This window comes from Salvia miltiorrhiza, chromosome 1, assembly GCF_028751815.1.
Source record: "Salvia miltiorrhiza cultivar Shanhuang (shh) chromosome 1, IMPLAD_Smil_shh, whole genome shotgun sequence".
Taxonomy (NCBI): domain Eukaryota; kingdom Viridiplantae; phylum Streptophyta; class Magnoliopsida; order Lamiales; family Lamiaceae; genus Salvia; species Salvia miltiorrhiza.
The window spans coordinates 27,943,042-28,015,130 of NC_080387.1; the positions used below are offsets into that span (position 1 = coordinate 27,943,042).

Sequence of the window (72,089 nt, forward strand, 5' to 3'; positions counted from 1 at the left end):
ATTTTAATTAAAGAAAGACATATGGACTTATAATAATAATTGGGCTTTAAAGATGATAAATGGGCTTTCAAATAATAAAATTTTAACCCAATTATCATAGAAAAAGAATAAAACCTATGGCCCAACATATTTATTAAAAATATTTGATAATATAAATTTGTATCTGTAAAAATCTTTCAGGATAAAATTGTCGAAACTGTAATAATTCTTCAGGATTTGCTAATTAAAAACTCGTGAAAATACTTGAATGTTAAATTAAATAAATATGCAATGCATATAAATTTAATAACTAAATTTACCAAAGCTATTTGTAAATTATTTTTGTTGGAATTAAAATAAATTCTTTTTCTCAATCCGGCGTGAATCTTCTTAAATCTAAGTTCAAAAATACTCTAAATATAGCTACGAGGAAACGGGGTGTTACAAACTATATCACACATTCTTAAATCGGCTGAATAATTGTCACGTTCAAGTCTCAAACTGAACAGCTAGACATGCAAATTATTGATCAAGTAATTCACAAGAAATCAGGCACCAGGAATCATGAATAACAAGATGGAGGGCAAATTGATATCAATAAATTAAAGACACAAATTCAATCAACTATATACAAACCATATATCATAAAAGAATTTAGCCAGACATAATTACATAAATAGAAGACATAATAGAAAAGAAAGCAATTGAAAGGCTGAATTAAATTATAAACTCGAAAATAATTTGAAAAGAACAACTGGAATCTTCAATCTTGTAGATAAATAAATCTAAGACTAAAAACTATAAAAGAAAAAAAATTCTAAAACTAAAAACTGAAAATATGAAAAAATCGCGAAGAGAGTTGTTTAATAGGTCAACAAAAGGACTTATATATAGGCACAAGGGATAAATACAATACAGAACTCGAAAATACTGAAAAGCCTAAAAATCCGCAAAAAAGCGGAGAAAACAGAGAAATGGCGATCGTCCTTCAGGAATCGGCGATAGCCGTTTTTTTTAATCTCTATTTTTCACTACTGCACGCGATGTTCTTGTTTCGGCCATATCTTCGTCGTCCGAACTCCGATTTGCGATCCATTTTATGACGAACTCATATCGCGATGATCTACAATTTTTATTCAGACAATTCTTCCTAGTTCAACTTTGAAATTTTTGTAGATTTCACCAAAGTACGAGCAAGTATCACATTTCACAAGATAAAATAATTTAAGTACAAAACAACTATCAAACACTCTATTCCCTACAAAATTGACATCATAGAAATATTAAAATCATAGAAAAAAGTGAGTATTATCAACTCCCCCAAACTTAATTCATTGTTCGTCCCCGAATAATGAGAAGAACACAATCAATAAACACGGATAGGAGAATTTCAAGATCATAGATGCCTCGGAAAAATAGAATAAAAGAATTCTTCAAATCTTCAACAATCAAGCACAACCTATAATAAAGTCAACTTTGATTTTTCAAACAATTGAATCTCACAAGTATGTGTTTCACTCAACTCTCAATTGATGGAATGTGACGTGTATACTCTCATTAAGATTTAATACAATGTGGATCACTTACCATAGGTTTGCTAATCGTTTACAATCTACATCGCTAATAGTGTGCCAAGACTAGGATAAAAAAACAGTCTTTCTATTTGATTGTGATGTAGAGATATTGGTTAAGGTAGGGAAATTTAGGCTAGGTGACTCAAAAATACATCAAGACACAATACCTTATATCTTCACAAATCAAATATGAACTAAACTTCATCTTCCTCCCAACTATGTCATCATAAGCAATTCAAACAATGGATTTAACATCAACAAACACAAAGCTAGATATATGCTCTCATTGATTCCTAAACAAAGTCGATTTCTAACCAATTTGTCAATGCAAATTCAACTTTCACAAATTTTTTCTTTTTCTTTCTTTCAACAATATCTTTTTTCTTTTTCTTTTTCTTTTTCCACAATGTTTTCTAGAGTTAATAAGAGTGAATAGCAACACAATATAATTCATTTTTACTCTACAACCTGTAACAAACTCCATCAAGGTTCCCACAAACTTCATCACCCCCTCTCATCCAGCAAAAGAATATAAACTAACACTACTAGAAAAACGCTCATAGATAACGAATTTTATCCGTTATCTATGAGCAAAAAAACCGTTGTGTATAGTGGTGTTATCTATGATACGTATCATAGACAACGGTTTAAAAACCGTTATGTATGTGAGAATAGATAACGGTACGAGACGCTCATACATAACGGTATGAAACCGTTATCTATAATGATTATACATAACGGTTTATACCGTTATGTATGAGGATTTTTCCGTTATGTTTTGTATTTTTTTTGTTTTTTTTCCTATCATAGTTAACAGTTTTTTTTTCTATACATAACGGTATGAAACCGTTATCTATAATGATTATACATAACGGTTTATACCGTTATGTAAGAGGATTTTTCCGTTATGTTTTGTATTTTTTTGTTTTTTATCCTATCATAGTTAACAGTTTTTTTTCTATACATAACGGTATGAAACCGTTATCTATAATGATTATACATAACGGTTTATACCGTTATGTATGAGGATTTTTCCGTTATGTTTTGTATTTTTTTGTTTTTTTTCCTATCATAGTTAACAGTTTTTTTTCTTTACATAACGGTATGAAACCGTTATCTATAATGCTTATACATAACGATTTATTACCGTTATGTATGAGGATTTTTCCGTTATATTTTGTATTTTTTTGTTTTTTTTACATTTTATAACGGTTTTTACCGTTATCTTTGATAGAAATACATAACGATTTTTTTGTACTTTTTATACTGTTATGTATTTCAACTACAACAAAATGATAAAATCACCAATAACAATATTATATATCATCCAAAATATTCATACATTACCATCCAAATGAACCAAGTATCAAGTACATATGATCATTGCATATTTCGATTCAAAATTGAAAGTACCAACTATCTTATAGCTAAAACAAAAATCTATCATATTATGTGTTCTAGCACCAAGTCCTCACGAACTAGTTGAACTGCTATGATGAATTTGCAGCAACTAACTTAGGAGAGAACCCGACACACAAGCTCAACCTGCCAATAGAAAAATAATCCAAATAAAATATGTGAAATAAAAGAAAACTGGACAAGAAAAAGATAACAAACAATATGTTGACTTTTGTTTCACACTACATCATGAATCACATTAGACGACAAAGGCAAGAAAACATTTCTTTCAAAGTGTCATTCATGACTCCCCGTTCCCTGCAACTTCAAGCAGCAGCAGCAATTAGATTTCCTTTACAAGATCCAAAATTGCAACAGCAAAACCAAGGCAAAATCAGTTTCTTGCCCTGAATTTTAAAGTTTATGTTGCTAAAACAAAATGTAAAAGTTCAGGGGCTTCATAAAACTGAAAAAAACTAAGGGTCTAGTAAATTAGCAATCAAAACCTCAAGAGCCAAAATGAAATGCATATGACAAAATTACCATCTTCAGGTTTCTTCAATGTGCTTAGCTGTGTCTTTACTGCCATCCGTTTGACAGACTCAGCTGTAATTGATTCAACATTTCAGAGGAAGATCTGAAACAGAACAAGACTAATCAGTTTATGCATTAAAAATTGGAAACCAGAGAAGCCTATTTCTAGTTGAAACATAAAAATTTAAAATTTAATACCATCCATCCTGGAAGGACATCGCTTTTTAATGGACACCAAAAGCTCCATTCAAGTTGATATAAGAAGAGCAAAGTATTCCAATTTATGCAGAAGAAAATTGCAAACGAAAGCAACATAACAGGACCAACTAAAGTGAATTAAGAAGAGAAAGATACCCTCCAAACTGCATTTTTTTTCCCTGTGCCAATGATGCATGGGTGATGTAAGCAAAGCAATAACTGCACACAAGCATATGGACCTCTAGCTGAAACCACAGGTGCTATTACAACTAATGCCTTCACTAAAACTTCAACTGATGGAAGGAAAGGAACTTGAGAGTCTGTCACATTTTCTGCATCACTGAATAAAGAAAACGACTTACTCTAAGGGGGGAAAGCATCTCAGACACCAAGGAGATGAACAGGATTAGAGCAATATGTAAACCAAGAAAGGAGCAACTTCAAAGGGTAAGTCCAAGCAAATAGATTCACAATTGTCATATTGGAAGCCACCATAAGATATCAAAAATGCACCAAGATGCGTACTGTTTTAATGATAGAACTAGCAAAATGATAGCAGATATTGAGGACAGAATCAAAAACCACCGAAGACAGCAACAAAAAAATATATCTCTCAGTGTCTCAACCTTCCTTAACTAGTGGGATAGCACCTATCATCCTAAGGCTTTTTGTACTTGCATCCGGGAAATGAAAATTTTGAGCAGGTCATTGTTTTTGTTAAGACACCACCAACACATTCGAGAAGGAAAGCTTGTATCTGTTTAGACTTTCACGGTTTCACCTATCTAAATTTCTGAAAGGTTCATCTAGTAATTCAAATAAAAGCCACACAAGGAACTAAAATGAAGCAAAAGAAGGAGTGTATGACTATTGAACTACCTCATCTTAAGAATAATAGTCTTTTCTCCAACAACAGAGAGATAATTCAAAAATTCGAGCAAAATAGCTTCAGCTAATAGATGAGATGCACCAAGAATCTTCCTGGAAGTGCCATATGCTGCTTTCCTTATCTCCCAATTCGGGTGGCACAGCAAAAACAAGATAAGCTGATGCATAAGATTAAACAATTAATAACAGAAAATTATAGCAACATAAGAAAAGGAGTATCTTAATATTAATCACCTGTAGGAATGCCTTGGTAGAAAAAGTTTCCAATAGCCTGCAGCATAAGAGACAGGTCAATTTAAACAATTGGACATCAAATTTCGTAAGATCATACATCAAATATTTTTCATAGCTTCTAATTTAAAATGCCAAGAACTTTAACTAGGCAAGTGTATCTTAGTCACAACATTGAGAACTTAATGCTAAATAACAAAAAGCACAAGTCAAATGAAGCATACCTTTGAGAGTAATCACATGTCAAATGAAGCATACCTTTGAGAGTAATCAACAAGTAGAACCTCAACAAGGTCAATGCACGCCATTAAGTCCTCAACTGACAATTTTGATGCCTGCAAAACTAAAATAATATTAGCTGAGTGGATATAGGAAAAGGTCTAAAAAGGAATGTTAAGGCTTTCCTTCTTTATAGCTGCAAAAAAGATTTTAGCTTTGACATTTTTCAACTCCCCTACAAAATGCAGAAAACGATATTTTGATACTTCCACAAGTTGAAAGAATACTCTTCATTGCAGCTGTAAGCTGCATTGCAAGATTAGTTGTAAGCTGCATTGCAACAGGAGAATAACATATAAGCATTAACAAAAAAAAAATTAGAATCTCACAAATTCTGAAATTATGAAATGCTTTCTAATTAATATCTAAGTAAGAAGGGAAGGATGGCCCCGGATGACCCAGCAATCAGGCCTTCTCTTTGAAGCTGTTACAATCTAAAAGAATGGGCATTTAGTCTTCTGATAACTTCTAAATGTGCCAGTACATTATTGAAATTATATGTGAAGAGGTGCACATGCTGACATCAGGGTAATGGATCAATGATTCCTACTAACACTGTCAAAAAGTTTTAAGTGTCCAGAACAATTAAATGCGTAACCTACTTGTAGGATCTCCAATGGAAACAACAAGGGTTTAGGCAAGAGTGCCATTTCATCATGCCAAGCAGAAGCTGCAATCCTCAAAGCATCAGAATCAGCCCGGTGTAGAGCTCCCACTGTAAGGACCTAAGAGTAACTTTTCAGCTATATGAAGCTTACAATCAATGTCAAATCAAATGGCTGACAACTGAAACTATTTTCGGATGAAGAGTTTATGTGGTGAATGAAATCCTTTGACCAATTAAGGAGTAGCATACCACATGTTACCCACCTTCTTAAAAATAAAGGGATCTGTTCTTGTGCCTCAGGTGTTAAAGGGTAATAATCATGCTGAGGTGTTTTAGACCGTCGGATCCCTCGGCATTATGCAGTGCTCCTGAAGACAAGGCAGGTAAACTAAAGTAATCAAGCCATATACTCTATATCTTTATGTACATCATCTATGCTAATGAAGCTAACTACTTTGATAAAGTCTCAAATATTCACCAGTCACGATTTGATGTCACTGGAGTTGAGTCGGCATCATCTGGTGTAGGTTGGTAAACTGCCTCTGGTCTATAATCATCGGATTGGTAGGGAAAGGTAGGTGCTTCTGGGGTGACACCATCTGGATGCTGGAAGACTTGTTTGACTAACTCTGTGGTCACAAAACACTCACTAGCTTTCACCTCTCTCTGTTGATAGACATATAATATAATAATGTATGAAATTCATCACCAAAAGACATGCAACAGAAACTACAGCAGGTACACGCAGAAAATAAAGGGGAAAGAAACAAGCATAATTGTCTTTTGATTATCAAACAGTTAGCTGTGCAGAGAGTTTCGAATAAGTAACTAGAAGTAACAACAAACACCCAATTCATTGAGTCTTTGATAAAAGCTAAATATAGAACAAACAACAATCTAAGAACTGATCAAAAGATTCAAAACAAAGACGCGGAGGAACTATAGTAATCAACTATAAACCTGGAAAGGATATGCCATTAAGTTTTGATGAAGTGATTCACAGGAAATTAAAATTTATCACTCCAATGCTAGTAGAACAAACTCATCACACAGCTATACACACTATACAATAACAGAGTAAAATTTGAAACAAATTCAAGCAAATTTGAAATTCTAATTCCAAAAACTTAAGAAAAAGCCTACTGTAATTCAAATTCTGAAAGAGAGGGCTTACCGTGTGCGGTGTGCGTGAGTTGCCGTTGGATAGACGGACGGCGGTCTGAAAAGGAAGCGGCGCGGCAGATCGTGGAGGCGCGGCGAAGACTGGAGTCTGGAAAACCCTAGCCCATCTTTCTGACCCGTTTCTTCTCTTCATCACAGCTAGGGTTTTAAAACCCTAGCCCGCCACCGCCGCACAGTCGGCCAATAAAACACGCCGGAGCAAGAACGAGGGCGCGACGGAGGCAGACCGAGGGCGCGATGGACTGGGGGAGCTGGATGAAGGCGCGGTAGATCGGGGGGCGCGGCGGACTCGGGGAAGGCGCGACAAATTGAGATTTGGGGGGAGGCGAACTAGAGAGAAGTGTTAGGGCTGATAATATTTTCAAATTTTAGGAATGGAAATCTTTTTCTTTTTTCTTTTATTTAATTTTTATTATTCAATTTTGGGTATTTAGGTTTCTAATAATATTTTCAGATTTTATTTAAGTGTTATTTAATAAAAAAAATATTATGAGTTTTTTATTTCTCAAAGTCTATATCTAGGAATAAATTCAGATTTTAGGATAAACAATTTATTTGTTATTTTTAATATAATATAATATAATATAATATTATTTTAAAAAAATTAACAAAAAAAATTATACATAACAGTTTTTAGAGACGCTCATACATAACGGTTCAAAAACCGTTGTAAATGACTCTTATACATAACGGTTCTTTAACGTTATAAAATAACTGTTATAAAAGATGGTCATAGATAACGGTGGCTTAACGGTTTTGTAATACCGTTATGTATGCAACTAATAGATAACGCAAAAACATAACGCATTTGCTCAAACCGTTATCTATGCATTTAGACAACACTACATAGATAACGGATTTTCGCAAAACCGTTATCTATTCCTAAAAGTGCGCTCATACATAACGGTTTTTGAAAAAAAACCGTTATCTATTTACTGTTATGTATGTAAACTTTTGTAGTAGTGTAATTAGGCTCCAAGTGGTTAACAAAAGACAATTTTTTTCAATTAAGGGCAATGTTTGGGTAAAAATATTGCTAACAAATGATAGCCTAAAATCATTTCCTAATTATGGGCACAACAACAACCTCAACACAGAAACCATGACAAGTTCTAGAAGATCGCCACATGCATGACAATACTCACAACAAAGAATAAACTGTATAATATGGACAGTTATTGCTCAAAAATCTCGTAGGTTTTTTCAACGAATAAAAGTCAAGTCTAAAATCACCAGTGTTATACAAATCATCTCAATTCATGCTCAAATCATCAAGAAAAATTATAACTCTCAAATCAAACGGAGCAAACAACTAAAAAACTCACATACCAACTAATCAAACAAAATAAGACAAAACAAAACAATAACAAAAAAATAAAATAAAAGTTAAACACATATCTAGTCTCACCCCCTCCCCCAAACTTATTACAAACCAACAAGGTCAAAAATATGTATGGAGGGAAGAATAAAAGATATGTGTATCACTACTCACAGAATACCATGCTCAAGGTGATGATGTGAACGAGGCTCAAAATTCGCATCTTCCAACTTCAACTGCGATCTGCCGATCTCCCTCTCCCCCTCCCTCCCCAAGAAACAAAACAAAGAAAACGATACAAAAACAAAAAGAAGCAAAGAAAAAGGAAATAGAAAAAACAAAAATAAGAAAATAGTTGGGTTGCCTCCCAACAAGTGCTTAATTTAACGTCTAGAGTTTGGCGATATCTCCTGATTCAAACCAATTAATTATGGCCAACCAATTACACAAGCAATGGTAAAGCTACCATGATCATTATGCTTCAAAGATATTTCCATGAACTTGGCCATCTTTTCATCAGTTTTTGGTTGGCCAAGCAACGGGGGAGTGGAGCAACAGGCTTGTACTTGGGCCTGGGATGAGCTGGAATAGAAATATGCTCCTTAGTAGTAGAAATAAGAGGAATGCTAGAATCCTACTTTGGAGTAGGTGGCTCATCAGCTGCTATCTTCTCAATCCCCTCATCTTTCTCCACGGCATCCTGTAGCTCTGCAGTGCTACTCCTTAAATGAATAACATTATAATGATTTTTCGGATTAATTTCAGTGTTGCAGGAAACTGTCTTGGCTCATGCTCTGTAGCTGCCTGATTCGCCATCTAGTCAATCTGAGTCTCAAGCATCTTCATCTGAAGTCGATCGGAAAGCATTTGAACTAATAATTGACTGCAATAATGCAAAGTCAAATTTAATTTATGTCATAAATAAATTCACTACCAAGAGAAATTACATATGACTCAATAAAGTATCATGTGGCTTGGGCTTCATTTTTCTAAGTTATTGACTCAAATGTTCTTGATATAATTAGGTCGAATGGAATTTCTAACGTAGTCACGTAGAGATACTCCGAAATCAAATTTCATAAAAGAAGTAGTAAAGTATACCAATCATCAAAAAATAAAAAAGTACTCCTTCCGTTCAATTATTAATGACTCGTATTCCATTTTTTAGGTTGTCCCAACTTAAATGGCCCGTTTCCATTTGAAAAAAAAATTAGGGCTTAATTAAGAAATTAATCAACACCCATTTACATCAACTAATCCAACTTCCACCTAACCTTAAAATCATTTCAGGGTTCTCTCCCACAAGTGTACATGTATCAGATCTCTCTTTCCTCTCCCTCCCCTCCTACCTCCAACAATTGTCGCCGCCTTTTCTGCCCTGCACCACCTCGACCTTCTCTCTTGCTCTCTCCCATAAAGTCTGCTCGTCGTCTTCACCATCTCAACCCCTCTCTTTACCACCCCACCACCGCCCTAATCTGCTTGTCGTCGATCTGTCGCCACCTGTCACACCCCAATTCTTGAAACAATAACTTTAACCGGGGTACGACTCATCATTCAATATGAACAAGGGAAAAACCTTGTGAAATCCAAATAAAAGGGATATCAATCAGGCTTAGCCCATTTGGATGAAGAAAGACAGGTATTCAAGTGATACAAATCTATCAACAAACATAATAACTTCAGGATCACAAGTTTAGTGTCATGTTTCAGATAACCAACATTTATAGGATGAAATACTTGCGAATTAATAGTCTTGGCTTAACAAAAGATATTGTTTAGATTCACAACATAATAGGGCTTAAGTAAGGAAAACAAAAGACAGATACTGGCTAATTCTACAGCGGAAGTCAAAACACGGAGTTGAACCTTAGCCTCAGCTCGCCCCGTTAGCACCAGCCGCTAACCTGAAAAATATTTGAAAGTATTTTTGGGCTAAGTACTAATGTACTTAGTGGGCTGCAACTTTTGAAACATTTCAATCTGAAGAACAGTTTATCCAATCATACTTGACATGACTTAGAAGGATTTAAAGTGAAAGAACTTCTAAGCATGTTAAAATATTTCATTCTATATTATATATATATACACTTAATTTTGCGCGCAGTTGTCACACTCATTTCTGTTACTCGCTATGATCCCGGACCTTTTAGCCACCGACGGATCCGTTTCTCCCATTTACTTGAACTGAGGGCGTAACCCAGACAAGTTTACTTTTGACCTCGGGACGCTACCCAGACAGGCCCTTACATTCTATGCTTCGGAACACATCCAGCAAGCATCCTTATAACGCCTCTTAGTTAGTGCCCGAATGGAGATCAACCCACCGAGTCAGCTAACGGTGTACACAATTCCCAAATAACGTGTTAGGCTATAAGAGAACCTCAATTGATTCGTTGTGGCGAGCATTAAACAGAGCAGAGTGCACATAAACATTTTATTGGATAAACAACTTATATTTTACGAACATTTAAGCTCATTAGCTCAATCATACATTTGGAAAATAAGCCCACCTGTTTAGGCAAAGCCTGTCGTTTAACCTTATCTCTGAATCGGAATAGCAGTGCTAATCCTCCTGACGTTCAAAGCCTACAAGAAATCTATTCTTAATAGGTCTCTTAAATCTAAACTCAAGTCACGGTAAAGTGCTTATCATTCTATGATTCACTTAGCCGGCTTTTCAAAAATTAATGAATAAATAAATGAAAATATTTCTCTCGAGTTAAGAACACCAACAATATTCTTACTCATCTTTCTTTTGTAATTGGAATTATAAATAAAACCAATTAAAACATGATGCATGCATGACTCATTTCATACTTAAGCATAAAAAGTGTTTACTAAAATATGCACAAGTGTTCTACTCCGTTCTGTTCTGTTACGTTAACCAGCTCTGGTCTCTACCAGCTCTGGCTATCCCAGCTCTGCTCTACAGCTCGGGTTCCAGCTCTGGCATTTCAGCTCTGACTTTCAGCTCTGGCATTCCAGCTCTGGTGTTTAGCTCTGGTGGTCAGCTCTGGTTTTTAGCTCTGGCTTTCCAGCTCTGGCTTTTAGCTCTGGCTTTCCAGCTCTGGCTTTTCAGCTCTGGCTTTTCCTCTCGTCTGCTCTGCTCTGCACTCATCTCCTTGCTTCTACTCTGCACCCATTCAATACAGCTCCCACGACTCTTTCTTTCTCAGCCCACCAAGTCAGTTCTCACCGATCACCTCCTTGGCAACGGCGAAGCGCCGTCACCTCCCTCTATTTCCGGCGACTACAGCAAGCCACGGCCGCTACCCTCACTCTCCTTTCCTCCCGATCTCGACTGATCCACAGCCAAACCCAACTCAAGAATTCTACCTTTCTTCCTATTCTTTTAACACAGACAAGTTCTAAAGCAAGCATATAAACAAGACTCTACATTTCCCCTATTCATTTAACAGTTATGATGCTAAAATATATAAACACACAAAGATACATGAACATATGAACAAAGGGCGATGGAGTTCATAGATGAAACCTTGGCTTGAATTTGCTGGATGCTGGGTGAATCGAGAGCTATGGTTGCTGCTGTTCTTGGAGTTCTCTTCGGTGTTGGAAAGAGAGAGATGAAGTGAGTGAAATGAGAGAAATATCTTGGCTATGGTTTGAGTGTTTGCGGAGGAGTTAAGGGAGGAGAGAGGGAATAGTTAGGCGGCCGAGAGGTGAGTGAAATATCTTGAGGCAAAGATGGGTTGGGCTTGATTGGAATGGATTGGGCCGGTTCTCATTCTTTCTTGAAAGCAATTAAAAGCTTGAGGCCCAAACAAAATTAAATCCCAACTCATGAAATGCTTGAATGCTTAATTAAATAAATATGCAATGCATATAAATTTAATACTAAATTTACAAATGCTTTTGTAAATCATTTTTGTTGGAATTAAAATAAATTCTTTTTCTCAATCCGGCGTAAATCATCTTAAATCTAAGTTCAAAAGTATTCTAAACTTAGCTCGAGGAAACGGGGTATTACACCACCACCACCCTCGTGCCCTCCACCACCCCAGATTCTCGGTCACCACCGAGCTCGCGCCCTCGTACCCTCCATCACCCCAGCTCCACTCGATCTACCGTCTTCGCCACTGCCCCCACCACACCCCTGCTCCACTTGTCGCCGCCTTCGCCACTACCTTCATCAACCCCTTCATCAAATATGTCCCATAACTGCATCAGATTCGAACATGTTTTGCTAGATCTATAATATATCGTTTTTCATTTATTCGATTTAAGTTTACAAATCATTTTTGCAATAAAATTATGTTGTTGTGACCTTGTTGCAAAAGAAAGAAAAGTAAAAAAAATGAGTAATTTGAAGTTTTCAAATTAGGTTGATGTGATCTTGTTGTAGAAGACAGAAAAGTCGAATATGTTACCAAATCTTGTTTCAGATTATTTGAATTTTTTTGCTGTGTCCTTAATTTTGTTGTGATCTTCTTAATTTCGTTCTACGAATCTCTAATTTCTCAGTTTATTTGATTTTTTTTTTCCTCAGTCATTAGAGCATCCACAATGTGCTTACTTGATAGCCTACCTGATAGCCTACTTGATAGTGGGTTGTGTTATTGAGTAGGTAGTGCTGCATTGGGGTTACTTGATAGCCTACTTGATAACATTAGTTTTGATTTTTATGTTTTTCATTTAAATTTAATTGCGCAAATTTAAATAACATAATTTATTTCAAATTTAAATTGCATTAATTATAAAATCCTAAATATTACATAAATATTACATAAAACTTAAATAAAATAAAAACAATTCCTAAAAATTAACTACTCTGGCCCTAGAGGTCCGAAACGTGCCCAAAGGTGCTCCACCAAATCATTTCGGAGCTAAGCATGTAGATGTCTATCTCGGAGAATTGTATCCCTTCGCACATATTCCTCGAAGGACACCGGTGTTTGTCCAGCACTCTCCGTCGAAGCACTGCTAGACGCCCCGTCATCATCTCTCCAGTTGACAGCCGCTTCACCTTCGTGCTCCACAATCATGTTGTGGAGAATGATGCAACACAACATGATGTCCTTCAGGTGCTACAGGATGCGACTTCGAATGATTCCCCATCGAGCTTGAAGGACTCCGAATGCGCGTTCGACATCCTTCCGTGCCGATTCTTGCATCTTCTTGAGCCTTGCCTCCTTCGGATTGGTTGCCATTGATGGACTCTTGATGAAGCAACGCCACTCCGGATATATGCCGTCACACAAATAGTAGCCCATCCGGTATTCGCGCTGGTTGGCATGAAAGACAACCAGCGCCGCAGTTCCTCCTAACACGTCGAAGAAGAGAGGTGACTAATTCAGCACATTGATGTCGTTGTTTGAACCAGCGACGCCGAAGAAGGCGTGCCAAATCCACAAATCGAAAGATGCAACGGCCTCCAATATCAAGGTGGGCTCTCTCTGATCCCCACGTGTGTAGGCGCCGAGCCACGCCTTTGGGCAGTTCCTCCACGCCCAATGCATGCAGTCTAAGCTCCCGAGCATCCCGGGAAAACCATGCCGCGCCTCGTGCATATGAAGTAGGCGTTGCACGTCAGTTGGCATTGGACGGCGCAGGTAATAGGCTCCAAAAGCCCGTATGACCGCCTTGCAGAACTTCTTGAGGCATACACGCCCGGTTGAGTCCGCCACTTTGAGATACTCATCGAAAACATCTGCACTAACCCCAGTGGCTAATTGGCGGATAGCCGACGTGCATTTCTGTAAAGGAGAAAGAGAATCTCGACCGAGTGCATCAGTGCTCATATGGAAGAAAATATCTTCACCTTGAACAGCCTCGACGATGCGCAAGAACAGCTCCTTCTGCATGCGAAAACGATGCCGGAAAAAAGTAGGGTCGTACGTTGGATTATCGATGAAGTAGTCTTGCATAAGACGTACATGGGCCTCTTCATGATCACGGTGGACGTATGATCGGGGACGTTTGACACGCGCCGGCTCTGGCGCCGGTTGGGGGCAGTATGATTGAAGCACTTGTTTCTGCAACTCAACCAACTCCATGAACCTTTCAGCTACTTCGTCGGAATCGGGCGAAGAATCATGTTCGGGTGACGACATTTTTGGAAGAACGAAGATGATATTTTGCAAGAAAAATTGTAGGAGGAAGAAGGAGTGAGTTGTGATGAATGAAGAGTGAGTTGTGATGAATGAGGGAGGGAGAAGTATTATTTATAGAGAGAAAAGAAGAGAAAAAAAAATTGGGCTCAAACGGCTAAAAGTGCCTTTGCAAAAAAAAAAAAAGAAAAATTCAAAAATATTCAAAAAAATCGTTGGAATTTTTTTTTTATATTTGAGGCGCGTGCACAGCACGCGCCGCTCGAGTGCTACACGAGCACTCGAGCAATACTCGAGTCCCCCCCTCCCCCGCAACGCACATACACGATGGCAACGCTCTACTCGAGTAAGCCATCGAGTAGAGCGTTGCCAATACTCTTAGATGCGAATCTGAAGCTATTCAGATTATTGGATGGGAATTCCCACCAAGTATAATAAAGAATTCCTTAAACACACTACGAAATATATGGGACCCACACATTTTCATATTAATTATATTTTCCTTAAGCTTCGTGCCGAAAAGGCACGTGCCATGAATAACGGGACGGAGAGAGTATATCACGTTTTTATAATATTTTAAAATTATATCGTGGATCGAATCAGACTTGTACACATACAAAAATAAAGAGAACTATATGGTACTCTCGGAATATGCTTTTGTTTCAAGGAAAGGATGTTTCGGATGTCGATTGTCTCCAGCTTGCTAAACGCGTTGAATGGACAAAGAGTGTCGTTGATCCTCCTCCTCAACGACCGCCGACCAGCCTTGCTTGCAGCCATCCTAACCAGGTGAAGGTATGGTGTGATGCTGCTGTTGATCCGAAGTCTGGCATGGGGTTTGGGGTGATGCTTAAAGACTGTGTTGGTACGATCATTGGAAGCAGTTATGGCTTCATACAAGGGATTTTTCGTCCTGTTGAGGCGGAAGCTGTTGCAATCTCGGAGGGTTTGATCTTGTGCCAAGAACGGAATTGTGAAGATGTGATCTGTGAGACAGACTGCCAGTCCCTCTTCTGGTCGCTGCGGAAACATGAGACTGATCTTTCACACCTAGGTAAAACGCTCGAAGTCATACATACAGCTGCTCAATCTTTTCGAACCTGTTCTTTCAGTTGGACGCCGCGAGAAGGAAATGCTACTGCTGATAAGTTAGCAAAATTTGCTTTATGTAATGGAGTTGCTAAGGTCTCGTTTGAGAGCCTTCCCCCCTGTTTCAACTTTGCTGGTTTTTAAATATAATTTCCGGTTTCCCCTCAAAAAAAAAAAAAGAGACGGTAAAGTATCACATATAAAATAGCATTTGATGTGCAATAAAATATCACAATTATGATACGATCAATAACACTACTGATTTAGATGCGGCTGAAAATTCCACAAATGGAACATCTTTTTTTTTTTTTCGTGATTGCTAGTAATAATAAAGGGTTATGGCTAAAAAATACATGAATTTTGAAAAAAATTGTAATTTTCACCAGAAATTTTAAGTCAAAAAGATACAAGAATTTATATTTTTGTTGCAATTTTCACCTAAGTTTGACTTTTAACAAAATTATAGTTTAGTTGACAGTATAATTTAAGTCAAATATATTAAATTTTTGTCTTCTTAGACCTCTGAGCTTATAAATACTACTCATCATCAGAAGTTAGACCAACATTAGATGAACTTCCGACTAACAACTAAGCTCTAATTTTGTCGAAAGTCAACTTAGGTGAAAATTGCAACAAAAATATAAATTCATGTATTTTTTTCGCTTAATTTAAAGTTCAGGTGAAAATTACAATTTTTTTCAAAATTTGTGTATTTTGTTTTTATCATAAACCCAAATAATAATATCTAAAAACATCCTTAACCAACAACATAAGTTGTTGCGCTAAAAAAAACAACATAAGTCACAAACTACATGAAAGGAATAAATGAGGGGATCTAAAACGAAATTGAATGGATGATTAAAGCTGTAGCTAACGTTGGCAAGGAAGCAGGGTTGTTGGAGTCTCTCATCGGCGCGCTCCCGACCGAGTCCGAAGATTGAGTTGAGCTTAAACAATAGGAGGCTTTTTGAAGATTCAGATCAAATGTGGTGTATTTAAGCATTAGATTGTGCGAGTAATGGAAGGAAAGATGGGGATTATCTCAAGACGTGGGCGTCGGAAGAGGCTTTGGTAGAATCAACTTTGTTCCATATTTCACCTCAGCTTATATATACATGTCTCAATTTTTATTCAACATGTACCTGTAATTGTAGATACAAACTTATGTGAAAAGCCCAAATCCATATTTCTAATTCCAAATAGGAGAATATATTGATAACCCAATTAGTTAAGATACACCATGCTTTATGTAAACTTTGTTCTGTCTCAAATTGAGAGAGAGAGAGAGAGGGGCCTGGCATTATGGAATACACGACTGCCATTAGGTTCTGAAAGCTACATATAATACAACTTCACAAAATGTGCCTTTTTCAGCCGCAAATATGTAAATATCAGAAGCACATGTCGAAAACAGAGTGAAAAAGAATAAGAGAAACATCTATACATGAACACCATCAATTCACAGAGCAAATGGAGTAGGTGGCTGGTACACTACAGGAACCTTCGACATACTCGTGTTGCCTGTCACCACGTTCTCCGCCACAGTATCCTCTCCCATCACAGGATTGATCTGCACCACCCTCTCCGGCACAACCTTGTTCCCCTCCACCTTACCCAGCACCTCAAAATGCATCCTCACAGACTGCGGTTTCGTCCTCCACTCCGGAAAACCAGAGATATCAAATCCATCGCCTTGTCCTGTCTTCTTCTCAACTACAAAACCCATCTTCACAACAGTCTGAGCCGAAACATCCGCCTTCAGAAGCTTGAATGAACCCTCCTTACTCGCTTTGGGACCCAGCACGGATGACAGAAGAGCCTCGAACCCGAGCAAGTTGGAGTTGTAGCCATCTATGGATGTGATAGGCCACAATGTGCTGAAGCGATCAGGCGCAAGAAGGGCAGTGGCCTCTCCATGGAGATCAATGGCTGTGCTGCTGGCTTTCATTGATTTCCTCTTTGATACAGAGGATAGCTCCACGAGACCAGGAGCGAGGCGCTTTAACTTGAGCCGGTTGTTAGAGGAAGACGATGAAGAAGCAGGGGATGTGAGTGAGGTCGGTCCAACAATGCGAAGGGAGAGAAGAGGGCCATCCTGGGACTGGACAGCGTTGCGTAGCCACTCAGCCAGGGTCAAAAGACCTGAAGCAAAGTTATTGCTGGTTCGATTAAATGGAAGTGGTAGCTCAATTGGATGACGCAAGCTAACGGATCTGGCTCCCTTGACAGTGACTACAGCACCATCTGCTAAAACCACTTTCTTCAGCACACCAGCATCCACTTCATGCTGCATGAAAGTCCAATCACTAAATGAGAAAAGCGAAGGGTAACACAATCCAAATCTTAAAAAATGAAGCAAATTGTTCATTAATTTCCACCTTCAACATGATACTGTGATCACTAAATGACAGAAGAGAAGTGTAACAGAACATATAGTTTCCAAATTTCTTGAACAAAGCAAATTGTTTGTAATTTCACTCTTCAACAAGATACTGTGATCAATAAATGAGAGAAGAGAAGGGTAACACAACAAATAGTTTCCAAATCTCTAAACAAAGCAAAATTGTTTGTAATTTTCTTCTTCAACTTGATACTGTGATCACTACATGAGAACAGATAAGGGTAACACAACATATACTTTATAAATCTCTAAAATGAAGCAGATTGTTCGTGATTTCCCCCTTCAACATGATACTGTGACATGACATCATACGTAGTAAAATGGATCTCCGGTCACCATAATCATATAATGCAAAGACAATCCCCTGTTCAATTCCACACACAATCATTATTAACCAATGAATCTATCCAATAAATTGTAATCGTGTCTCATAGTTCCACTCAAGATTGATCTACTAAACACTTTTGACATTTTGAATGCAACATAGCGGTCAAAAGTGAACACGAAGCTTCTAACAACTGCAGCAGCGCACACCGGAGGGGCAAGATCATCACAAAAACATCGTGCAAGAAATTTAAAGTGGAAGATACATTGTCTACTACTAGGCTACTAGCAAATCTCGTTCCTCAAACATCACACTCAGCTCAACATAAGAAGCCAGAAGCTCAATTTCCAATGACCACAGTCCAACAATTATAGGAAAATATGACAGAAAAAGCACTTCCAAAAGGGGAAAACAACAGTCAATGATCAAGAACAAGAACAAGAACATAACATGACAACGTTCATCAACATCAAACAAGAAAAATCTCAACTTAAACTTACAGGTAATGAGATTCTCATATCCTTAGCATCCTGAATCCATAACTCCATTGGACCAGCCAGCTGGAAAGGGGCAAGAACAGGCATATTATCATCAAATTTCTTCGAATCGACTAATCCGTTTTCCTCACCCGGCCTAACCGAATGCGCTGTTTGGAAAATGGGCAAATCCACGTATTCCCAACGATTCACATCCTCCAACAGCTTAAAAGGCATTACTTTATTATCAATTTCCACATCGAATTCATAAGCTACCGATTTTCCAACCTGGGCGTCCCTCAAATCAAACCCGGATATCTTAAATTCCTCAGCTTGGAACCCTAATCCCTTCACAATTGCCTCCTTCAAATCCTATTATCGTCACAAGGTTATACACAGAACATTAAAACCCGGATTTATAACTAAATCCCATGTTAATGTATAAGAGAATAGGCAACCTAAAATCTTTTCCACGTGAAATTCGAATGATCTAACAAGAAAAAATGGCAGAAATGAATGGAAAAAAAAAAGTCGACTGAGATTGGATAATTACCGAAATTGCTTTCGGGTATGGAGGATTGGAATCCTGAGTGGTAACCAATGCGGCCGACTTCAAAACCAGAGTTCCAATCAGAACCAAACAAAAGAATGTCGCCAAATTTAATGATCGAAACCTCAACTCCATGAGAAAGTACGATTACGAAATTCTGAATGGAAATCAAGGACTTGAATCAATTGTTTGGCAAATGACAATTCTATTGAATGTATTGCAGAAAAGAGAAACGAAGAGAAAAAAAAAATGGAATTTTTGCATTCAGATTTTCCGTTTCTAGTTAGAGGTAGAGAGAGATGTATTGAATTTGAGATGCTTCTAGAGTCTACATTTTTGCGGTAGAGGCGATGACGTGGAATTTAAGGACCAGTAATAATTGAGTAACTGATACGGATGGTGATATCTTATTGGTGGAGAGACGTAGTTTTCGGTTAGAGGGGCCCATAAATTTATGTGCGGTTTTTGAGCTGAATGTTTTTTCAATTAATTTTGAAAGAATATATGATATTGCTGGAAAATTAAAGGGTTAATTGCCCATAAAATATTGAACTTTTATCTAATTCTGGTTTTACATACAAATTTTGAACTGTGGCGTGATAATTACTAAACTTTTGATTTTATCTGATTTTGCTATTAATCCAAATTCCGGCCAAATAGCAAGCTAATATATAATATGGTGTGCCAATTTTGACGTGACGTATTTATTTATGTGTGACAATTAGTTAACAAAATAATATTTTTTATTTAATTTCTTATCAATTAAAAAAGAACACAAAGCAAATAACTCAAATTGCCAATAATTTAATATATCAAATCAAATAATAGTATTTTTTTTAGTTGAATTAATTAATTGAATAAATTCGATAATAGTAAGGGAATTCTTCGAATTTAGGTGCGTTAACCAAAGAACATTTTAATTATCAATAACTTAATAAATAAAAAATTTATTTAACTAAGTAATAAAGTTTATTAAATTTTCATTATCTAAAGATTTTTTTTATAAACTATATATATTTATACTATTTGAATGACTTCTATTTTATATATTCGAGTAATCAGTTGTGTAATAGTGAACTAGAAAAAATTGATTTAAACTTGAGAATTAAAAAAAAATACTCCCTCCGTCCCAGTCCAATAGGCTCGCTTTCCTTTTTGGGACGTCCCACTCCAATAGGCCCAGTCTAAAATTGGAAATAATTAGGGCTCTAATTAAAATTATAACTACTTGATTAAAGGGATATACACCCCTAATTAAAACTCTAAAAACTCTCATAATTCACTCGCCACTTTTTCTTCTCCCCTCTCCTTCTCCCCTCTTCCGCCTTTTCCATTCAAAACGATGAGCGCCACCGCCATTTCCACGGCCTCCGCCGCTCCCCTTCTCCCCTCTCCCGGCCATGGCGGTCTTCTCCCCCACCGTCTCCGCCCTCCGTCGCGTGTACCGCCTTCACCGCCTCTACCCTCCACCTTCTCCACCTCGTCTACGGTCTCCACCACCGCCCTCCGTCGCGTGTACCGCCTCCACCGCCTCTACCCTCCACCTTCTCCACCTCGTCTACGGTCTCCACCACAGCCATCCGCCTCGTACATCGGGATCCCCAGATCTGGTGAAGGAGACGATCTGGTGAAGGAGACGATTTGATGGGGTTGCAGATCTGGAATTTTTTTTTTCAGAGTTTGATTTTTAAGTTCTTGATTTTTTTTGGAATTTTTAAGTTCTTGATGGGATTCCGTTCTTGATTTTTTTTGGAATTTTTTCTCATAATTTGCTGAATTGTTGATGGGGTTCCGTTCTTAAGTTCTTGATTTTTTTTCTTGATTTTTAAGTTCTTGATGGGGTTCCGTTCTTGAATATGCTCTGTTGGTTGCAGATCTGGAATTCTGTGTTTGATTCCTCTAATTAATTTCCAGATTTTCCCTTGATTAATTCGTGCAATAAATTGCAATGCAAATTTAATTTAGTTAAATTAAATGAAAAATGAGATAATGAAGCAAATATGATTAAGGAAAAATAAGAGAATATTTAAAACCTTAATTATTGGTGGACCACACCATTTACCTACTAAAAAATGAGTTTCTTAATCTCCGTGCCGAAATGAACTGGGCCTATTGGCCTGGGACGGAGGGAGTACTATTATTTGATTTGATATATTAAGTTACTGACAATTTGGGTTATTTGCTTTGTGTTCTTTTTTTTATGGGTTAAGGTGCAGATAGGCCCCTGTAGTATATAAACCCTTATAGCGTATTGCTCCTCATAGTCACTGTGTGTGCAAATAGGCCCCCAAAGTCCGAAAAGTCATGCATTTAAACCCTTCTGACCTAACGCCGTCCAACTCCGTTAGTCAAACTTTTTTTCTTTTTTTTTTTAATTCAAATTGTGGGGCTCACCTATAATATAATAGTCCAAATTAATAATCCAACCAAAAAACCTTCATATCCCATGGCGGCCAAGCCTTCTTCATCTCCCTGTCTCCACCGCACTCCTCATCCTCCTCCACATCCACCTCACCATCTCCCCAGACCTTATCCCATCCAAGCAATGGGAGATGCGGTTGAAGATTGTGACTGACTCGTCTCCGACATGTTCCTGCCGTGGACCGCCGACTATGCCACAGCATTCGGCATCCCGCGGCTCGTCTTCCATGGCACCAGCTACTTATCCCTCTGCGTATCTGAGGAGATGCGCCGCCACAAGCCCTTCAACCACGTTGTTTCCGATTCCGAGCCCTTTCTTATCCCCAATCTCCCCCATCAAGTCCAGCTCGTCAAAACCCAGGTCTCCAATTACAATTTGCACGAGAACAAAGACGATTTCAGCCGCTGGATTCAGTAGATGAGGGAGTCCGACGCCAGAAGCTACGATGTCGTCATCAACAGCTTCGACGAGGTTCAGCCCGACTACGCCCACCTTCCTTTCTTCGGATGGTGAAAGCTTAGCAGCATCTGAATCTATAAAGTATGAGTGATTGAGTATAAAATTTCTGGAGCAATCGAATGAATTTGCGGAATTGATGTACAAGGGTTTTAGTACAGACAAAGAGATAAGAAGATAAGACAAAGAATTATAAGACAAAGAAAATGATCGGAGGTTTTATGGGAAATTTTGTTTCCATAATCGTAGATTAAAGAAAATCAAAAGAGACGATGCGCATATTCACCAGCTTATATAAATGCCCTTTATCCAATTTGCTTTTTATCTTCAATTGACAAAGAATAATGAGGCGATAGGTTTAGCTATCTTCAATTGCTGATCTTGTTTGACTTGTTGTTTTTAAGGAGAAGAGGCAATGGTAGAAGAAGAAGAAGAAAGGAAGGTGGGCCCACAATTTGAATAAAAAAAAAGAAAAAAAAGTTTGACTAACGGAGTTGGACGGCGTTAGGTCAGAAGGGTTTAAATATATGATTTTTCGGACTTTGAGGGCCTATTTGCACGCACAGTGACTATGAGAAGTAATACGCTATAGGAGCCTATACTACAGGGGTCTATCTGCACCTTAACCATTTTTCTATTAATAAGAAATTAACAATAGATACGTCACGTCAAATATTTGCACGTCATATTAGCTTGGTATTTGGCCGGAATTTGGATTAGTAGCAAAATCAGATAAAATCTAAAGTTTAGTAATTTTCACGCTACATTTCAAAGTTTGTGTGCAAAATCAGAATTGGAAGAAAGTTTAGTATTTTATGGGCAATTAACCCAAAATTAAAATACCCTAAAACTTTTTTTTTTAGAAAAGAAGGAAATGCCCTAAAACTTAAGTTGCATGTTAAAAATGTTTTACTTTATAAATACTTTACAAGATTATCTTATATTTAATATATCAACATTAAATCTCCTACAAATCTTACACATTTCACAAATGTTTTTGCCTTTCCAAAAAAAAGTGGTGATATTGACACGTTGATAATGTTTGTTAAAAAAAAGAAAAAATTGCATATAAATACACAAACTTTACTAAAAATTCATATTTGACGCGAAGTTAGGATTTTACAATTAAATATACCAACTTAATAAGTTCTTCAATTTTAACCCCAATTTCATTTCCCCCAAATTTTAAAATGACTGGATCTTACGAGGCTTGCCGACACACTCCTTTTAGTTTGCCGGTAAAATAACAAAATGTCATCGTTTTCAATGACATGAAACGGTGTCGTTTTATGATTTTTTTGTATTAATGAACCCTAATTTCCTAATTCATTTTCGATCTCTAAAGCCCCTCTTCAAGAACGCAAATTTCAGCTATTCAAAGGCGGCGGGATTGTGAAAACCTAGCATATTCGACATGTCATCATCTACCGCGTCGTTTTCATTTGGATCCAAAGTAGACGGGATTACATGCCGGTGCATCAAACATGCGAAGGTGAAGAGAGAATCTGAAACATACTTGTCCGCCGCCATTACCCCACAAAGTGCCTCCACTTCGCGTGCCTCTCCAATACTCGCAGTGACCGAAGTGAACCAACGAAAATGATGACAAGATGGAGGAGATTCAAGAAAACTAAAATCTGAAAATAAAAAAAAAAATTATAAATGACAAGCCTTCCAATCAATCGAAAAAGGAAAGAGAAAGAAGTTAAAATAAATTAAAAAAATACACAATGAAATTGCAGGGCTTGATGTTGGGGGCTGCTGGATCGAGGATCCAAAGAACATTAAGGAGAACGTCAAAACGTTCTTCGAGAATCACTTCAAGAAGACGCCGCGCGTCCTACCTATGATTCCGGGAGATTTCACTGCTCGGAGAGTTTCTGCAGAGAATAATGCGGAGCTGATCAAAACTTTTTCAGAATCAGAAATTAAAGAGGCCATTTGGAGCTGTGACGGTGACAAGAGCCCGGGACCAGATGGTTTTAACCTCAAGTTCTGGAAAGCGTCATGGGAGATTATCAAGAAAGATTTTTTAAAGGTGATGACTGAATTTCACTCCAATGGCAAAATCCCTCGGGGATGTAACTCTTCATTCATCGTTCTCATTCCTAAAAAAGAAGGAGCTTGCTCACTTGAGGAGTTTAGGCCTATTTCACTTATTTGTAGCCTCTACAAAGTCATTGCGAAGGTTTTGGCGAATAGGATGAAACAGGTCATGGATTCAGTTATTTCGGATAATCAGAGTGCTTTCATTGGCGGCCGTTACATCCTTGATGGGGTCGTGGTTCTAAATGAAGCAATCGCGGAGGCTACTAAGAAGAGAAAAGGGAGGATTATCTTCAAGGTGGATTTCGCGAAAGCATATGACTCCGTCGAGTGGGATTTCTTGGATTTAATGCTTGAAAGAATGGATTTTGTACCATTATGGAGGAAATGGATCCGAGGTTGTATCTCCTCGGCGACGACGAATATTTTGGTGAATGGATCTCCATCTGGTGAGGTGTGTTTAGAAAGAGGATTACGGCAGGGGGATCCGCTTTCCCCATTTCTCTTTCTTATTGCAGCGGAGGGGCTCCACTCTTTGATCACGAGAGCTGTTGAGAAGGAGCTGATTAAGCCGGTAAAGGTAGGAAATGATTACATTTCAATTCCGCACCTCCAATACGCCGATGATACGGTCTTCTTGATGGAGGATGATGAAAGAAATGCAGTGGCAGTTAAAAGGATTCTCAGAGTGTTCCAGCTACTGTCAGGGCTTGCTGTGAATTTCAAAAAATGTTGTCTCTTCGGAGTTGGGGTCGAGGAGGATAAGATCGAGAGGATGGCGGTTGTTTTGGGTTGTGATGTGGGCTCCTTACCTTTCAATTACCTCGGTATTAAAGTGGGTAGCAAGGGCAAAAAGGTTGCTGATTGGAAATACTTGGTTGAAAAGGTGAGAAAGAAAATCGATTCGTGGAAAAATGGGAAGTTCTCTCTCGCGGGCCGAGTGACCTTGGTGAAGGCTGTGCTTCAATCTATACCGATTTACCAGCTCTCTTTTACCTGTTTACCAAAATCAATTGTGAGTTCTCTAAATGCTTTACTTGGTAATTTTCTGTGGGGAGGGGGTTCTAGTAAAAGTGCGATTGCTTGGGTGAAATGGAAGGTGTTTTGTGCTTCAAAAGATGAAGGAGGTTTGGGGCTTAAAAATATTGAGTGGTTTAATCAGGCACTTGTCGTTAAATGGTTGTGGCGGTACCTTACTGGAAGGGACATGCTTTGGGCTAAAATTGTTAGGTCCATTTATGGTGAGGTTGAGTGGGGAGAGACAGGTCTGGAAAAGGCGGGGAAAGGTAGATTTAGAGATGGGTGGTGGCCGAAGATCGTTTCTGCGGCGGGAGGGGCGAGCAATTTTTGGTTTGTTCAAAATTTGAAGCCAAAGGTGGGGGATGGGAAGACCTTTAAATTCTGGAGTCAGTGGTGGGTTGGACAAAAGCCGTTGAAGTTTACTTTTCCTAGACTTTTTCAGTTGAGTGCTAATAAAGAAGCTGCAATCTGTGAAGTTGGGGAATGGACTGATACTGGATGGTGTTGGGATTTAAGGTGGAGAAGAGAGCTATTTGACAGAGAGAGGGAAGGAGTTTCGGAGTTGCTTAGCCTTGTTTCTGGTACTAATCTGTGTGCAGGTAACAAGGACGGATGGACATGGAGTGGCGACATTGGGAGAGGCTTTACAACCAAGTCCGCTTATGAAGCTATTAAAGATCAAGCAAACGAGACTACGGAGGCGGTGGAGGAAACTGATATGAGTACGAAGGTGTGGAAGATCCCTATTCCAAACAAAGTCAAGCTTACCGCATGGAGAATTTTGAAGAACAGAATTCCGACGTGTGACAATCTCTCGAAAAGAAATGTGATGTTGTGTGAAGTTGAGGTGGGATGTAACGCCTATTTTCATCGGCAGGAATCCACGAACCACTTGTTGATCCACTGTCCAAAGACCTCAAAGGTATGGGAAGCAATCTTTCAATGGCTCGGAGTTAGCATGGCGCAGCCATATGACGTGTCCTCACACTTTCAGTTTTTTACTAGTTTGAGTGGCCGGAAAAGAAATAAGAAGCTCTTGATGGCTCTTTGGTGTTGTACTACTTGGCTTATTTGGAAAATGCGTAATGAGAGTAGATTTGAGAACAAAAGATGGGAGAGTGCAAACTTGTTTCGAGAAATCAAAGCTAGAGTGTGGAGTTGGGGTAGAATTTTTGGTTTTGTTAACGATGGAGTTGGGATTCATAGGTGGATGTCGAATGATGAATCACCGATGATTTTGTAATCTTCTTGGTACTACTGGTGCCTTTTCGTTCTATAATATTTACTTTCCTTATCAAAAAAAAAATTGTCAGATAGAAACTGGGTGCAAAATTGAAACTGGTTTCCTCGATTTTGCGGCTGCACCCAATTTCAAAATTCTCCAACGCTACTTTCAAAAAGTAGAAACTGGATTTTGAGCCCGTTGAAGGCACCCTTAGAAATCTTGCTTCAAAACTTTCACTCTAAATTTCATAATTAAATCTTGTAATAACACATTAAGTACTATCAAAATTGCATAATATGCTAAGCATAAAAAAATTTCAATTCTCTTAAAAAAATTATTTAAAGAAAATAAAAAATTCTTGGAAAACCTTGAGAAATCTTTTGTTGAAAAAAAAATACTCTTTCAAAAATAAAAATAAAAATTCACCGATCAGAAATTGACTTAAATAAATTCTAAATTTCTTGGGAAATTCTATCAAAGAAAAGTCGGGGTGTTACAATTTTTTCATTTTGTAGGTGAGAATTCACATCACATAGCTATACCACTAGAAATTATTATTATTTGTGTTTGAGTTTGAGCATGTGAGTGTTTTCATTTTGCTATGCCCTGTAGGTCTTATATTTATAAATAAAATCACTATTTTAAATTATTCATTTCACGTCAATTTCAACAAAATTGAATACATTTTCCCGCGAATACTTTATAGAGACTGATATTTCAAATCATATTTCTCGTTTATAATCAATGAAAAAAAATAAATAAATAAATAAAAATTGGTCGATCTGCCGCCGACCCTTTTTATTTTTTTGCCAAAATGTGTTTCAAGTGCCAATAAAAAATAAAATAATTTTTTATATTTAGATTCTATTAAGTAGAGCATGTTCTTCGTTCATGTATGAAAGTTTGATTTAATTAAAAAATAAATTAATCATGTGTTAATAGTAATTTATTACTTAAGTTTATAAAATAGGACATTTTTTACATACAACTTAAGAAAATATGACATTTTTACTTATAAACACCTAATAAAATTAAAAATATAATATACAACAAATAATATGGCTTCGCCCGGACTCGGACCGGAGACCTTCAGTGTGTTAGATTGACGTGATAACCATTAACCAACTACACCACGAAACCTGATTTGTTAGTTTCCTTTCAATTAAATTTAATCAAAATAAACGACAGTTTCTAAAATTTGGTGTTGCGGAGCGAATCTATTGCAGGAAAAAAAATATTTAACTATCCATATGTTCTTCAAAATATGTTTCTCTGTGTTAACCAAATATTGGTAGGATGTAATGAATCAATTTAATTACTAATCAAACAAAAATTTCTTATACTTAAATAGTGAATTATTTTATTTTATTTTATTAATAACTAACTAAACAACAAGTGCTTGGACTTGAAAAAAGCCATGTGAATACATCTTCAAAGTCACCACCTCCCCGCCCAGCCCAACTGGCCCATTTATTTGGTCCATTACCATTCAAAGGGAAGGTAAAGGAAAAAGGTGTAACTTTTTCTTTCTTTCTTTTTTTGAAGGAAAAAAAAGGTGTAGCTAGAAAAGGTATAATGAGGCATGAAAAAATAGAAAACTAGTACAAGTATTTCTCTTTAAAAAACAAAAAAATCTGAACATGCTAATAATGATAATCGGAGTTAATAGGCTTTTAGAAAGATTATGGCGTCAATATAAAAATCAAAAGATTATGGCCATTAGTTATTTTGATTAATATATGTAATTTGAAACTCCAAATCATTAACAATGTGTTCTTTTTTATTGTAAATTTATCAATAAAAAGAAGAGAAAAAAATGATGAGAAAATTTTATCACATTTTAGTGGTCCACACTTTTTTTTACCTCATGTTTTTTTTTAGTTGAAAAATATATGAAAATATTAGAGACAAAAGATAGAGAGTGGAGAAAGAGAAAAAGAGAAATATAAAGAGATGAGTTAAATTGTATATATTTTTACTTTAAAATTAAAAGATCATAAAAATATATATTATGAAAAAATATTATCACACCTAAAACTTGTGATATTATTATCATTTATTGGAGTGAAGAGGTGGAAAAATGGGCTGCCCCGGATTTCTTTTCTTTCTGTCAGAATTTTTTTTCTAATTAAGAGAACTCGTGAAAAAAGGGGAAAAATATAGAGTCAATATATGAAAGTAGCCATTTTCTTTTAGTAAACTTAAAATTTACCCACTCAAATAAAAACTTTAAAAATTACCAATTTTTTCTATTAAATGGCTAAACTGCCCCTAAAATTAAAATTAAAAAAATACTCACACCTAATCTCATCCTCTCGGTCTCTCTCACTGTATAATCTCTCTCTCTCTCTCTCCACACTCTCTCTCTACACACACACACTCTATCTTTCTTGTTTTCCTCTATGTAAGTTCATCTTCGATTTCTTGATATCATCGGATTTTTCAAAATTGAGGATTCTGATCGTGTTTGTTGCGGAGGAACTTTCGCGATGAAAAGAAGCGATCAACCGAAGATTTCTCCAGCTTCCCATACATATGTATGGTGCTGAATGTGTCGTTGTGGAGTTACTACAGAATCATCAAACCAGATACATTGCTTATCGCTGCCGTCAATGGATCTGGCATTGTTATTTCCACCTTCTACCTCTCTCTTTATCTCGTATTTGCTCCTCCGAAGGCTAGGGTAAGCTCGATTTTGTTATTCAATAAGAAGTTGGGGGGTTTTCTGAGATCTGAGAGTAAACTGTCTGATGAAATGCTTAGCTGAAATAAAAAAAAATTACATTTTACAATACGAGTGATTTTTCGGCAGCGGTTTCAGGTGGTACGACGGCGGTAGCGGCGGTGATGGATGTAGGGATTGTGGCGGCGGCGATATGGGTGAGTAGGTGGGAATTGGAGGGAGAATCGAGCATCAGTTTTACTGGGAGTTGGCGTGGCGTCGGTGGTGCCGGTGGTTATGGCTGGTGCATCGAAAGAGTGCAACAAGAGCTGATTTGGTACATCCAAATATAAAGATACGATTAGATTATAATTTTGTAATTAAATGTTTTTGAATTCACAACTTAATCTTCTTGAATTCACAACTAGATCTATGATTGAATTCACAACTAAAATTAGAATTCACAATTAAAGTTAGAATTCACAATTAACAATATTTGTAGTTGTGAATTCATTTAAAACTTGAATTCACAACTAACAATATTTCTAGTTGTGAATTCACGACCAACAATATTTCTAGTTGTGAATTCGCAGAATTGCGAATTCACGACTAAATATTTTAGTTGTAAATTCATTTAAAACTTGAATTCACAACTAATGTTATTTATAGTTGTGAATTCACGACCAACAATATTTATAGTAGTGAATTCACTCGAATTCACGACTAACACTATATATAGTTGTGAATTTATTTAAAACTTGAATTCACTACTTAATGTTCTTGAATTCACGATCAGATCTATGAATTCACAACTTAATATTCTTGAATTCACGACCACATCTACGAATTCACAACTTGATATTCTTGAATTCACAACCAGATCTATGAATTCACAACTAAAACTATAATTCACAATCAGCTCGATGAATTCACAACTGAATCGTTAGTGTTGGTTGTGAATTCGAGTTTTAAAGCTCGAAATCACAACTAGTTGTTTTGGTTGTAAATTCAAATTCACGGCTACTTGAATTCACAACCAAAATAAATCCTAGTTGTGAATTAGATTGGTTGTAAAATGCACGAATTTTCGAAAGGGTAGTGTTTAAATATTTATATGCAATGGTAAAATGACAAATATGAATATTTTTTAAAGTTTTTATTTTAATGGATAATTTTTAAATTTATTAAAAGGAATAGACTATTTCCAGACCTCTCAAAAATATGTACGTATTACACCATTTTTCAACAAAGAGAATGCACCATAAGAAAAAAAAAACGAATTGAACACGAAAATTTAAACTATTATACGGCCAGTAAAACTTTCTTTATCCATACATTTGAAATTAAACTGTTTTTACTTGGATGGAATCCCAAGTTGAGCTCAATCTTAATTAATTAAATAGTAAAGCGACCGAAATTATAACAAGTAAAAAAACCTGGTTTGAATAAGGTAAAAAATAGTCATTTTGAATATAAAAAGAAAAAATACGTATATTATGAACTACGATGTCTGCCCGATTGGTTCATAAAATTGAAAAGGAAGCAATAGAAAATAATGAGCCCTGACTAGAAAAAAGCATAACGCATTGAAAAGATAGAAACAATATACTTCCTCCGTCCTATAAAGCATCACCTAGTTCTTTTCAGCACGGAAATTAAGAAATTGATATTTTGTGTGTTAAATGTGCTAGGTGAAAAAGTGAAAAGATGAATAAAGGATAAATTTTTTGTTATTTTTAGAAACAGGTCAAGCTTCGTGGGACAACTCAAAAAGAAAACTGGATCATGCTTTGTGGGACGGAGGGAGTATTTATTTTTGTCACAGTGAAAGAAAATATTGGTAGGAAATGATGTGTAATCCTTAAATATCTTTTGAAGCCATATGGTGACTATGGTCTCATCTCTGAAAGATGATAGTTGTCTTATGCTAATTAAAATTTAATTAAAGAAAATGCTGCCAGGAAAGGCGTAGTTGTCTTATGCTAATTAAAATCTAAGTTTTGATTTTTAAAATTGAAATTTTTGTGATAGTATATATTAATTCTGCAATTAGAGTTCCCATTATCTGCATTGTTCAGAAATTGAGAGCCCTTGTAAGAACTGGCATGCACAGTAGATTCTTGTTGTTCCTCGTCTTTGATGTTCCTTTGTCTAATAATTTCTCAAATAATCTGTTCAGATCTGTGTCTAAGATTTCAAATCTTATTAATTGTCAGTACATGAGCTAAGATAATAAAATTTAATGTGAAACAGTCACATCTGTTTTAGATATCGCTATGAATCTTATCTGTATACTCCTCTTGCTTTATTTGCTCTTCTTGTTATTTGTTACTATTATTACTCCCTCCGTTTTTTATGAAGTGTCGCCAATCGTCGAAATACACATATCAAAAAAATAAAATATTTTACATGTCTTAGTAATTATCATAATAAATACATATATACAATTAATTATTATATTCATACAAGTATTAAATAAGAATAAAATAAGAAAAATATCATAAATATACTCTCAAATTTTGAAATGAGACACTTACTAAAAACAAAAAATGAGCTAAATGAGACACTTATAAAAAAACGGAGGGAGTACTTAGGGCTCATTAGGTAAACACATGAGATAAGAAATGATATACTTCCTCGTTCTCATAAAAATATGCATAATTTTTTTTTTGTCCCATAAAAATATGCATAGTTTATTTATGATAATAATTCTCTCACTAAACATCACAAATTAATGTGAATTTTTTCTCCACTCATACTACAATTTACAAAATTTCTTAAAACTCGTATTGTCCCATACAATGCTTGTTTTTATGGGACGGATGGAGTATATCATATTTAATTAAAATGTCTTTTATTATATATCGTATTAATATCATATTTGATACAATGTATTAAAATTATACTCTCTCCGTCTCATTACAAATGTCTCACTTTCTATAATGGATGTCCCATCACAAATGTCTCATTCATTTTTTGATAATATATCCTCTCTATACTTAATATTTAAATAATTTATACTAACTCACTTTATCTACTTTCTACACATTTTTTGATCTTCGTGTCTAAAAGTAATGAGATATTTGTAATTGGACGAAAGGAGTAATAAAGTTAATAATAATATAGTTATAATTATGATTTGTATTATATATACCACCTTCATAAATGTTATACTAAATCACTCAAATCACTATAATATTTTCAAAATTTTGATGATTTATAAAAAATGATGTATTTTTTAAATATTTTTTGTCAAATAAAATAATATAATATTATAAATATATTATATACCTTGATGACCACTACCAAACAAGCTTCGGAATACGAAAAAAAAAAAAAGGTTGCAACTATATTTTGCATCTATCCACTACGTAAACTGAATATAAAAATGCCAAAGAGTCTAGGCGACGTGTCTAATTAAGTGGCAAGTTTGAGATATCAAAAGTCTCTTTTGAGTGAGACATGAGACATCTATGGTAATGGTTTTGTTTCCCATGAAAATACGAGCTGTCTCTAGTCTCTACTAATTCATTATTGTGCAACTTAATTAGCATTAATTGTAATAATTGTTTATAATGACATGTATCTTTGTATCGATAAAAATGAACATAAAATAATAGGCTTTTACGCCAAGCATTCCGCTATTTATTTATCTTTTTCTCAATTAATCGTAAAACTCGTGCATGCGTATTAATAAGTCTTGATAATTAGTTTTTAATAAGTTTGTTGTCCGTCAAAATCCGAGGAGAATTAATTATCATATGTAAATTTTGTCAATAATTTTAAGTATAAATTTGATAATTATACAATTTGTAGATTAAGAATTTCGTTTATATACTCGTATTCATTTTAAACTCAATTAAAAATAATTTTACTACTCATTTTCATTCTAAATTCATAATAATAATAATATCCGCTAATTACCCGAATATGGTTCAATTTATTAAATATTTGAATAATCAAATATAAGTTGTTATGATAATTAGTTATCTATCTCAATAAAAACTCATAACATTAAATATTAACAATAAATAAAAAATAAAAAATTAATAAATAGAGAAAATCTCACGTAAGCAAATAATCTTTTAGTATTTAGATTTCACAATTAGTGAAGTCTTCCATAAAAAAAAAGAGTAAAATTTTGAAATAGCCAAAATGAATCATAAAACACAAATTATGGCCACCAATTGAAAAAGTGTAAATTTTGGCCATTTTTATAGCTTTGGGACGTTTTTGCCCTTAATTGGGCGGACTGGGTAGGGTCAGGAGCGCGGGTCGCGTGCCGGGTAGGATCAGGCACGCGGGTCGGGTTAGGCACTTATGGCACTATTAGTGACATAAGTGCCATAAGTAAGTAAAATCTTGGCACTTATGGCACTAATAGTGCCATAAGCGCCAACGAAATCCAAAATAAAATCAAGTAAAATCTTGGCACTTATGGCACTAATAGTGCCATAAGTGCCAACGAAAATCCAAAAAACAAAGTAAAATGGTCTTTTTAGCACTTATGGCACTATTAGTGTCATAAGTGCCATAAGTGTCAAACGTGCAGAACAAATACAGAAACAACACCATCTAAACCCTAAATGAAACATTTAAACCCTAAATGGATAATCTAAACCCTAAATAGAACATCTAAACCCTAAATAGATAATCTAAACCCTAAATGGAATATCTAAACCCTAGGGGGAAGTGTTTAAAATGGTCATCTTGGCACTTATGGCACTATTAGTGCCATAAGTGTCATACGTGCAGCAGAAATACAGAAACAATAGCAACAACAATCATCTCCTCCGCATCGGTTTATTATGCCAAAATCAAAATTTTTGCAGTCTTCACAATAATCTATAAATAATAGTAATAAAAAAACTACACAATTAACCAAATTACAAGCTAATCGCTAAAAATAAATACAAATCTTGTGATTAAATACATAAGAAAAAAAGTCTAACTAAATCGCCTTCCAGTTTCTTGCTGCATAAAGTAGATTGCGGCAGGCATCGCGGCGACGACGATGATTCAAACCCAGCTCCGGCGAATACGTCCACCATCGGTGGCGGCGCCGCCCTGCGGACCTTTCTCAACACCACCAACTCCGAGTCGGATTTGGCGCGGATCTCCGAGAGAGAGAGGGGAGGGAAGCTGAGATCTGGTGCGTGAGATGGGTAAAAGGGCAAATTAGGTATACCGCCTAATTAATGGCCAGATTTTGTAGTTTGAAGATTAGTGGCCAAAATTTGAGTTTTGATCTTCATTATGGCTAGCCGACCACATTGTTTCAAAAAAAAAAAACTATACTCCATCCTTCCCACAAATAATTTCTTATTTTTTCCTTTTTGGGACGTCCCCCAAATAACTTTATCTTTCTTTCTTTCTTTCCATTTTTGAATAACTACCCCACCACTAATACTTTATTTATTCTTATTTTTCACTTTTCACCACTCTCAATACTAATTATATAACACATTTTCACAACTTCCAATAATTATGTTGGGAACCTTGTTGAATATCCTAACCCTTGTTTTGATGATACCAAAAATCATAGGACTTAATTGTAATAGACTAGAATTGTTTAGAACTCAAGTGTTAGAGTTCGTTTCTAGTTTAGTGTGCGGTGTCGAAGACTGAAGACTGAAGACTGAAGAACGAAGGACTGAAGACTGAAGACTGCAGATCCCAACTGAAGTATCAGTTGAAGAATCAGTTGAAGACTGATTACTTAATGCGCGCAAAGGACTGATACTAAAGTCAAGTATCAGTTGAATATTCCTCCTCGGACTGATCTTTCAACGTTCAGAGGAAGTCACGTACTCACAAAGTACATCCGCATTAAATGCATAGATCTCAGGATCTTATCTCTGCAGAGGTCATTCCTATCTGGTGGTTACTTTTCAGAGACGTCACATCTCATGTCCATCAAAGAGAGCCGTTTCCACCCAGACAAGGAACCTCGAAGATTGAAGCCTCAGCCCAAATTCGAATTGCTCTCCAACGAAAGAAATCTTGAGGATGATTTACGCCAACGGATCTATTCAAGAGTTCTCCTACAAATAGCGCTCGAGGATCACTTCAACCTTCACCGATTCAACAACATAAGCTGAAGCTCTGCCGAAATTGCTACTCAGCCTTAAGCTTAAACTCCTCAAAGCTTGAATCGAAGAAGAGAATTCCAAAGCCAAAATCAGTCACTGCTGATTACATACATTCTCTTAGACCCTAGGTGATTGGGCGTATTTATACGCATTTATTTGGGGGATTTTGGTGTGGTTTCTATGTTTAATTCGTGTTAAATATCGTCTTTGGATATGAATTATGGTCTTATATAAATGTTTATGGTATTTGATAGGTTTTGGAGAAAAGTATTGATTTAGAGAAGAGTTTTGAAGTCGTGAAGCTGTGTGAAGAGGAAGTTGTGCACGTCTGCCGTGCGGTGTGCCCATTCTGCCTGGGCGTGAATTGATTGCATGGATTGAAGGCTAAAGTGCCGAAAAGAAAGACATGCTGAGCCACCATGTTTGATTTGGACTGATTTTAAGTTAGTTAATTAGCTAGTAGTCCACTAGTTTGTTTTTGTGGACTTTATATTATTTTTTTTAGTTGCCTATTTAGACTAGGTTAGTAGGTTTTGATTTTTCCTTAGTTATATATATATTAGCTAGAGATCAATTTGAGGGAGACTTTGTTTTTGGAGATATCATACATTTTTCCAGACGGCAACTTTGAAGCAAAAATTGTGGATGCAAATTTGGAGTTCTCAATTCAAGTTTTATTTCTTCATCTTTCCTTTGCAATTAATTATTTATTTTGTTTGATTTATTTTTATTATGAGTTCTAGCTAAATTTCTATATTCCGGCATTGATTAGGGAAGCACTAGCGAAATTATTCTGTGAGATCTAATTGTTCTTATACTTTATTTTTATGCTTGCATCTGCGATTCTCCATGTTTAATGATATTAATTGTTTTGATCCATTAGATAGTTGCAAATATTTATTGGGTTAGAATTAATTATATAGCCAATTGAACCGGCCATCCGTAATTGTGGTTTAGGTTTGATTAGTGGTAAATTGACACATCAGGGTCAAGGGAAAAGCAGTCTTAATTCAATAATCCTGCGTCAGAGTTTATTGGTTTTGAATCGGGTTTCTCTAGATATTAATGCTATCGGCTCATTAAACCTATAGAGCGTCTCTTACGGTTGTCAGTCGATTAGGGTAGTAATTAGTGAAGCGTCTTCCTGGTTACCGAATAATTAAGGAGAAATAAGATCACGTCAGAAGCGTCTTCGGTGATTATAACTGGTTTGTTTGCATGATTTAAAGTTATTTTTGCATCGATGATCGGAATAATTGAGCTAGGGTGGACTTAATTGATTGCTGGAATTCTTTTATTAATTGTTGGAATTTTTATTCATCTTTTGGTTAATTGGAAAAATTGGTTTATTCGGATTTTATTTATTTAATTTTAAGTTTAGTAATTTCCATATTTTCTTCTCAAAATTTCGTGGTTACTTTGCAGACTTTAATTGGAGAAATTCTCGCCAGTCCCTTGGGAGACGATTTTGCTTACTGCTGTCTGCGCAGTGTGGGCATACCGGCTGACTGCCGGATATTTTTGGTGTAAAACGACGCACCACTAGGCATATATCTGTTTACCCAGAAGCCAAAGGTCAAACTTGCTTCAAAGAACTTGTTCTTTGTAAGTATAGTTGGCACTCGTTCAAACCTCCCCCCATAAGAGTGTTTTGAGTGATTCGGAGGTCAGAAGGGTTTTCTGACTCTGAGAGTCTTAGCACGGGTTGTGTTAAGCAAGGGAAATCCTACGCGAGTGAAGCGCGGGTACTGGAGAAGGGTTTTCTTCAGTGTACGGTTGTGTGCACCCGGCAAGCACACGGTTCGGTTTGCAGTGCACCTGTTAAGCACTTGCGGAGTGGATTGTTGGTCTGATCAACCAACCATGGATGTAGGAATGGGTTTTTCCGAACCACGTAAAAGTCTCTGTGTTGTTTACAGCTTTCAGTTTTACATTCTTACTTGTGTTATTTCAATTGATAAAACTGAACACTGACTAACTGCAAAGAGAAACCATAACCAACAACTTGCTCCACCGAGGCTATTTCGAAACTAAGTTTAATTTCCGCTGCGTATGATATCAGTCTAACTGATCTATCTTTCGATAGTCAGGAAGAGTGTTATCATCTCTGTTTTAGCAAACACGACTGAAGCCCTTACTTGCATCAGTTAAGTTCCAGCAACTTAACTGATAACTCTTTACTGAAGAGCGTTCAGTATCAGTCGTCAACCCTGTTTGGTCAAAACTGATTTCAGTAAAACATGCGTCTTTGTTTGCATGTAAAAGTTTTGTTTTGATCTCTGACTGAGATTCCTCTGATTGAGGTCGGTAGATTGATTTAAAAATAGCCTATAGGTGTATTCCCCCCCATACACCTATTCGAGACCCTCAGGACCTAACAAATTATTATAACACTTTTTCTCTACTATCGAAACACTTTATAATTTTTCCTTAAAACTCGTGCTATCCCCAAAGAGGAAGCTATTTGTGGGACGGATGGAGTATAATTTATGCACTCGTTTAAAACGTACACATTTTTACTCCTGCTAAATCTGATTTAAAAGTAATTTTAATTATTCGCCCATCCAAACTGACAAACATACTAAAGAGAGTAACTCTCTTTCCAAACATATATAACAATATCCGTTAATTATCCGAACACATTTAAATTTTATAAAATATCCAAATAACAATATAAATTATTATAGTTATTGATTTATCTAACTCAAGAAAAGCTTACAATCAGTATGTTTGTTTCTGGACATTACAAAGTATGCATTTATAATAAATAACATAAATTATAAAAGATTAAAAATAAATTTATAATAAATATAGAAATTATACATTATACGAAATCTTTTTAGAATTTATATACCAGTTATGTCACAAACCCTACTCAAAAGTGATTTTACTATCAGTTATCGTCAAAACATGTATAGTAATATCCGCTAATTTTTCTCAAACTTGTTTAAGTCTATAAATAGTTAAAAAAAAAAGTCAAATATAAGTTGTTACAATAATTGATAACTTGATAATCTGTCAAATTTAATTGTTAGTAAATTTATTGATCCTAATAAATACATGAGTACAATTGGCGAAGTTTATTAAAATTTGGACATGAGATTTAAGATAAATAAATTGATTAAAAAGTCAAAGCCATGATAATTTTAAAAAATAAGTACAAAAAATAGAGAAAAATGTCACATAGGATTGGACAATCGTATTATATATAAGAAGATGTACATGATTAACTCAATATCCCAAAGGTGTGTACAAAAATGGCGTTTAGAGTTTAAAATCAAGAGGAGTTCGGTTCCCAATATTTACTCGTGTAAGATCTATGGAATATTAATATAATAATTTTTAAATATTTAATGGTTTTTAGATATGTGATGAGGAGTAATATGTGCAGAGTAGGGAAAGAATACAAATCAGAGGAATCGACCCCACTGGCGGGTCAAATATGGCAGAAGAGACACACTCGCCAGAGAAGTCCTCCATGCCAGAGAAGTCGTCATCGTCAGAGAAGTCCTCCATGCCAGAGAAGTCGCCATCGTCAGAGAAGTCATCCGCGTCAGAGAAGTCATCTTCACCAGAGGAAGCATCCTAGTCAGAAAAGTCGTCAATACCAGAGAAGTCGTTGCCATCAGAGAAAGTATATCCGTGCCAGAGAAGTTACTACCGCCAGAGGAGACGCCCTTGCCAGAGAAGACGTGTTTACCAGAAGAGTCACCTCCACCAGAGATGTCAACATCACCAGAGAAGACGCCTCCGCCAGAAAAGACATTTCCATCAGAGGAGCCAACAAACGCGCGGGAAGGTCTCCCGCATATTATCGAAATTACCAGCATATCCTTCCATCACGCAAGACGCATGCACCGCAGATGTTTTTACTATTTTACCCCTCCGTTTGTAAACCTATAAATAGGGCCCGAGCTCGTGTACTGTGACTGACGCTATCTCATATTTTCAAATACAACTGCTATTTTCTCTTTGGGTCAAGGTTTCCGATCATTTTTACTTCGTCTTCTTCAAGTCATCACACTAGGTATAATTCGCGGTTTCTCTCTATAGTTTTAGGTGTTGGTTCCGTAAACACCAACTAGCGCCGTCTGTGGGAAAGCTACTGAATTAAGACGTGAGGTTACGGTCGCCGACGTACGCAGATCTGTGAATCCAATCGGATTTGCGGGCGTTGGCACCGATTGGTCCGATAATCCGGACACCCAGCTGTGTTTAATCGGTTAATTGTGTTTTCTGGTTTAATATGTTGTTAATCTGCTGAGCTCTGCGTTGATTTGTGTTTTGGGTGCATGGGGAAAGGTGGCGACGGGCGTAAAACATGAATCAGGGGAAATTTACGTTTATTTACCGCTTGTTTGGGGTAGTTATCTGCGAATAAGGGGTTCTCTTGTAGAATTGAGGTTTTCTTCACCGATCTGATGTTTTGCATGAGGAAATTGTAATTGGGTGCTCTGTTCCGATTGTGTTCGTCGTTTCCTTATGGATCCCCGATATTTTGGGTTTATGTTGCTTGTATGTGGTTATTTTGCGTGTTAATGCGATAATTGTGGGCGATCTTCGTGTTTTATCTTGTTTTCGGTGAAGCGTGTGGTTATTACTGTTAATTCATGGGTTTGCATCGATAATACGCCGATTAGTACTTTGCTTCTGTTGTGCCCGGGTTCGCGTTGTTAATCCGTGGGTATTCTTTGTTTGCGATTGATAACTACCGTTACTTCCTATGTTTTGGTGACTAATCCTCGTTTTGTATCGTTGAATCGGGGGTGATAATCTGTTTCTGGTATGTTGGTTCTGTGCCGTGAGCTTACAGATGATTTTCGTTTAAGGAAGGGTATTTAGGGGTGTTTCTCATGTTTTTCTTGGCTAATCTTCGATTTCGATGGTTGAGTTGGGAAGTTATGCTCTGTTCCTGATATATTGGGGGTTTTTGCTATGGATATGTGGGTTTTTGTGGCTCATCTTCGATTTCAAGGGTATTTATTGTCGTTGATGCGAGGGCTTTACCTCAATAATATGATAATTAATACTTTGTCTTTGTTATGGTGAGATTCGTATTATTGTTTTATGGACGATCTTCACTTATGGGAAATGATTATTCATGTTCTCCATGTTTTCCTTGATTAATCTTCGTATTATGGCAGTATTTGTTTTCTTACATAATTCCTTTTCTTATCATGTTTAATGAATCGTGCTAACATATCTTCTGGTGGTTGCTCTGTTTGTACTTATCTCTGGGTATCTTGCGTCTGTTGGATTTTACTGAGGGCTCTGTTTTCTCAATCTATACTCCGGGTTTATTTCCCCGAGTGTAGAATTACTTGGAAGGGAATTTTTTAACGGTCTTTCGTACCGGTGCTCGGGATTCTTTATTGGGTTTCTTATATCGGAACTCCCATCGGTAACGGAGGGTTTATTCTTTCGTCGTTAGGATTGTTTCTCACTTTGTCTATATGCAAGTACCATGGGATCATCAGATGCTCACCGCAACCTGGAGAGGGAGTTCGACTCCGCTGCTCTTACCACTGAGGTGCCTCCTTCATTGTTCACCGGCCTATAGGGCAATGCTACCTTCACTGCCCCACCAGGGTTTCAGGCTATCTCCGCCACTCCGTTGACAGGGTTGAATGCAAGCCTCCAGAGATCTGCTCTGGTGACTCCAGGATCTGACATGCCATGCTTAACTCCCGCGTCTGGAGCGGGACAACTCACGTTTGGGTCGATGGAACAGATGATGGCGCTGCTTCACTACTCCGCCGTGCGTCAGGCACTAGGAACTCCCATGTTGTCCATTGTTCCCACTGTAGCTCCACTAGTGGGAACGGCTACTTTGCAGGGCACTGAGGCCCCACCTCCCGCTGCTCAGGAGGTAAACACTTTGGCAATCAACAAACAGGCGGCGATGCCTCTGGAAGTACAAGGGGACCCGGCTGACAGGGAAATGGAAAGAAGACCAGAGGGGAGCCGGGTCAGACTCAACAGTGTTGTGAGAAAGGAGAGGGTTGACGAGTCTGATAGTCAATCCGTCTCCCTGGTGTTTGAGGAGGAAAGACCAAGGGAGAAGGCTCGGTTAAAAAACCAAGTGTCTCAGCTGAAACATCAACTCCAGGATCTGGAGGAATCACTGAGGGAGAAATCCCGAAGGGAGGACAGGGAACAAAGGTCAGGAAAGTCGCACCGGGTAGAGAAATCCCATCGATCGGAAAAATCGCGCTACACAGAGAGGTCAGAGGAACGGGAGCCGGAGTACTCCTCTGCAGACATGAATATAGAGTCCACAAGCGCCACGCTCGTGATGCGCCCAGAGACAGAAGGGAGCAGGGGAGGCATAAGGGAGACAAGAGAGCTAAGACATCAAGGCTCCACCCGATCAACAACCGCAGTCCTTTCTCAGACGATATCTTGGCAGATACCTTACCTAGAAGCTACAAGCCCATCTCACTGGATTACGATGGCACTACCGATCCGGAGGTACACCTCAATCGGTTTGAAGGGTTGGTTACGCTGCACTTGTACACGGAGGGCATTAAGTGCCGAATCTTCTCCACTACTCTTACTGGACCAGCTCAGTTATGGTTTGGGACGCTGCCCCTAAATTCCATTCACTCTTTCGAAGAATTACAGACTCGTTTTTTGCGGTAGTTCGCGAGTTCACGAAGGGTAGGGAAGTCAGCCCTTTCGCTGATGGATATTAAGCAGGAGCAGTGAGAAACGCTACGGGAGTACACAGCGAGGTTTAACCTTGCCGCTCTGGAGGTGCCAGAGGCAGAATCGCAAATTAAAAACTGCGCCTATGTCAGAGGACTCAGGCCGGGGATCTTTTTTGACGAATTACAAATTCGACCAGCAAGGGATTTTGATGACATCATGGCAAGGCTGCCGGGTTATCTACAGTTGGAGGATGCCAAAATGGCGAGAAAGGTGGAAAATGAGAAACACAGGGTCAAGAAAGCTGAGGAAGCACCCGAAAGACAGAGACAGCAAGATAGGGCCCCATTCAGAGGGTTGCCTCCCAGGGTATTCCCACCCCAGGGAGGAATGCCATCTAATCAACAGCGCACAGTGAATGAAGTAACGCGGTTTACCGAATACACGCCCTTGAATAAACCCCAAGAAGAAATTTTTCATCTGATAAAGGATCAGCCGTTCTTTAGGGCACCGGGGACTTACCGGACTGGGCCGCCGCAGGAAGGGCCTAACAATAAGTTATGTGAATATCACAATTCCTTCGGGCATTACACGAAATATTGTGGACACCTTAAGCACCAATTGGAGTTATTGGTGCGCCAGGGATGCCTCGACCACTTCATTGACAGAGGAAATGAGGGCCAGAGGAGGACTGATCAGAGAGATCCGCGAGAACAGAGGGATCAGCGGGATCAGAGGGATCAAAGAAATAACCGGGATCAGCGGCAAGAGCAAGGGAACAACAGAGATCGCAGGCTTGATGACAACCGAGATAATCGCAGAGAGGGGGCAGACAGGCAAGCTCTTCCTCCCCCCCCGTATAGAAGGGAAGTTCACATGATTTGTGGGGAGAACGGGATGCCCACATCAAATAGGGCTAAAAAGCAAGTCGTCAGAGCAGTTAAAACAGGGTATTATCCTAAAAGGGTCATGGAAGTCACCAGCGCGGCAAAGGAACCAGCAATCACCTTTGGAGCAGAGGATATACGCACACTAATGTATCCGCATGATGATGCGCTGGTCATCACGGCGGACATTGCCGGCTGCATTATTCACCGTATTTTCGTGGATTCGGGCAGCGCTGTAAACATCTTGTATAAGGAATATCTCCAAAATATGGGAATTAACGCTCATGTTGAGTCGACAAATGCTCCTCTGTTTGGGTTTGGAAGAGATGGTCATGCCTCTGGGGTATGTAGAGCTGCCGTTGATTCTTGGCAATACAGCTGCGGGCAACAAAACAAGGATGGTACGGTTCTTAGTGGTGGATATGCCTAAACCCTCGTACAATGTCATACTCGGCCGGCCTGCCTTGACAGCGTTCAAAGCGGTTATATCACTGTTTCATCTGAAAATGAAGTTTCCCATTGAGGGGGGAAGAGTGGGAGAAGTTTGCGGCGATCAAACGACATCAAAAGCATGCCACGTGCAAATGCTCACACAGTCAGCAGGGCAAAAAAGGGAAAGACGGACAGAGGGGTCGGACGCCCGGAAGAAGGGGAAAGTGGGCGAGGTGCATGCCTCAGCAGAGGAACGTCAAGAGTTGGCGGATTTATTAAAGGACAGAGACTCCACAGAGAAAACCGCGCTGGTGTCCACTAGCGATGTTTGCAATATGATAGAGTTATTTCCAGGGAAAGAGGGTTTCCAGACTAAGATTGGATCGGCCATGAGTGATAAGGTCAGAGAGGAGCTCATTGGTTGTCTTCGGCGAAATGCGGATGTGTTCGCTTTCAGCACCGCAGATTTGAAGGGAATCGATAGAGGGTTGGCGGAGCATTGCCTCAACGTGGACCCTAAGATCAAGCCGGTAAAGCAACGGACAAGGAATTTTGGGGCTGAAAAGGACGCTGCCATCAGAGAGCAGGTCTATGAACTATTGAAAGCTGGGCATATTGTGGAGGTGCAATATCCGGAGTGGATTTCAAACGCGGTGATGGTACCCAAGAAAACGAATACTTGGAGGATGTGCGTAGATTTCAGAGATTTAAATGCCGCTTGCCTAAAGGACCACTATCCTTTGCCAAGGATTGATCAATTGGTGGACTCTACTTCAGGATGCGCTCTGCTATCCATGATGGATGCGTACCAAGGGTATCATCAGGTAAAAATGAACAGGGGAGACATCGCCAAAACGGCCTTTGCCGTATGTTGTGGAGTATATGGGTGGAAGAGTATGCCGTTTGGTCTGAAGAATGCAGGAGCCACGTATCAGCGGATGATGGAGAAAATTTTCAAAAAGCAGCTTGCTAAGAATATCTCAGTGTACGTAGACGATATGCTCGTACGGAGTAACAGGGCAGAGGACCATGTGTCTGATCTGGAAGAGATCTTCACAGTAGTCAGAGATCACAGACTCATGTTGAACCCAGCCAAGTGCACTTTTGGGGTCACAACAGGGAAATTCTTGGGGTATAAAGTCACACCGGCAGGGATTGAGGTCAACGCCGACAAGGTCAAAGCTATTTTAGAAATGACACCGCCCAGAGGAATCAAGGAGGTGCAGACTCTGAATGGGCGTATCACTGCTTTGAGCAGGTTTATATCGCGATCGGCAGAGCGAAGCATGCCGTTTTTCAAAGTGTTGAGGAAGGGAACCAAGTTTCTATGGACAGAGGAATGCCGAGCGGCGTTTGAGGATCTTAAAGTATACCTAGCAAAACTCCCAACTCTGACCAAGCCAGTTCTGGGAGAAACGTTGTATCTATACATAGCTATGGGGGAGGAGTCAATCAGCTCTGTGCTAATCAGAGAGGAGGGAAGTCATCAGAGACCCATCTATTTTGACAGCAGAATCATACAAGGGCCTGAGCAGAATTACACAGAGATTGAGAAGGCTGCTCTGGCAGTCATAGTCACGGCCAGAAAGTTGAGGCCCTATTTCCTTTCACACCGAGTGATAGTGCGCACGTCTCTTCCCTTCAAGCAAGTTTTGGGGCGCCCGGATTTGTCGGGAAGAATGGTCAAATGGGCCGTGGAATTAGGGGAGTATGATGTAGAATATGAGCCGAGAACAGCAATCAAAGCACAAGCATTGGCAGACTTCATACAAGAAACAACTCGCCGTCCTATACCAGAGTTTTGGGTGGCCTTTGTGGATGGGTCCGTGACGAAAGAGGGATGTGGGATCGGGGTTTATATCACTTCACCAGGTTATGGGACATACCAGTTCGCCATCAAATTCACTTGTCGGTTATCCAACAATGAAGCGGAATATGAGGCCGTGGTCAGAGGGGCTCACATCTTGTCAGAGCTTAAAGCCGAGTGTGTCATCATAAAGACAGACTCCCAGCTGGTGGCACAACAGTTCTCGGGAAGTTATAATATCAAGGATCAGAGGATGAAGGCGTACCATACCAAAATTAACGGAATGAAAGAAAAATTCATGGAATTTAAGCTCGAACAGATTTCTCGGGAGGAGAATACAAAAGCGGATCTACTGGCGCGAATGGCTAGCGCGGTGGAGCAAACTTGGAGTGATGAGATTATTCTACTATGTGATACCAGAGAGATGGAGACTTCGCAGGTGTTCTCGGTAGAGATCAGAGATGATTGGCGGGCTCCGATCATACACTTCCTAAAGACAGGGGAGCGGCTAAGCAGAGAGTCCAACCAGAGGGCCCGTTATGAGAACTACTGCTTAATCAACGATCAACTCTTCAAACGATCTTTCACTCAACCTTTGCTAAAATGTTTATCTCCAGAGGAAGCTAATTTTGCTTTGCAAGAAATTCATGCAGGTTGCTGTGGTGGGCATACGGGATTTCGGGACCTTGTACGCAAGATTATTCGGGCAGGGTTCTATTGGCCTCATATCAACCAGGAAGCCAGGGAATTCGTTCGCAAGTGTGAAGCTTGTCAGAGGCATGCCGGGAGAATCAACATACCAGGGGAGCCCATGGGGGTCATGTATGCTGCTTGTCCGTTCGATAAATGGGGCATTGATATAGTCGGCAAGCTACCTACAGCACCGGGAGGGAAATGCTTTCTCATTGTGGCAGTAGACTATTTTTCTAAATGGGTCGAGGCTGAGGCTGTGAGCAAGATCGATGAAGTTACAGTGGAACGCTTTATCTGGAGGAATATCTGTTGCAGATTCGGAGTACCACGAATCATTGTGTCTGATAATGGGACTCAATTTACAGGGCAGAGGATCGCGGATTTCTGTGATCGAATGGATATTACACAGAGGTTTGTCTCAGTGGCTCACCCACAGGCAAATGGACAAGTGGAATTAGCTAACAGGACCATATGTGAGGGAATCAAGAAGAGGCTGACTCAGAGCAGAGGGAAGTGGGTGGAAGAGCTGGACACTGTTCTCTGGGCTTACCGAACTAGTCCAAAAACGGCAACAGGGGAGGCACCATTCACGCTGGTGTACGGATCTAACGCGGTGATACCAGCAGAGGTACGACTAGAATCATACCGGATTACCACATATAACACTGAGCACAATGAGGAGCTCCGCCGAGCAGAGCTGGACTTGGTGGAAGCACAGCGGGAGGAAGCTCGTATCAGAGCGGCCAAGTACAAAGGCATCATCAAAGCGGGATATGACAAACGGGTCAGAGCGAGGAAATTGTCAAAGGGCGATTTGGTTCTCAAGCGAGCTGATGCGTTAAAGGCGGTGGGCAAGTTCGAGGCCAATTGGGAAGGGCCATACATCGTCACAGAGGTCTTGGGAGGCGGTGCGTACATATTGTCGGATTCAGACGGCAGAGCTCTCCCCAGACCATGGAATATAAACACACTCAAAAAGTTCTATGTATAACTGCTTCTTAGCAGGAGTAATCACTTGTAGACCAGATACTCTTTTTCCCCACAGGGGTTTTAACGAGGTCCGGGGCCATAATATCAATAAAACAGATATGTGGTTCTAGGGAATTCCCTGGTGTTGTGTTTGTTTATTTCAATTCTTGTTTTCTTACATTACATATGCTACTTAACATGTTCGTGCAGAGCACTGCACATGTCACCAGAGGGGGGAGTAGGGTGTATACCCGTAATCCTCAATTTTTAAATTCAAAATGCAAACTGCTTCTTAGCAGGACAAGGGAGAAACAAATACAAAAACTGCTTCTTAGCAGGTCAAAGGGAAAGCAAGCATCAGGGATGGACGTCTCTTCGTCCACGATCCAACACTTCGAGTTCTCTTTCGCTGCCGGGACATGCTCATTTCTCAGATCTACTTCAGCTCCACCACACGCCTGCAGAATATCCAGAAAAATAACAAGTCAAAATGCTACAAAGAAGAAATACAGAAAAGGGGCAAATCAACGCCCAGATCCGAGGAATCAACGCTCAGATCCGGAGGACCAACGTCTAGATCTGGGAAACCTGGTAATAACGCTGTCAAGCAAGGGAAGTCCGCTCATTACAACCACAAAGTTAGGGATCTGCACCAGAAGCACAGAGGAAAAGGCGGAGCCCTCAGGGATGTGAGTGTTCAGAGGGGAACTTCCCTTACTTGAGTGCTTTACAACCGATCTAGGGAGGCAAAATGTCGGCAGATCTAGGGTTTGAGAGAGCAGAAAGGGCAACGAGAAAATTTTCTTCAGGAATCCTGGAGATAAAACCCTCAGGCGGAGGAGAGTCCTGTTTTTTCAGTCACCAACGGGCGCCGGCGTACTTTCTCAAAAGGACTCGCTCCCCCGACTGAGGGCATTACAACCAAGACAAGAAGGCATTGTGAGCCAAAAAGACGGGAGATCTAGGGTTTGAGAAGAAAGCAGCTGGGGGCGGCGGAAAGAAAATAAGGGATTCTGAGCTAGGTCATGAAGAATGGAGGGGTATATATAGAGACAGTATGGGGCTTAAGAAATGGGCTAAGGGGTAATGGGCCCGCACGAACTTATGGGCCGAAGAAGGGAGTAAGAAATAATTGGGCCAACATGTTCATAACAGAGTATTGCACATGTCACCAGAGGGGGGAGTAGGGTGTATACCCGTAGATCCCAATTTTTAAATTCAAAAATCCCTTCTCAGCAAAGCAGAGGGATCACGCGCCAACAAAGCAGAGGGATCACGCTCCGACAGAGCAGAGGGATCACACTCCACCAAAGACAGAGGGCAGCGCTCGTAAGCCGTGAAAGTTGGTCGTGCCATCCGGGCCTTCCATGCTCCGCGCAGAGGGAGGGAAGCTATTCAATCGTAAGCCGCGAAAGTTGGTCGTGCCATCCGGGCCTTCCATGCTCCGCGCAGAGATAGCACTTAATCATAAGCCGCGAAAGTTGGTTGCACCCCCCGGGTTTTCCATGCTCCGCGCAGAGGTTGCTTTAACCGTAAGCCACGAAAGTTGGTCACACCCCCCGGGTTTTCCATGCTCCGTGCAGGGTGTTCCTGTCAATCGTAAGCCACGAAAGTTGGTTGTGCCGCCCGGGCCTTCCATGCTCCGCGCAGAGATAGCACTTAATCATAAGCCGCGAAAGTTGGTTGCACCCCCCGGGTTTTCCATGCTCCGCGCAGAGGTTGCTTTAACCGTAAGCCACGAAAGTTGGTCACACCCCCCGGGTTTTCCATGCTCCGTGCAGGGTGTTCCTGTCAATCGTAAGCCGCGAAAGTTGGTTGTGCCGCCCGGGCCCTCCATGCTCCGCGCAGAGATAGCACTTAATCATAAGCCGCGAAAGTTGGTCGCACCCCCCGGGTTTTCCATGCTCCGCACAGAGGTTGCTTTAACCGTAAGCCACGAAAGCTGGTCGCACCCCCTGGGTTTTCCACGCTCCGTGCAGGGTGTTCTTTCAATCGTAAGCCGCGAAAGTTGGTCGTGCCATCCGGGCCTTCCATGCTCCGCGCAGAGGTGGCACATAATCGTAAGCCGCGAAAGTTGGTTACGCCCCCCGGGTCCTCCATGCTCCGCGCAGAGGTTGTCCTTAACCGTAAGTCACGAAAGCTGGTCGCACCCCCCGGGTTTTCCACGCTCCGTGCAGGGGGTTACTATTTAATCGTAAGCCGTGAAAGTTGGTCGTGCCACCCGGGCCTTCCATGCTCCACGCAGAGGGTTACTATTTAATCGTAAGCCGTGAAAGTTGGTCGTGCCACCCGGGCCTTCCATGCTCCACGCAGAGAGTTACTATTTAATCGTAAGCCGTGAAAGTTGGTAGTGCCACCCGGGCCTTCCATGCTCCACGCAGAGGGTTACTATTTAATCGTAAGCCGCGAAAGTTGGTTGCACCCCCCGGGTCTTCCATGCTCCGCGCAGAGTGCTCAAGCGTGGATGGGAAGCAGCTTGGATGGGAAGCAGCGCGGATGGGGAACAGCTTGGATGGGAAGCACGAAATCGCTAACAAAGAAATTAACCAAATCCTCGTCAGAGGAGTCATCACTATCCTCGCCAGAGGAGTCATCACCATCCTCGCCAGAGGAGTCATCACCATCCTCGCCAGAGGAGTCATCACAATACTCGCCAGAGGAGTCATCATAATCCTCGCCAGAGGAGTCATCACTATCCTCACCAGAGGAGTCATCACTATCCTCGCCAGAGGAGTCATCAAAATTCTCGACCAGAGGAGTCATCATAATCCTCGCCAGAGGAGTCATCACTATCCTCACCAGAGGAGTCATCACTATCCTCGCCAGAGGAGTCATCAAAATTCTCGACCAGAGGAGTCATCGGGACCCTCGCCAGAGGAGTCATCACAATCCTCGCCAGAGGAGTCATCACAATTCTCGCCAGAAGAGTCAACGGAATCCTTATAGCAGAAATAAAAAGAAATCCCAAGGGAGGGGATCAGAGAAGCATCAACAACAAGCGTAACAAGTCTATTCAAATCAGCAGGGGAAAGATGGGAATATAAACTCAAACATCAATGAGCAGTAAGAACAACGTAAAGAATGAAGGGAGAAAAGCGGCACAAGCGAGGAAAAAACTTCACATAAATATGCCAATGAGGCAGAGCTATACACCCCAAAACGAGAAGTAAGTATCCAATTTATACAAACTAGAGAAATTACAAAATTTGTCATCAAGTTAGGCAGGAGGGACGGAGGCATCCGCAGGGGAGGTAAATGAAGCAGGGACAGAGGCAGAGGAGACCAGAAGAGGGACACCACTTGCGGAGGGCTGGCTAGCAGAGGCTCCCCCTGCAAATACTGGCAGCATGCCAGCTTTCTTCACTTTCGGAAGACGAGCTCTCAGATCCAACAGCTTCACAGCCTCCTGCACATACAGATTCTCATCTCTGTACAGGTCAAACAGCTGATCCACCGCAGCAGAGGAAGAGGCGGAGTCGGTGAAGGCAGAAGATGTCAAGTCAGAGGGTAGGGGAGGCTCCATGCCGAACTGAGAAAACGTCCGGGTGACCTGGCCAGAGGGATCCCGCAGCCGATTTACAAAGCGCACCAGGGAAGCGGAGAAAGCAGGCATATACATGGGAGCAAAGGGCAACGAGTCAGATCCAATCCCAAGAGTAAAATAGGGAATGGCCTTCTCCAGCACTGGATACCACCACTCTGGCTTCCCTGGAGAATTTGCAGGGATTCCCATCAGCTTATTTATCTCCTCATCCTTGAGGTTGTCCATCAAGGCGTGCAGGTTCAGGGTGGCAGGTTGCTCTGGGGTGGCTCCCGCCATCTCCAATGCCTTTGTAGCAGTACGCTCTATCACGTAAGCAAAAAGGGGTCCGAAATCCTCCAGGTATTCGGGAGTCTTTTTGAAAGCCTCCAGAGTGCCTTCCAGCATCACCCCCAGGAAGTGTTGGCCCTGTGGAGATAAGAAATACTCCAGACGTTGATCTCGCGCCCCCAGGACATAGGCACGATTTTGCGCTTCCACGAGCGTCTTCTTCCAATCACGCCGAGTCGCATTATAGGCTTCTTCGTATCCTGCCTTAAACCTGGCCAGGTTCTCATGACCTTCCTTGGTTGTCCTTCTTAACTCAGAAACCAGGGAGGACTTCTCCACTTCCGATTGGGCCAGCTGAGCCTTCAACTCAGCTATTTCTGCCTCAGCCTTACTCAGACGCTCCACCACCCCAGCGACATCATCATCACGCTTGGCGATGTCCGCCTGCTCCTTTTCTCTCTCTTTCTCTGACACGTCGTAATCATGGATACACTTGACAGCTCCCCACATCCGAGCCTCCACCTACAAGAGGTCAAAAAGGGTTCCGACAGAACAATAAAGAGGTTAGTAATTTCGTTTTCCTTTCTATGATAAAAGTCTAAGAGACAGGGTACCTGAAGAGCCAACCGGCACAATTGAGTGGCTAAAGTTCCCCGGGGCAATTGCTCCACTCTCTCCTGGTCCTTGGAGTGGACACGAGCTAGCAGGGCTTCAATTAGCCCTTGATCTGACAAACTCGAGATCGGCCCAGGAACAAGATCCTCTGACTCATTAACAGAGGGCACCACAGCCTTGCCCTTACCCTTTCCCCCGGCAGAGGGTTTCCTCGCTGGTCCCTTGCCCTTTGCTGGTGCAGAAGATAGGGCCTTCGAACCACCAGTGGACTTCTTCACTGGCTCCTTAGCCTGACCGGCCTTCTTCAGGCCTTCTTGTTTCTCCTTCTCCCCCACGGAGATCAGGGAACCCCTCTTCCTTTTCTTTGAAAGTTCTGCCAGGGTGACACCAGGGATCGAGTCAGGAGAAGGAACTTCATCAGTAATATCCACAATCTGGATATCCTCTTCACAGGTGCCAGATGCACCATCAGTATTGGGGCGCCTGCATCAACCTCCTCTACATTAAAGGGGCGAGAGGCTTCCACATTCCCCTCTGGGACTTCTACCGTAGGAGGGAGGGCGACCAGCTCGGTCCCAATTGGTTGTTCTGAGGGGCCTGTCCCAGAAGCAGAACCCCTGGAGCCATGCTCCCCACTGAGAACAGGAGAAGCAACAGCGGGCAGATTGTTCCCACATTTCTTTCTCCAAGACATGTCTGCAATTTAAAATGCTACATCATTAGCATCCGGGTAACAAAAGTTAATATATTTTTCTAATTTATATTTTTTACCTATCGATTTCTCTGGATATAGGGGGAATAGGCCATTGAATGCCAGAGACGAAGGGTTTTCAGCAAGGTACCTACAGTCTAAGGTCTGGGCTTTATTCATAGCATTCAGTTGGGCAATAACGCCCAGGTCAAAGTTCGAGGGAGGCTCTAAAGAAGCTGGCCTATAGGTAGTGCGGGAACCATGCCATTCTAGTTCCGAAACTCCGTAAGCACGCCAACTACCAACAAGGGTGCGCACATAGCAATACTTGGATAAAAAGCCTTTATCAAAAGAATTTAAGGAGGAAAGAAAAGAGGTGGGATGACTTGGGTGGCCAGCAAAACTATACAAAGGACTACCCTGCATACGAAGAGTCTGGGTCTGACAAAATAATTTGCCAGTATCCCCAACACCATGGGCGCGGCAAAGAACATGGAAAGCGTATAACCTCCGGATGGCGGAGGGGGCGATCTGGTAAAAGGGAATACGGTAATGGTTACAGACACTGACTAAAAGATCAGGAGGAGGAAGCCTGAGACCGGCATTTATCTGAGCTTGCCAGATCACCACGGTTTTATGATTTCGAAGTTCTTCTGGGGGTGTTGTGGCTTTGGAGAAGGCAACGAATTTTAAACCCTCAGGATTACGACATTGGCGCTGCATCTTCTCCATCTCTGCGACACTAAGGCTGGATGCAGGAACACGCTTCGGGGATTGGGGTGTCTTTTTAGTTCTCTTCTTTGGTAAAGAAGGACTGGGAACAGTTTCAGAGTCATGAGAAACAGAGGGGGAAGGAAGATTTTCGAGATCTTGGAGTTGAGGAGATGAAGATGAAGAAGCTTGGGGGGAGGGGGAAGGCGATCGCGGGGGTTGGGGAGCGGAAGTAGAGGCCATTGTCAAAATACCTAAAACCTAGGGTTTCTAAACACGCTCAATCAGAGCACCAACAATCACGCTACTGCGCTACAACTAATTACAAATATGGGAAGAAGAGGGTACGCGAATTACCTAGACCAGAGAAAGATTGATGATAAAACCTGGAGCGGAAGGGTCGCGGGAGAGTACACCGGAACCGGGAGAGAATCGCCGGAACAGGGAGAAAATCGCCGGAACAGGAGGGAGAATCGCTGAAATTCGCAGATGAAGAAGTTTGGGAAAGCCGGAGAAGAAGAATAGTGAAAAATGGGAGTTCGAATCGACTAAGTAAAATTGTACGCGGGCAACCACCAACACACGGGATGAACGACACGTGGCATACGGGAAATAATCGACGGATGAAGATTTCTACGGAGAGACGAAAGGACGCAAAGGTTAAAAAGTAACCTCGGGGTACGGGAAAAAGCACTGTAGATCGGGCAGGCATTTAATGCAGGTGACGTCATCCATGCGGGTGGACCCTCTGACTAGTTGCACTATTCCAGAAGTGAACTAGCCAGACCAGGGGGGAGTGACAAAAACACCAGAGAGCAACTTACAGGACTTACCTTTATTTTCGTAAAATATTAGAGTGTTTATATCTTCATGACTTGCAGGGATCAGGGAAAACATCATAGCACCAGCTTTAACAATACTACAATGGTTGAACACGAAGAATACCCGGTTCAACCAGACTAGAGGGGGGAGTGGTTGATGAGGAGTAATATGTGCAGAGTAGGGAAAGAATACAAATCAGAGGAATCGACCCCACTGGCGGGTCAAATATGGCAGAAGAGACACACTCGCCAGAGAAGTCCTCCATGTCAGAGAAGTCGTCATCGTCAGAGAAGTCCTCCATGCCAGAGAAGTCGCCATCGTCAGAGAAGTCATCTTCACCAGAGGAAGCATCCTAGTCAGAAAAGTCGTCAATACCAGAGAAGTCGTTGCCATCAGAGAAAGTATATCTGTGCCAGAGAAGTTACTACCGCCAGAGGAGACGCCCTTGCCAGAGAAGACGTGTTTACCAGAAGAGTCACCTCCACCAGAGATGTCAACATCACCAGAGAAGACGCCTCCGCCAGAAAAGACATTTCCATCAGAGGAGCCAACAAACGTGCGGGAAGGTCTCCCGCATATTATCGAAATTACCAGCATATCCTTCCATCACGCAAGACGCATGCACCGCAGATGTTTTTACTATTTTACCCCTCCGTTTGTAAACCTATAAATAGGGCCCGAGCTCGTGTACTGTTACTGACGTTATCTCATATTTTCAAATACAACTGCTATTTTCTCTTTGGGTCAAGGTTTCCGATCATTTTTACTTCGTCTTCTTCAAGTCATCACACTAGGTATAATTCGCGGTTTCTCTCTATAGTTTTAGGTGTTGGTTCCGTAAACACCAACTGGCGCCGTCTGTGGGAAGATGTACATGATTAACTCAATATCCCAAAGGTGTGTACAAAAATGGCGTTTAGAGTTTAAAATCAAGAGGAGTTCGGTTCCCAATATTTACTCGTGTAAGATCTATGGAATATTAATATAATAATTTTTAAATATTTAATGGTTTTTAGATATGGAAATTGATTAATAATTTTTAGATATGGAAATTGATTAAAAGTTTAGAAAAAAAATAAGAATGAATGAGAATTAAGGAAAATTAGAATGGAGAGATTATACGACGCCATGTAGGATATGATTTATTTTACTACTCTATCTGTCCCATTTCAATAGGCTCATTTTTCTTTTTGGGTTGTCCCACTAATAGGCTCATTTGGGTAAAAAGTTGTACTTAATTGGTGTGGACTACACCACTTTACTACTACTTTTCTATTAAAAAGTAAGTTTTCTTAATCTCTGTACCAAAATGAAGTGAGTCTATTAGAGTGAGAGGGAGGGAGTATTATATATATATATAGATAGATGATAACGAAAACATGAATCAGCCATTTTTCTAATGGGGAAAAACAAGATAGTGTGAGTTGATGTTTAATTCAAATATGTACTATATGATTTAAATTACTAATCGAATTAAAGAGCTATACATAACTAGAAATAGCTTATTAAGCACAGGACTATTTAATAGCGTGACGCGCTAACAATAGCCGAGTATAGGTTTGCAAATAGTTCGTTTGTCCAATAAGCTCTCATATTAAAGTTAAGTAAACAAGTATTTTATTACATCTAGATTTTAGGGCTTAAAAAGTATGGAAACACTAGAAACTACGCTTAAAAAAAAAAACACGTAATTTTTTTTTTCAAATCTATAGTATTCTCTCTGTCTCACTAAAAATGACCTGTATTCTAATTTGGACTGTTATACTATAAGTGACTTATTTTCATAAATGAAAAATTTTAACTTTTAAAAAAATGTAATTATATTTTTAAGAGCTTACGTAAGCTCTACCACTCTTAACCAATTTACACATTATCCTTAATTCTCGTGCTGAAAATTTTTGAACCACTTATGGTGAGACGGATAGAGTAAATGATTTTGTGCTTTTCATCGCTGTATGTATTAGTATCTACTAAGAACATTTAATTTTGAGGATTAGCTTAGATAAATAAAAATTATATAGGTTAATCGATTATTTACCTAGCTAGATGAATTATAATTTTGAAATACTTTAAAATTCTTGATAGTTTTTATCATTTTAATTATTTTTGTTTGATTTATATCTCTTCAAAATACCTAATAATATATTTTATTTATCATAAAAATCAATCACTCCATGAAGAGAAACGGATGACGAAAAGTCTACTTGGGTTTTATTGAGATCAAAAGTCTAAATCAATGGTCTCAAATTTAAATCGTACATTTGTCGGTGGAGGCTGTCATATTTGGTTTTTCAAGGGTAAATATTATGAAAACTCCTAAAGTATATCCGTTTTATCAAAAATACCCTGAAAATTTTAAAATATTCTCTAAATCCTCAAACTATCAGATTTTTATGAAATATATCCTGCATCTATATTCCGGTCACCAAATACGTGATGTGGATCGTCGGATGCCACAATGTAATTTATATTATATTTTTTTTAAAATGCAATGACAAAAACGACGCCGTTTCGTACCATATCATTTAAAAAAAACCAACTCTAAAATTTAAAATTCACTCCTATCTTGTTTGAATTCACGCTAATAACCTAGAATTAGGGATAAACACGACAGAATATGGTACGAAACGAAGTTGTTTTTTCCATATCATTTAAAATAATAGAATATAAATTACATTGTGGCATCCGACGAGCCACATTACGTTTCTGGTAACCGGAAAATAGATGCAGGATATATTTGATAAAAACCTAATAGTTTGAGGGTTTAGAAAACATTTAAAAAATTTCAGGATATTTTTGATAAAATGGGTATAGTTCAGGAGTTTTCATGATATTTACCCATTTTTCAAATACTATACGTTTCATATTTATTTTGCAAAAGTCCCACCCTACTCATAACTTTTTGAGAAGTTCTCTTAATTTGATCGCATCAAAATTTAAGGTTTCAGTATAAATAGATTAAAGTTGTAACTACACGCGAATCAAATTAAATATTAGAAACACTATTGAAAAGTACATTTGGTCTTTTCAAAGATCCGCTGCAGAATAAGCAAATTCAAAGATCTACCAATAAATTTAATATTACGAATTTGAAATGAGATCGTCATCACATCCTGTGCCATACAAATGGCGCTCCATGACATAGGGGGGAAGACCATATGTTATGGTTAATTATTGAGATTTTATTGTTTATGAGCACCTCTATTATTATTACACTAATGAAAACAAAATCGTTGGGTGTGATTTGATGACTGTGAACACCCAGTCATAAATAAGTGTTGAATTCCAACACTAAACACACCTATCCACATCTAGCAGCCACTCACCTCCGATCCCATATTCCACAATTTCGTTTTCTATTAATTAATATGCCATTATATATTTTTACCAATTTTTTTTTCTTGAATTTCAGTTTAATTTATAATTATTGATTAAGGTTAATTATATTCTATTATAGAATGTATTTTTCATGTTTAGTTAGTTTATTAGTATTCTGTAAATGGGATATATACTTTTTTTAAATTCAATTTTCAATTATAAAGATCATAACTAGTCCCTCTTTTGCCTTCAAATCCAATTTCAATAAATTCTGCAAACCTATAATTTAGGACATCCTTGATACGAATGAAAGTGGGAATAAAATAGTGATTCCTAACTTCATTTCATTACTTTACCACTTCCACAAAATTAGGCATAGTTATTCTTCCTCTAACATATAAGAAAATTCATTTCATTCCATTCATCCATTCTATTCCCCCTTACGCTCATTTCATTCCAATCATACATTTATACTTAAAAGAACTATGAAACTTTGAGCCGATTGAGAATAATATTTATATCAAAAGTGTGTTCTATTTGATTATAAATTTATCATAAGAAAGTAAGGATAACAAAAATTTCTCTCTGCAAATTTCTCATTTCTTTTCAATTAACTTTTGTGATGAACGGTATAGATATGAAATTTCGTACCATTCGTTCTAACACTTGACATGGAAGACTTTGGGACTAATGATACGAACTGTAGCATTTGTGCCATTCACTCCAAGTACGATGAAGAAATTCAGAGAAGAGGTCGTTGGAGATAGAGAGAGAAAAAAACTCGGATGATTAGAGAGAACGAGAGTGTGTGAACAAAGAAAATAGAGACTCGTGTTTTTTGCACGTACAAAATAGATGTTTATGGGCTCATTTCATTCGAAATAGTTAAAATTAACTATAATTTATTGAAATAATGTTAAATGGACAATTATTGATTTTCATTGTCTGCAATTGATATTTCACACCATTAAAACTCATATAATTTGATTGTTGGAGGCCTAAACAAATTTGATTATTGGAACTCCCACTAACGCTTTAAACAGATACGATGAGGAAAATCAAATTGAAACATTAATATATTTCATAAAATTTTGTACTATCTTCATTTCATAAAAGTGTGTCATTTTTTATGGTACGAATTTTAGCAAATAGTAGGTAAATATATAACGATAGAAAAAGTGATCACTTTTATTGTAATATTATACTATTGAGATTAAATAAATATGGATTTTGGTGATCATGTATAATAAAACTGTTAATAAATTAATAAAGTAAAAATAAGAAATAAGAAATTTATATTGAAATATTCTCTCCGTTCATGATAAAACTTTCTATTTTTTCATATTATATTTTTGGACTATACCCACCGCTTATAATACCTCATTTATCCTTAATTTTTTCTTCCGACCCTTAATGCAAATTAAACATCACAACACTAGTGTGCGTGTGTTGACCAAGCGGTAAGGGGTTAATGCCTAAAGTCAAAGGTCTTGGGTTCGAGTCCCCTGTGGCGCGGCCTTTAAATTTCTTTATTTAATACTGTTATATCAAAAAAAAACATAACACTAATTCTAATAAATTTTTTTCACCACTTCCAATACACTCAATAATCTCGTATTAAAATTCGTGTCACTCCCTTTTAAAAAGTTTTGTCATGGACAAAGAAAATAATACCTTAAAAAAAACATAATTTTATATTTCTTGGTCCTCCAAATAATTTTGGGTTAATAGCCGGAAAATACACGAACTATTTTCAAATTTGCATATTGCACATCACCTTTAAAATTAGCTCCAGAATACATCACCTTGTTGACGTGGCACCGGAATTTTCAAACGTGGACTCACCGGAATTCAAAACGACGTCGTTTTGAGTGAGTATCAATTAAAAAAAATGAAAAATCATTTTGAGCCCTAATTCATCTTCTCTCTCACTCCAGCACCTCCTCCCTCACTCCAGCGCCGCCTCCTCGTCGTCGCCTCTCTCACTACAGCGCCTCCTCCCTCACTCCAGCGCTGCCTCATCGTCGCCGTCTCCCTCACTCCAGCGCCGCCTCCCTCACTCCAGCACCTCCCTCCTCGCCGGCCGCCGCTCGCCTCCGCCCTCCTCGCCACAAGACGCGCGCTGCCTCCACCACCATCGCGGCCAGAGCCCTAGATCTTCGCCAGCGACTCCACCGCCCCGTGCAATCGACGTCGCAGCAACCAATCTCTACATCTGCGCCGCCGCGAAAAGATCTGAATCAGATCTCAACATTTTCCATCAAAATCGTAGGGGAAGAGGAAGGGCGGCGAGGCGACGGGCCGCGAAAAGATCTGAATCAGATCTCAACAACAACCAACCTCTACATCTGCAATCGACCCAATCGATTTGGTAAGTTTTGGTCTTTAATTTTCATGGCAAAACGATGGTGGTGGAGATTTTTGTGATGGTGGTTATGGTGGAGGTGAGGGAAAACAGTGGTTACGGTGGGAACTGAAAAATAAGCTCTGAATTTGGGGAAATTTGGGCTCTTGTCATCGGGAAATTTCGCTGGGAATGGCTCGCCGGATTTCTTTGATTTTTGTGGTGGTGGTTATGGTGGAGGTGAGGAGAAACGGTGGTTGCGGTGGTTTGTGGTGGTGGAATGGCTCGCCGGATTCTGGAATGGCTCGCCGGAAAAGCAAGGATTTTTTTTTATTTTTTTTTAATTCTTCAAACTATCAAAACGACGTCGTTTTGCTCACATGGCTTGCCAGCGTGTAAAAAAAGCCATGTGGTTGTCCATGTCATCGTCGGTCAAACATAAGAGTTGCCGGAATTTTCACCGTGTGCAATTTGCAACAAAATTAAAATGTCGTGTATTTTGGAGCTAATTTTAAAGGTGATGTGCAATATGCAAATTTGAAAATAGTTCGTGTATTTTCCGGCTATTAACCCAATAATTTTCTAACATTTTGTTTTTGGGTTGTCCCTCAAATAACTTCACTTTCTATTTTAGTACAATACCTCATCACTATTAATATCTCATTTGCTCTTATTTTTACATTTTCAGTACTACTAATACTAATTATAATATTTTTTTCACTATTTTTAATATTAATTATAATAGTTTTCAATACTTTCAATACATTTAAAAATGTTGTCTTAAAAATTGTGTTTATCCTCCTTAAAAAGGTACTCCCTATGTTACACGTAACTTGAGTAGCGAGTATTTGGGAATGAAGAGAGTAAAATTACAAAAAATGCATATTCTTTTTTTTATATATAAATTAATATTATTAAATAGAAAAATTTAAAGATTACGCTAATAGTACCTTTAACCTTGAATATTAGAAAAGGGCATATAAAATCCATGGAGCCCCACCCTCTCCTCATTGCTATTCTCACCTGCCTCACACTTAGACACACTCACAAATCACAACAGCCTTTCAGCTTCCACGTCACAGACTCACAGGAAAACTGCGGGTGTACAGAAATGTATGTGCACCAGAATGTGAAGTTGTTAAACCTTGAAAGGAGGCACTTTAATAGCCAGATACAAGACTGTCTCAAACAGAAGCAACTTTCTCGCTAAATCTCTGGAAACCCTCTCTCTCTCTCTAAACCACGCCCCCTCTCTCACCTATCATCACTACCACTAGAGCGAGGCCATGGAGAATTATTCCTACAATTCCTCCTATCCGGAGTCCGGCCATTCATCGCCGCGATCCCGAGAAATTGAGTTCGAAAATTCGGCGTCCTGGGATGATCAGCCGGCGCAGAATTACAAGGTCAAGTTTATGTGCAGCTACGGCGGAAAAATTCACCCGCGGCCGCACGATAACCAGCTGTCGTACGTCGGCGGAGAGACGAAGATCCTCGCCGTCGATCGGAGCATCAAATTCGGCGCTCTGCTCTCGAAGCTGATCGCGCTCTGTGATTGCGACGCTATCTCGTTTAAGTATCAGTTGCCCGGCGAGGATCTGGATGCGTTAATTTCGGTGACGAATGATGATGATTTGGAGCACATGATGCATGAGTACGATCGGTTGTACAGGATTTCGCCGAAGCCGGCGAGGCTGCGGGTTTTCCTGTTCCCGAACCAGGCTCCGAGCCTGAATTCTTCCGCTCCGAGGTTCGGCTCGGATGAGGCGAAGACGGACAAAGAGCGGTTTGTGGATGCGCTGAATTCCGCGCCGCAGCCGTCGGTGCCCGCTGCCGCCGCCCCACAGCCGGTGAGTAGCGTTGATTTTTTGCTTGGATTTGAGAAAGCAAATGCTATGGCGGCGGCGCGCCCTGCTCATCAGCCGATGGAGGATCCGGTTATCATGCCGGGTCTGGACGAGAGGCTGATCGGGTCGGATCCGATCCAAAAACACATTCAGGATCTCCAGAGACTGAGAATTGAGGAACAACAAGGAATGCACAGAAGGAAAAGCGACGACAACCTCTCCGCAGGATCCACCGGCGGCGAGTACAATAAAATGCCCGAGAAGATACCTCATGTACCGGTCTCCACCGGTATTCCCTATTGGACGGATAAGCAGGTTCCCAGCGGAGTTTTTCCGGCAAGCACCATCAGTAACGAGAAGCAAGTTTATGTGATTCCGGCACCGGCAAACGCATACCCTGCGCCGATAATGAGACCAGCCAACGGACCACCAACTCAGGGCTACTACGCGGTTCAGAGGATGCCGACGGAGGTATACCGGGACCAGCAGCCGATGTACAACATGATTCCGCAAGGCGGCATGCCTCCCATGGCGCCGGCAATTCAAACTATGCCGCCGCAGAAGGTGGCGGGATACTCCGAGGGTTTCGGGATGGTGAGGCCGGGGACAACTGGCGGTGTTGGAATGGTGGCGGAAGCCGGATACGCACCGGTGGCGTACGACGGCGGCGCAGGGAGACAGGTGGTCTACTCTGCGCCCGGCGGCGTAATGGGGCAACCGGCGCAGTACCAAGGTATGGCCGCGGATATGAGACCGGCGGCGGAAGCAGGGGGCAAAGCTGCTGCCAAGGCTACGCAAGCGTCTGTGTGATTGGGTTTGGGGGTAATTATATCTTTCATAGATGTTACATTTCTCGGAATAATTTGCGTTTTTGATAAAGAATATTATGTCGTCTAATTCGAGATTTAATTACTGAGTTTTTGTAACTTCAACTTAAACTCTCATGAGGTTTTGCTGATCTGCTACTTCTCTGCGCGTTGTGGGAATTAGCAATTTAATTTGCTGCTTTAGATTTAGATTTTCAGTTTTTGACGGAAAGATTCTATTTTCTAGTAGTAATAAATTGATTTTGGAACTAGGACTAAATTCGGCGTTAAAAACACGAAGGTAATAATATTTGGGGTAAATAATTTGTAACTTGCAATGTAGAATTTCACTTAATTTAGAAAATGTACCCCAACATTAAACTCTTCGCTGTTTCTTCCATTTATATGTTTTTTAGCTCAAACATTTTTTAATTTTTTTAGTTCAAATATGGTAGCACATGTTTATCTGTTAACATCATCTGTCGAAGTTGTAGCCATAGCTCCAAATGTTACATGGATAGTTGCAATTAATCACATCAACATTTATTCGTGTAGCTTTTGTCATGCAATATTGTAATATGAACACGCTATTTCTTTTATAATAGGAGCATTTACACATTTGAACTAGGACAACACACGTCCCCAATGGGGGGACACTAAGCAATGCAAATTTCTGTCTACGAATAGTGAGGTCCAGGAATCAAACTCCACCGTTTCAAAAAAAAAAAAAAAAACAAACAAACTAGGACAACACACTATATTTGGACTGCAACCTTGTAACATATAGTATTTCAGTTATTGGAAATTCCAAATTTATTAATATATAGAATGCATAAAGTAGGTCGATTATAAATTTTAAGGTATAAGTTGCAATTTCTCATTCTCGAATATAATTCATTCATTTTCGAGGAGACAGTCTACCTGCAATTGTGGTAGAATGTCACTTTCTTCTGAATCCTAGTAGTAATTTATCATCAATCGCATTCCAAACACTACAGTGATATTCTATATCTCCCACTATATATCTCCCTTTTCATTTTGAGGTAATTAAGTAGATGAGGCTGACCATTTAAATTGATACTATTTTTTTTAGGCGTGAATTGAGCGTTTCAAGCATATTTCTCAAAAGTAATCCTAACTTTAAATTTAAGCTAAAATAATAAAAAGTGAGATAAAATAATCATCCAACAGATCACTTATATTAAGTTTATGAAGTTCTTAAAGAGCGAGCAATTGAGACAACGGAGGTGGTAGAGGAAACGGATACTAGCGCCAAGGTGTGGAAGATACCTATCCCAAACAAAGTCAAGCTTACTGTGTGGAGAATATTGAAGAACAGAATTCCGACGTGCGATAATCTCTTGAGAAGAAACGTGACGTTGAGTGAAGTCGAAGTGGGATGTAACGCCTGCTTTCATCGTCAAGAATCCATGAAGCATGTGCTGCTCCATTGTCCAAAGACTTCAAAGGTCTGGGAAGCAATTTTTCAATAGCTTGGGGTTTGTGTGGTGCAGCCACATGACGTCCCCTCGCATTTCCGGTTCTTCACATGTTTGAGCAGCCAGAAAAGAAATAAGAAGCTTTTGATGGCTTTATGGTATTGTACTACTTGACTTATTTGGAAAATGCGTAATGAGAGCAGGTTTGACAACAAAAGGTGGGAGATTGATAGTTTGTTAGGAGAAGTCAAAGCTAGAGTGTGGAGTTGGGGTAAAATTTTCGGTTTTGTCGATGATGGTGTTGGGATTCATAGATGGATGTCGAATGATGAATCCCCGCCGACTCTGTAATCGTTTGGTACTTCTGGTGCCTCTCTTTCGTTCTTTTATATATTTTTCTTATCAAAAAAAAAAAGTTGGGCCCACAAAAAAATTTACATCCCATCAAATCTAATCCTAAATTTACACCCCTTCCAGCAGAAATCCCAAAATTATGCTCCTATATTCCTCCCTAAAGCTTTCCCCATTTAATTTTAGGATCTCGATTTTATAAATGCATACACCAGATCTCCTATTTTCTACATAATAACAATAATTATGTGTGGGCCCTACTAATTATAAGTTTAAAATAAATTTAGGGTGGGTGTAAATTTAAGATTGAATTTAGGTAGGTGTAAAAAATTTTGTGGACCCCATCCAATTTAGGGGATCTGCTGAATGTAGTTTTTATATCATTTTTAATTGTTTTAATCTAAATTTAGAGTTAGTGATGCATTTAGGTGATCTGTTGGGAGTGCTCTTATATCTAATTCTAAATTCTAAATTTATAAAATAAATAATGAAAAATAGGAGAGCTGCGTGCAATTGTAAAATAAGAATTAAAAATAATTTAGAAAAGACTTTAAGAGTATTTTTAGAATTAAAATTTTGAGAGATGTGACGTGGATTAAATGACTATAAGCTATAGTTAATAAGTTGGGAGAGTTCCCTCAAGAGAAAGTCTGGAGAGTTGAAAGAGGATTAGAATTTAGACATCCGCGTGCGTCAATTCAGATTGCATAAGTTCAACGACACACGCACGCATATTATATACACATATATACAGTGAGAGAGACAGAGTCAGTCGTTGGCAAAGGTCCCGCTATTAAGTTACCCAACTTTCTGGTTCAAGTTCTCTCTTCTTCTTCTTCTTCTTTTTTTTTTTTTTTTTTTTTCGGATAGATTATTTCTTGAGAAATGGATAATTTTATACCTAATAAAAATTAAAAAGTGATATAATTTTATATCACCTTATAAGAAGTGGATAAATATATTATCCTTCAAATCAAACAAGATATAAAAAATGTGGTTCCCACTTTAAGTGATAAATTTATACTCCTTCATTATATTATTCCCCCATAATAAAAAGCAAACACATCCTAAAACCAAAAAATTGAAGAAGTTTTTCATCATTATTTATTAATTACAAATGACTAATTAGAACGGACTTCGTTAGTAGGGTCCTCCAAAAATTGAGCCCAAAACAATAAATAAAAACGAATAATTTGATTCATAGTCCTCATTTTACTTAGTATAGCTCAAAACCCGTTTTATTCATAGCCCCCCCCCCCCCCCCCCCCCAACCCGTAGCTAAAAGTCCAAATTAAATATCATAGCTCACAAATAATGTAACTTGTATTCTTTCATACTTCATTTTCAGAATCGTGTTATACAATTTTCTCAGTCATCTCAATGATTGAGCAGACTGAAAGGAGTGAAAGATGTTGTATATGAAGAGGCCTATGCATCGGAGGAAGCCTTCATCATGCCGCCTCTTTGATTCAACTATTAAATCCAAGGGTTGGGCTATACCACCTTCGAGGATCGGCTCATACACAAAAATAGTGTTTAAAAGGTTGTAATTGTAAAATTGATAATAGAGTCATATACAAAAATAGATATTAAAGAGATTGGGGCAAACTTTTTGGGAACATCCAAAAAGAAAATTGGGGCAATTTTTTTATAAACGGAGGAAGTGTTTAATATGGGGTAAATTCATAATTATTTATTATTATTATTATTATTATTATTATTATTATTATTATTATTATTATTATTATTATTATTATTATTATTATTATTATTATTATTATTATTATTATTATTATTATCATCATCATCATGCGGATTATACAGCTTATACTGAGTAAAACGAACGAATGTTATGAATAGAATTACCCATATAAAAATTGAGCCCCAAAAATTGAGCCTAAAAATCGAGAGTCCAAAGCAATAAAGGGAGCCCTAATTCTTGACTTCAAGGTTGTCTGGTCTTCTCCACAAAAGAAAAAAAAGGTCATCTGCTCTCGCCTTTAAGACTACCCACAATCGTGGCACTCACCCAATCCAATCTTACTTCACTTTTTAATAAAATATTCATTTCTCTCTCATTTACCTACACAACCCACAATCTAACATAATTTTTACTCCCAATGGTGACACCAACCCAACCTACATATTTTTTCTTTTCACTTTATTTTTAAATTATCTTAATATCTAAAATAAAATATAAATTAAAATTAAATATTTATTTATTATATTTAATAAATAAAATAAATATATTTTCAAAAAAAATTGTAATTATATTATAATTAAACATTGTCATATATTATAATTGATATTTAATTCAATCACAAAAGAAGATTACAAGAATTAAACACACAACTGAAATTAAATATATCAAAGTACAATACGTGAAATTTAAAAATACAATTAGAAAATACAAATTACATATTTAATTCTCAGTGCCAAATTTTTCCCATATGTACTCAATCAAATCACTTTGAAGAGTCCTATGAGCTTCTCTATTGCGAAGTTGATCTCTATTAGTCAAATAAGTAGACAAGCTCGCAATACGTTCAGTAGAATAGCGAAAATATTCGTCATCTTCTGTTTGTACTCTTGTAGGTGTATTCATAAAAATTTTTGTTGGATCATAATAATCTTGGTAGGTATCTCGTTCATCCTCGACTATCATATTATGCATGATGATACAAGCCATCATAATTTTTCCCATCAAAACTTTGTCCCAAACAAGACATGGGCGTCGTAGAAATGCAAATCGAGCTTGTAGAACTCCAAATGCTCGCTCAAGATCTTTTCGGACAGACTCTTGGTGTTGAGCGAACAACTTGTGTTTGCGGATCTGTGGGGAAGTAATTGACTTGACAAATACAGCCCATGAAGGGTATATACCATGAGTTAAATAATATGTCATATCATAATGACGACCATTCACTACATAATTAACCTTTGATGCTCGACCTTCTAAGACATCATTAAAAACAGGAGATCGATGGAGTACATTGATATCATTACACGAACCTGGTGTTCCAAAGAACGCATGGCATATCCACAAGTCATATGAAGCAACAGCTTCCAAAATGATCGTTGCTTTTTCACTTCTCCCAGTATATTGGCCGGCCCATGCATTAGGACAATTTTTCCACTCCCAATGCATGCAATCAATACTGCCAATCATGCCTGGGAAACCACGTTGTTCTCCAACATAGAGCAGCCTTGCCAAATCTTGTTCATTAGGCCTTCTGAGATACGTACCACCGAAGCAAGACATAATACCTTCCACAAAATGGACTAAAGCATCTCTTGTAGAAGATGAACTCATTCGCAGATACTCATCGACAACATCGGAAGATGTCCCATGCGCAACACCCTCATGGCTCCAGTACATTTCTGCAATGATGAAAGACCTACTCTGCCGGTGGCATCTCGTCTCTGTTGAAAAAACTCATCATTAGCAGTAACAGCTTCCACTATTCGAATGAATAGCGATTTCTGCATGCGAAATCTCCGCCGGAAGATTTCTGGAGTATACGTTGGGCTGTCACTGAAGTAGTCGTTGATCAAACGCTCTGCACCAAACTCCCGTTCCCTATTACAATATCTCATGTTGGCTGTTGGAATCTGATTTCCTACAATCAGATTATGATTATTTATGATCATATTTTGGATGATGCTATCAAGTTGACGATTTTGTTGATAAACTCGTTCTTTCCATTCATCAAGTTCATTGGAATGGGAAACATCAGAACTTGAGTCTGAATCAACTGAAGAGTTTTCATTCACAGACATATTTGTATGAGAAATGGAAAAATAATAGGTAAAGGTATATATACTTGAGCAAAGAGTGAGATGTGTTTGTGTTTTATTGTGATGTGTTTCATCTGGCATTTATAGAATAATATTGAAAAGTGGGATAAGATAGCTAGATTTGAATTGATACGGTTGCATTGATCTAGGCTGGCAAAAATGACATACGCATGTGTTTGGAAATAATGTTGTGTCAGAATGACAAATGCATGTGAATTGGAAGAAATGACAAGTGCATGTGGATAGGAAAAAATGGCAAGTGCATGTGACTGCACTTAAAGCTTTGTCAGAATTGGTCAAATGCTTTGGGAAGCTAAACGGATCCAATGCTATTCAAGTTTACATGAAATATACTTTTTCATTAATTAAACATAAAATAAGTACATAACACAATTTGTGAAAACTAAAATCAGACAAATAGAAAACACTCAAATTAAAAGCACACAAATAAAAAGTACATAAACTAAAATTACATAGAAAGCACATGATTAAAATACATTCACTCTCCAAACACAATTTTAGTTAGTTGACGTTTCATCTCTTCGTCTTCTAGAGATAAGTGATCTTTCACCAACAATTGAAGCAACATTTTTTCTTTCATCTTCATTGCGTTTCTTTGCAACTTCTCGCGCTCCAGTTCGATTCGAGTCTTTATTAACTCAGCTTCCGCATCTCTAGTAAGTCTCATTGCACGAAGTTCTGCAGCAACAGCAGATTCATGAGTAGATTCAGATTGTGAGACCTTACCTTTTCTCCTTTTTGCCTTATCTCTTCCAATGGGACAAGTCGCAGTTGACTGTTCAGATGTTGGAGTTTCTGGATTAGAAGGGATAGAAAATCCCCCATCTTCCGAAGTCTTTGATCTTTTCGAACTGCCACCACTTTCCTGGTCATCAACATCTTCACTTTGACGACGAAAAACATGGGTGATATCATGAACATTCCACTTGGGATGTTTACTCATAACTTCATTAAATACAACAAAGTCTAGAAACTTATTTCTACCTGCTTCGTAAATGGAATGAACTTCTTTCTCAACATCGTTGTCGCTCATGCCACTCCTTCTTCGAGCATTTGCTTCCCTGCAAGCAGCAACCCATTTGTTTCCATTTTCGTTAAGACGTTTCCAGCGACCTTTCATTGATTCAATGTTTCGTTCGTTGAGCTCATTTGGATTTTCTACTTGAGTGTTGTGATACAATTTATGAACACGTGCCCAAAGCGATTCCCCTCTTTGATTTTTCCTCGAACGTTATCTTCGCTAGCATAGATCTAAGATGACATAAGGGCAACATCTTCCTTCACACACCAAGCTACATTTTTTGCCCCTTTCTGATTTTGTTTGAGCATTGAACACCCATAAACAAATTACGAGAGACATTTTCTGATGTGGAAATTCTTTGAGAGCTATGAATTTGACATAAATTTGGAGAAAATTGAGATTCATAAAATTGAGAATTTGGTTGATTTTCGAAATTTGGAAAAAAAGGAGGAGTCAGATAAGATGAAAAATTTGCAGAATCTTGAGGATTAGGATAATCTTAGGAGTTTTGGTGATTCTGAGAATTTGGATAATAATAATTGGGATAATTTGGATCCATAATGGAAATATAGTGAAATGAAGAAAGAGAGAGTTTTTGTTTGGGTGTGAAAATATAGTGAAATTAGGCTCTATTTATAGAGCTAAAAATAAGAAAATTTTTAATATAATTTTAATATATTTTTTTATAAAGATAAACCATTATAAAATTTTGTTTATCCAAATATTTAATCCACCAGTTAAAATTTGACATGTGGCATGGAAAGAGAAAAAATGGAGAAGCGTGACTTGGGGCTGCAAATCCCACAGGTCGAACAATTTTGGTGACTTTCCAATTTTTTTTTTATCTACTTGTTTTGTCCTATTACCATGACTGTCCCCAAATGTCACGGTTGGGGTAGTCTAACAGCGTTTGTTCTTCTTCATCTCTATTTCTTATATTTCTTTCTATGCACAATTCTTCTTCTTTAATAACATCTTCTTAATATCTATGAAGAATGAAGTTAGTTTGCAATTTGTAAAAATTGAAATTGGTGCTTGGTGTGATGAACAGGGCAAACGTAAGTTTGGTGTGACACTGTTTAAAATATGGTCCCAAATCTATTTTGGGTTCGAGTGTGAGTTTGTAGCACCATTGAAGCTCATTTCCAGCTCCATTAATAAAATAGATTTTGCACTATTATTGGAGATCGTTTAACAACGTTGACTTTTTTAATAGGAGAAATTAGAACTGTGGAGATTGTGAATATACTTTTTTACATAATTTTTTGGTTGCTTGGATGTCCTTGAATGGTCAATATTATTGATTAAATATACTTAACTTAATTTAATGATTTTCAATTGTTAACAAAGAATTACCATTCGTTATTTATTTACAGTGCTCCTTTGACGACCATTTTCTTTTTAAGTTGATAGTGGGTGGGCCGTGGAGGTAGGATTTTTTTCGGTAGGAGAACCACTAAAACCACAAACGTGTGGTTAAGGAAAAGTTTAAAATAATCACTATAAATAAATAAAAAAACTAATTTAGTCAATATTATACATAAAAAATACTCATTCCATCCCACGAATCTTAGCACGTTTGGTTTCGGCACGAGAATTAAGGAATTATAGATTAATGTTTTAAGTGTGTAATTAATAAAGTATAAAAGTGATAAAGTATGAGAGAGTAGGTAATAATTATTACCTTATTTAGAAATGTGTCAAGATTCGTGGGACGGCCCAAAAAGGAATATGTGTCAAGATTTGTGGGACGGAGTGAGTACCATATTAATCCCGGGATGAGATCCAATGTCCCTCAATCTTATGTGTGCCATTATGTTCCACGTTTATATTTATTATTTTAAAAATATGTTTTATAAAAATAAAATTTATTATAATACTATGAATTATATTTACTTTTTATTTCAAAAAATTAATTTTTTGGAAAAAAGTATATACCATGACTTTGTATATCAACCTATTATTAGCTAATAAAAATGGAATTAAATGATAAAAAATAATTACATACCCTAGATTGATGGAATAAACCCTAATTAATAATCCCAAAATTAAACTAAAACATATAAAGTTAAAATTAAAAAATATATATATATAAGAAATTAAACAAAATTGAAAATGAGACATAAAGTTCCCATTCGCTGAAAATCCTGTTCCTCTTATAAAAAAAATACTAAACGTTATCCAATCATGGGATCTATAATCCAAAAAAAAAAAAAACCGAATCGCTAATATTCCCTTACCTGTCAAAAGAGATCGAAATGCAACGTCTATGAAAATAGAAAGACAAATAGGAAAAAAGGTAAAAAAAAAAAAAAAAAAAAATGGGCAATATTTGCTCCTGGTGTCAGCAAGCCTGGAGTTCCACTTCCCATTGTTTAATTTGGTGTGTTAAGGTTGGATACTGGGCTATAGTTCACCACCTCAAGCACTTATCTTTGGAGGAATCGCTGGGGATCGAAGGAGTCGAGAGATGGCTCGTTTGGAAGCAATATACCGGTTTCAATCTAATGCTCGTGAGGATGTTTCGATTGAAGGGCAGGTTCTGCCGAAGGAGGGAGTCACTCACTGGTATCCGCCGCCGCCGGATGTTCTCCGACTCGACGTGGATGTGGCACATCAGGAGGATGGACAAAGGGTGGGTCGCGCGGGGCTGGCTTTATTCTTCGTGATTCGGCTGGCAAAATCGTAGCACCAGACTGTCAGGATATAGGCCACATGCACCGCGACAGTTCTCCTTGGCGAGATTCATGCGATGTTGGTGGCGATTGGTTTTTGTTTGGAACATGACTTTGGCCCGGTGGTGCTCTACTCGGATTCTTTGTTGGCTATTTATTTCCTACATGACTCTCATCATGGCTCTGGTTCTCTTTGTGACGATCTTTGGTAGGCTTTCAACCACGCTCGCAACAATGTGGTACTCGATCGAGTTTTTTCACGTTCGTCGTGATGCTAATAGAGAGGCGCATGCGCTAGCTCGTTTTGCTTCTTCTAATTCGAATGTAATGATCTGGAAGTCGGACTTTCCTCCGTGGCTTTCAGATATTGCCATTTCCCATTTATCTTAATATACGCTCCTTTTCCCTCTAAAAAAAAGATATGAATATTAAATTAATCATTTTATTTAAATAAAGGTTGATTCTAATCATAAAAATAAAAAATTATTTGTATATAAAATCCAAAAATCTTTTAAAAAATTATAAAAATTTAATTAAAAGAGTAAAGTTGTCTCTTTTCATTGGCTATAGAATTAATATATTTTTATTTTTGTGACTATCATTAATCTTTTGTTGAGCAATATGATTATTTAGAAATATTAACACATGTAGAGTTATTTTAGACCTGAAAGTAGAAACCTATTAAAATATAAAATCTAAATTGATGAGCAAAAGTGTAACACATTCGAGTAAACGTTGAATAAAAAGGAAATAGAGCGATAACCTGAGTATCAAACACAGCAGAAAGAGAGAGAATTCAATTGGTATTAATTTTTCAATTGAAGATAAACTCATTTTCAGCTCAAACACTCGATTATGTAACTCGAAGGGAGGTTTGAAATCTTGCCAACTAAACTTCAAAGAACAAGTTCTTTGGAATTAGTTTGACCTAGGCTTCTGGGTGAACAGAGGTTTGCCTAAGGTCTAAGAGAATGTGTGTAATCAGCAGTGACTGATTTTTGGCTTTGAAATTCTTTTCTTCGATTCAAGCTTTGGAGATATTAAGCTTTTGGCTGAGAAATAATTTTGGCAGAGTTTAAGCTTATGTTGTTGAATCGGTGAAGATTGAAGTGATCCTCGAGCGCTATTTATAGGAGAGGTCTTGAATAGATCCGTTGGCGGGGCTTTTCGAATTTGGGCTGAGGCTTCAATCTTCGAGGTTCCTTGTTTGGTGAGAACGGCTATGTTGAAGAGCAGAAGATGTGACGTCTCTAATAAAATAGCCACCAAATAGGAATGACCTCTGCAGAGAGGGATGATCATGAGATCTCTGCATTTAATGCGACTGTACTTTTGGAGTACGTGGCTTCCTTTGAACGTT

At 38.7% G+C, this 72,089-nt stretch overlaps 4 protein-coding genes, 1 long non-coding RNA gene and 1 pseudogene across 5 annotated transcripts; 2 read left to right on the plus strand and 4 right to left on the minus strand.

The window, feature by feature from the left end:
* Positions 1–3,806: 3,806 nt before the first annotated feature.
* Positions 3,807–5,219, minus strand: LOC131017967 (protein ILITYHIA-like). The gene is made up of 4 exons (XM_057946734.1): positions 5,061–5,219; positions 4,806–4,842; positions 4,563–4,729; positions 3,807–4,023 (listed from the first exon to the last, which is right to left on the minus strand). The coding sequence occupies exons 1-4, from the start codon at positions 5,108–5,110 to the stop codon at positions 3,822–3,824; spliced, it is 456 nt and encodes a 151-aa protein (XP_057802717.1). The 5' UTR covers positions 5,111–5,219; the 3' UTR covers positions 3,807–3,821.
* An 11,315-nt stretch (positions 5,220–16,534) lies between these two features.
* Positions 16,535–19,476, minus strand: LOC131018079 (protein TUNICAMYCIN INDUCED 1-like). The gene is made up of 3 exons (XM_057946812.1): positions 19,104–19,476; positions 18,575–18,922; positions 16,535–17,635 (listed from the first exon to the last, which is right to left on the minus strand). Exons 1-3 carry the CDS (start codon positions 19,233–19,235, stop codon positions 16,808–16,810), a joined length of 1,308 nt encoding a protein of 435 aa, XP_057802795.1. The 5' UTR covers positions 19,236–19,476; the 3' UTR covers positions 16,535–16,807.
* A 9,105-nt stretch (positions 19,477–28,581) lies between these two features.
* On the plus strand, positions 28,582–29,385 carry LOC131018087 (uncharacterized). The gene is made up of 2 exons (XR_009100031.1): positions 28,582–28,952; positions 29,091–29,385. It is a non-coding gene; the product is annotated as an uncharacterized LOC131018087 (long non-coding RNA).
* A 30,400-nt stretch (positions 29,386–59,785) lies between these two features.
* LOC131018093 (protein PAL OF QUIRKY-like) lies at positions 59,786–61,616 on the plus strand. The gene has a single exon (XM_057946819.1). It carries the CDS (start codon positions 60,058–60,060, stop codon positions 61,426–61,428), a length of 1,371 nt encoding a protein of 456 aa, XP_057802802.1. The 5' UTR covers positions 59,786–60,057; the 3' UTR covers positions 61,429–61,616.
* Positions 61,617–65,636: 4,020 nt separating this feature from the next.
* Positions 65,637–66,994, minus strand: LOC131005507 (uncharacterized; annotated as a pseudogene).
* Positions 66,995–67,511: 517 nt separating this feature from the next.
* On the minus strand, positions 67,512–68,153 carry LOC131005517 (uncharacterized). Its single transcript, XM_057932530.1, has one exon. The coding sequence runs from the start codon at positions 68,151–68,153 to the stop codon at positions 67,512–67,514; it is 642 nt and encodes a 213-aa protein (XP_057788513.1).
* Between the last annotated feature and the right edge of the window lie 3,936 nt (positions 68,154–72,089).

Excerpts from the sequence above, each read along its gene's own strand:
- LOC131018093 (XM_057946819.1), top strand. The coding sequence starts at position 60,058 with ATGGAGAATTATTCCTACAATTCCTCCTATCCGGAGTCCGGCCATTCA.
- LOC131018079 (XM_057946812.1), bottom strand. The coding sequence starts at position 19,235 with ATGGAGTTGAGGTTTCGATCATTAAATTTGGCGACATTCTTTTGTTTG. Across the intron at positions 18,923-19,103 it reads CATACCCGAAAGCAATTTCG|GATTTGAAGGAGGCAATTGT; the intron begins GTAATTATCCAA and ends TGACGATAATAG. Across the intron at positions 17,636-18,574 it reads ATATGAGAATCTCATTACCT|CATGAAGTGGATGCTGGTGT; the intron begins GTAAGTTTAAGT and ends ACTTTCATGCAG.
- LOC131017967 (XM_057946734.1), bottom strand. The coding sequence starts at position 5,110 with ATGGCGTGCATTGACCTTGTTGAGGTTCTACTTGTTGATTACTCTCAA. Across the intron at positions 4,843-5,060 it reads CTTGTTGATTACTCTCAAAG|GCTATTGGAAACTTTTTCTA; the intron begins GTATGCTTCATT and ends CTTATGCTGCAG. Across the intron at positions 4,024-4,562 it reads ACTATTATTCTTAAGATGAG|TGATGCAGAAAATGTGACAG; the intron begins GTAGTTCAATAG and ends TTCTTTATTCAG.
- LOC131005517 (XM_057932530.1), bottom strand. The coding sequence starts at position 68,153 with ATGAAAGGTCGCTGGAAACGTCTTAACGAAAATGGAAACAAATGGGTT.